General features: G+C 43.8%; 2 long non-coding RNA genes across 3 annotated transcripts; one reads left to right on the forward strand and one right to left on the reverse strand.

The window, feature by feature from the left end:
- Window positions 1-10,311: 10,311 nt before the first annotated feature.
- On the forward strand, window positions 10,312-12,488 carry LOC140592254 (uncharacterized). The gene is made up of 3 exons (XR_011992557.1): window positions 10,312-10,531; window positions 10,630-10,703; window positions 10,954-12,488. It is a non-coding gene; the product is annotated as an uncharacterized lncRNA (long non-coding RNA).
- Window positions 12,489-24,045: 11,557 nt separating this feature from the next.
- LOC111832868 (uncharacterized) lies at window positions 24,046-28,777 on the reverse strand. Of its 2 annotated transcripts, XR_011992477.1 has the most exons (5): window positions 28,678-28,777; window positions 28,349-28,490; window positions 26,100-26,205; window positions 25,044-25,247; window positions 24,046-24,620 (listed from the first exon to the last, which is right to left on the reverse strand). It is a non-coding gene; the product is annotated as an uncharacterized lncRNA (long non-coding RNA). The 2 variants fall into 2 exon arrangements; XR_002835607.2 differs by having other exon boundaries at window positions 28,349-28,771.
- Window positions 28,778-72,089: the final 43,312 nt, after the last annotated feature.

Raw genomic sequence — 72,089 nt, forward strand, 5'->3', positions numbered from 1 at the left:
GGTGAACCGACACTCACTCACTGTGCAGAATGGAGGAGAACAGGCCATGCCACAGCTGGTTCTTCCATTATATTTCATTCTTTAGACTTAGCAGAACAATCTATAGAACAATAGACAGATAGAACGATCTATCGCATACTTGTTTGTTATATTTCACGCCACAAACCTAGAGGCCGCAGAATGCTTTCGATGCAGCAGACCCACATGCTGAGTGCAAAAAAGGTTATTGTAGCAAGTCTGTGAGTCATTTTACTAAAGGGGATGACACCTCTTTAAAAATAAAAGTTACTCTCTTTGTTAACAGCCATTATTGGTTTAATAATTGCGGCGGCACAGACAGGGAAGCCAGCAATTTAAACAAGATTCACGGCTACATGCTAACAAAATGTATTCCACGGCAAACATTACGTGGTCACGGCATTTACGATTAACAGAAATACACAAGTACATATATTAATTTGCACCATTTAAAATGTGGTGCAGGGCAAAGCACGATTGGTAACTGCACAATTAGTCCTGCTGACCAATCCCACGGTGTCACATTTACGTCAGCCAATCGTGGAGAGTGGGTGGGATCAGAACAAATGAAAAAGTTCGCCTCGGGGACCCTGCACAAGCAGTGTGCCAAAACAGTGGTCGCTGCGGTTACTATGGCTTACACAATGTCGTATTGCCGTCGATTTCATCTGACGGATACAGCTGCCTTTCATCTGTGTGGAGAATGGACTGCTTGAGCTCCTGAAGCTACAGTATTCATGAAAAGGCATCCACACAAATGTCACTGTTGCCAGCAGTCTCTGTTCACAAAAACACAATGTGTACTACATCCAGTTACAGAGATTATATTTTACTCATTTTAAGTAGGTCTACAAATACCTTGTCCCCACATGTGGGGGGGGGGGGACACTTACACTGCCTTTGGGCGCTATTGTATTAGATTTGTAAATACTTACATCTCAGATCGTCTGATTTCTTCCAGCAGGAAAAAGTTGAGTGGTAGGTTTTCAGATGTTCACAGCTGGAGGATTTGTTAATTGATTCTTGCCTAAAGTGGGCACAGGGGGTGGTTAGACATAAACTATCTGATGGATTGGTGAAGAGTTAGAGAGAATCTGTAAGCCTTCAGCTTGAGACAGGTGGAATGCTGATTTTTGTCTCTTTGGACGTGACTTGGCTGTTATCTAAGATGAATTAACTGGGCCTGTTTAGATTTTCAAATGCAGAAATTCTTCCTCTTCACTACGCACTTCAAGCGAAAGTTGATGTGTTCCCATTAAACTGTCAGTGGGTGATCTGGTTCTTAAGCTTGTTTTTCTCTGATCTCTTATTTGGGGAAGGTTGCTGCAGATGAGGATATGGGAATCCTGGAAGCCCACTGAGATCGTGTAAACTACAGTGTCACTTAGCTTGAAATTGACTAGATTGCCAGTACATCACATTGTATGAAGGCTTTTTAATCTGTCAAGGTAATTATTCTGGTGATAATATTGGTAAATTACACAAAAAAGAATGTTTAGCATCACAATTCAGCTGGGTGCTCAAATCATTTTAGTCTATGCTCCCTAATCTGCTATTTTTAAAAAGGCTGTATAGTTTATTTTAAAGTCTGAGTGGGGGGTGGTTCTAAGGGGTGGTCAGGGGTCACCACAGTCCCCCCCCCCCCCCCCCAAGTACCTAGCACTGTTGCCACATCAAAATAATAAAAAAAGAAACATGCATTATTTTATTTTCTAAGTGGAACCATAGAATAGATAAGGGACGTTGTAGCCACTCCAAAAATATGACTGGCCCCTGACGGCCCCCCCAATCTGAGGCATTCGGCAGCAATGAAAAATCATCTCTGTTTCTGTATGCATGTAAATTTGGCGTTTACATAAAAAAGATTGTAGTGGGAGGTATGTAGGAGCACGCGTGATTGACAGCACACAATAATCCCATATATTGTGTATTTGTAGGTCTGTTTTCCCAATCTCCTGTATTGAATTGGGCACGTGCCATAGATTACTGTCATCTACTTATGTTTACAACCCAATTCCCAGTGACGTGTCTTTAAGAGAAAATCTTAAATCTTGAAAGAGCAACTGAAGTGAACAGAGACTGTGAAGTGAAGAAGATTGCAAATAAAAATAGTTTTAAATTATGAAGCAGTCCCCCCCCCCCAAAAAAAAAATAAAAAATCCATATCTGGTGGAAGTAATGTCAATAGATATATGGATATACCTATATGGACAGTGGTAGGTGGAGGGACACATGCCCTGAACAGACAGATTTTATTAGAAAAAAAGATAATAAAAACTGCCCAAGTAAAGTCAGGAGCTGGGGAAGGTGAATGGGAGACGGCAGTTGGACTCGTGGTTGGACGAGGCAGTGTGGGAATCCTGGGACTGGCGTCTTCACTCTGTGCATCTAAAGAAACCAGGGAGATGAGAGTAGGATGAGTCTCAGCAGTGTGTCTGTGAATGAAGAAGACGAATGGTACAGGAATCACGCCGTATCCAGCCGTGAGTAATCAGGGATGTGGCTCCCCGTCTGGGCAGGTGGCTGAGGTTGGAGATGCTGCTGCGAGTCACAGCCTCCTCCCCATGGTTCGAAACAGCCAGTGTATTGTGTATAGTGTGTTTGTCCCAGGGATGGCTTTGTGACAGTCCCCTCCCAGAGCCTCTGTATTGCACTGGTGGGGGCCAAAAGAATGCAGACCTGCAAAGAGTCCCTGGAAAGAGTAATCTTACAGAGAGAGGAGCCATCTGGCTATCCACATGTTGGTGTCCTTTGTCCAGGTCATATATCACTCAAGCTCAGCTACTGGCCAGTTGATGGCGAGAGCTTCCTTTCTTCACCAGCCCCAGGAAGTCACACACCTATATAGTTTTTGTTATTAGACTTACAGTGGCAACTTTTTTCTCTTGCAGTTTCAGGAGGCTGTTCCTGATTCAGTATTGCAGGTAGTGTGCCTCCTGTAGTCTCAGGCTGACATTGTCGGGGTTGGATCTGTGTCCTGCATCTCATGGCCCCTTGCAGCCCAAAGTGAAGAACCAGGTACTGGCAGTGCCCCCTGGGAGTACTGAAAATGGCCATGAGGTTGTCATAATCAGTGAGATCCAGGGTGGTGATGAGCCGAGCTTGCTCCAGCCTTTCTATCAGCTCATCGGACCTGGGCATAGGGTGGTCAGCAAACTGAGGCTTCTCATTCAACTTACAAAAATTACTACAAATGTGAAGGCCGATGTCTGGTTTGGAGACCATGACAATTGGGTTGGGCTAAGGGCTTCGGTTTTCCATGATTACTCCCATCGGCAACATCCGCCAGACCTCCTCAATGGCCTCAGATCATGCCCCGGGGGCCCAGTATGGCCATCGCCGCATGATGTAAATATCATGTTGGAGATGACATTTACATCAGGCAGATGCAGATACAGATGAAGGTCTGGCCAGAGGCAAAGAACACATGCTAGTATGGGCCAGCTGTTCCATTGCCTCCTGGCACTGGTGGGAAGTGAGATGTTCTCTGATGTCAACCATCTCAAAGGCTCATGGCTCTCGGGGCCCCCCAGGCAGACAGCAGTGGTATGGGCTCTATCCACTGCTTGAGCCAGTTGACATGGTAGCTCTGTTCAGTCCACTGTAATTCACCAACTAACAATGCTTTAGAGTTCCCACTGGAAGTTCTGATCTGTGGACACTGATTCATTGCAGGCCCTATCGATGACCTGGATCTCCCTTCATGAAACACTGCTTCATTCCAGAATATTACATTCCCATCCATGGATCTTTTTCATTCATTTTGCAACTCGGAATGAATAGTTAGTTACCAGGCATAAATCCATTCTTCTCTCTGTTTGTCCTCATCATAATGGTGGAGTGGCCTGGAGCCTATGCCCCACTTCCCAATCCACATATAAATTAAGTAACAGTTGACAGTTAAGACTTTTGCTACTGGGCCCTAATATTGTGAAAAAATTTGCCAGATTATGTTCGAGATGCCGAATTAGTCTGAGTCTTTTAATCTCGACTGAAGACATTTTAGCTTACCCGCGACTGAATACGTAACGCACTGTAACTATACTGTAGCTGCTGGTCCTTCTGCACATGCCATTTTGGTTTACTGTGGTTGTCCATTAATGTGTTTCTGCATGTTCTGACCAGCCATGTTCTCTGCCTTCCTTCCCACACGTCTGGGTGGTGCCCGGGGCAGAGACTGCTGGTTCAGTCCCATGAACGTGTAAGATGTATCATGGATGTGACTTACAAACTGTGATGTTGTGGGTGCAGCTTTCAATCTGCCTCCCTACACAAGCCGGAAAGGAGAACTGACTAATTGATGGACTTTGGCTTTGACCTTGAGCGTAGTTTACACCTTGCTTTTAGCAAGCAGGCCCACTGTCTCTTGTTCTATAATGTTTGCATGCCCAGGGGGGTTAGGCAGCCAGTTGACCTTGGACCACTCTCTTACTCAAAGGTTCAAAAGTAGGTCCCCTCCTAGGAATCATAAACCTCCAGAAAGCAGGTCGGAATCCATAACTGCTGCTCCGCCCACCGTTCCCATCTTATGCCTCTCAGCTGCTAGCTGCCAAACTCGGTCTCGGAACTCTGTCTAAACCCGCTGAATGACAAGTGAACTGTACAAAGTCAGCTTTGAATGAAATGTGTATGATTTCTTTTTTAATAATATATGTGGTGTCCCATTCATCTCATAGCTGTACTGTTTGGTGCCAAAAGAGCAAAAGCCTATCACCCAACAAGTTTTCACAGCAGGAACTTCTTGTATGGATTAGCATTACGCAGCATTAAGGCTAATTTATACTTCTGCTTCAAGCCTATGCTGTAATCATAGTGATAGGCTATATCATTTACACCAGTTTATACCTGTAGCCCACATGGTAGGCTATACCATTTACACCAGTTTATACATGTAGCCCACATGGTAGGCTATACCATTTACACCAATTTATACATGTAGCCCACATGGTAGGCTATACCATTTACACCAATTTATACATGTAGCCCACATGGTAGGCTATACCATTTACACCAATTTATACATGTAGCCCACATTGTAGGCTATGCCATTTACACCAGTTTATACATGTAGCCCACATTGTAGGCTATACCATTTACACCAATTTATACATGTAGCCCACATTGTAGGCTATGCCATTTACACCAATTTATACATGTAGCCCACATTGTAGGCTATGCCATTTACAACAATTTATACATGTAGCCCACATTGTAGGCTATGCCATTTAAACCAATTTATACATGTAGCCCACATGGTAGGCTATACCATTTACACCAATTTATACATGTAGCCCACATTGTAGGCTATGCCATTTACACCAATTTATACATGTAGCCCACATTGTAGGCTATGCCATTTACACCAATTTATACATGTAGCCCACATGGTAAGCTATACCATTTACACCAGTTTATACATGTAGCCCACATGGTAGGCTATACCATTTACACCAGTTTATACCTGTAGCCCACATGGTAGGCTATACCATTTACACCAGTTTATACATGTAGCCCACATTGTAGGCTATACCATTTACACCAATTTATACATGTAGCCCACATTGTAGGCTATGCCATTTACACCAATTTATACATGTAGCCCACATTGTAGGCTATGCCATTTACAACAATTTATACATGTAGCCCACATTGTAGGCTATGCCATTTAAACCAATTTATACATGTAGCCCACATGGTAGGCTATGCCATTTACACCAATTTATGCTTTTGCATCAGTGTTCTTGCGGTCCGCGCCAGTTGGAATTGTAGTGGTCAGCATGGGGGTCAGTTACTTTCCTGGGGAGGTGTGCGTTGTCCTACGCAGTAGACACACCGTAGGCTCGACGCAGAAGTATAAATCAGCTTTCAGTGCATACAGACGTACAGAAGCTGGTGCCATCATTTCTTCTGTGAAACATTAGCTCCTACTGTGCCTTCATAGCCAGCTTTAAATGTTAGTCGTATTAGAGCACTTCAAATACCACACGGCTGACAGAATATTAAATAAAAGATGTGAAATCGGCCACAGCTGTGATGTGTGGGTACCACAGGGAGACAGGGCGGCAGTGCAGGGTCTGCTCGGAGGCCCCCCACCTCTGCCACCCCCCCCCCCCCCCGATGCCTTAACCTACGATAAACATTGGGAGCGTAAAAAAATACAATCGCCGTGACATGACTATGAATGAGGGTCCAAAGCGGCTGTCTGGGCACTTAGCTGAGGCAAATGGGATAGAAATGATATAAAAAGTGAAACGTCGATAGAGAAGGTAATCATGAAAATGGGCAGGGTGGTCGCTGTGTCAGGTGACCACGCTTTTTGGTATTGATTGATTTCACAGACCGCCCATTCTCTGAAGTGTATATATTAGCATGTTCTGTTACCTTATGATCCCACCAAGTGGGAAAACGTTTTCACACAAATCCCAAGTGTTTTAATGGCGCGGCCAGCAGTGGCAGTGGTCTGCTAAACGGTATTTTTGGTTTTGGTATTTTTGTTCTTTGTCTTCCCCCCTTTTGCCTTCATCATCTCTGTCCAGAACAAAAAAAAACTATGTAAGCAAACTTGTTCCTCACCTCTAAGTTCCTGTGTCGTTTTGTTCTGTGTGTTTCAGGAAACGTTCATGTAGACAGGACTACGGCAATCCTGCACTGATCCCTGGGGTTATACCACAATACCCTGGGCTAAAATTCAGGTCATGCAAAATGTCCGGTATGGGCGTTTTTAGAGCTCCCAGTTTGTAAGGGGTCTCTGGGAGGGAGCTGCAACACCTGAAGCACCAGTGCTATGTTGTGGTGGTTTCCAACAGTACAGCGATCCAAAACAATTTTAGAGGTTAATTTCAGGTTTAATCGCATTTACTTTGTGTTTTTTGTTTGGGTTTTTTTGTTTGTTTGTTTGTTTGTTTGTTTTACACATCAGAGCCGTAATCTATTGATCGCTACTTGTACAATATACAGTGCAGCCTGTAAGTACTTGGACAGTGAAACAAGTTTTATTATTTTGGTGCCATAAACCATCACAATGGATTTGAAATGAATCAATCAATTTGTCCTCATAGTGCAGATTGTTAGCTTTAATTTACAGCTATGAACAGCTATATTGGGTGAACTGTGCAGGAATTGTAGCCATGTTTTCCTCCCCCTCTCCCCCATTTCAAGGGTTCAAAAGTTTTTGAAGAAATAAGTATTATTGATTTTGTTTATGGTGTATATTATAATTACCTGGAATTGTTTTCCTTTTTTCTTTTGTTTTCTTCTTTTTTACTTTTCTGTTCTTTATGGAAAATGTTGAAAATGTATAAATAAAGTTTACAAAAGGAATATTTGGTTTAGATCTTTTGCGGTCCATGCCTGCCTGAAATCTGGGCCCATAAACATCATCACTGGGTCGCTGGTGATGCTCTGCCAAGCCTGAACTTCAGCCATTACATAATTATAGAGTGAAATCTATAAAACACCATGTTTGTAACATAAGTAACATGATTTAACGTGAGCATTTAATTGCACCAAGTTAGCCAATGTAGTTTAATTTCTACCAACCCAGCACCTTTAACTTTCCAAAAGACATTTGAACCCACAATCCACAATGTATATTCAGGAAAAGACATTTGGCGAAGAGCTGCATGATTAAGAAAAATCGAAGTGGTGATTACATCAATAAGTATATATAGAAAGATGACGACAGAAGGTTCAGTGCGCTGCCTGCAGTTCCCATCAGCACGATCCATCGTTCGAACCACCTCTCTCCACAACAGGGCCCAGACTAATGATTGAATTGTTCGATGATAAAGGGATTTCAAAGCACAGTTAATTCAACATCATTTCTCAGTCTTTATTCTCCTCTGACTGTAATTAGTGGCATTTTTTTGTGCTTCGAATCTATTAGTCGCTAAGACAAAGCGTGCCATCTAGTTAATATATACAGTTGATTAATTTTATCTTTCCAGAAATGTCACTGTATTAACCTCATCTACAGTAAGGTTAGTATTGATTCCCCTCCTCCTACCCCCGATGCCATTTTGGGTTTCAGGCTGAGGGAAGTCAGCTGATTTGCCCTTTGTTCCCCTGCCAGATATAATAAAAGTGCTTTGAAATCTAATTCCCTATGCTTTTACTCTCCCGGTGAAAAATCCGTCCGTCTGTTACAGCACCTCCTTCACCCCAGCGTGAGCAGATCACTCTGAGGGGCCATAACTGCCTCTTCTACAGAAGGTGCAGATCTTCTACCACCATCTGCTCCTCAATTTCCAAGCCTCCTCTTTCGTCACCCTCTTCTTCATTAACTTCAAGCTCTTCTTCTGGCTTAAGATCACACTTCTGATCCTGCTTCTCTGCTACATCTTCTCTCATTCCTGATCTGCTCTCCTTTTCCCCAAAACCTACATCTCTCCCCACTCCTGACCTACTCCTGCTCCCCTTTTCCTCAAGACCTGTCCTTTCTTCCAGTTCTCTGATATTTTAGTCCAATACCTTTTTTTGGAGTCAGAGTATTTTTTCAATATGCTCTCAACAAAACCTACATGTTGAGCTTTCACATACGTAAAAATATCATACACTAAAAAATATATGTTTACCAGTAATGTTGACTCTATTCCCTTCAAAGTGATGCAGTTATAAATCTCTCAATATCTGTGTCACGACTTTCCAGCAGAGGTAACTCAAGTAACAGACTGTCAATTTTGCAACAATTTCAGGAACTGATGCAATCAATTTTATCTGTATCAAGTGGAAAGGTTGGATAAGGGACAATCACAGGAATGATCATCTGATTTCAATGTACTTTTGTCCCATGTGAAATGAGGGTTGGGTTCAGTTTGATACCTTGGCTATTTTTATCTAACATGCTTTTGAGAAAAGATGGGAGTGATGCATTAACTATGTCGTAATTTTTCCTTTCTCTTAAAAAAAGTCACCTTTCGCAATAAACAAAGCTCAAAGGCAGCCCTAAGACACCACAATCGAATTGTACTGGGGTGAGAAGATTGGATTGCACTGAATTGAATTGGACTGAATTGAATTAAATGTAAATGTGGGACTGAGAGCTTCTGGCTGCCTTTGTTAGGGTGCACATGCAAATTGCATTTTACCCACAGCAGGATCATAAGACCGGATAACCAAGGAGGCCAACTTCTTGTTATTGTGGTGGAGGAGTGTCTGTGAACTCTCTCAGGTCATTCAGGGGGCAAAGGAACCTGCCCTGAGAACAGGCCTGAAACTGGCCTCTTGCATGGTTTTGAATAATACTTCATAGCTAACAGTATAATGTTCTACATATTGTAGTAAGCTAGCATGAGTAGGTACAGGCATAGAGGCGAGGGGTGTGGCCATCTCCAGCAGAAGTCAGGTGACTGGGATTGGCCAGCAGAAGTCAGGTGACTGGGATTGGCCAGCAGAAGTCAGGTGACTGGGATTGGCCAGCAGAAGTCAGGTGACTGGGGTTGTCTCATTTCCATCCCTCCCTTGTCCTCGCCGACGTCTATAAATTGATGTTTTCCATTTGCTATTAGTCACTATAACGTGGATATCAGCTGGCACCCGCCTGAGGCCGGAGACCCCTGCTGACCTCTACATCAGCCACCCATTAACTTCCCTCCTCATCCATGAACTCAGCTGTTTGTTTTGATAAATCTGTTTGTGCTGTTAGGCTTAACATTCCCCATATAACACTGTGCAAATTGATTCTATTGGATGTAATTTTTTTGAATAGCTTTCCAGGATAAGGTTCTATGCACTTGTTACTGATCGTTGGATTCTCAGTTTACTAGCACATATATCTAAGATGATTTGTAATGCATTTTCTTCCTTACTGATTTGTTGCTTTGTTCAACACTTTACTTGTAACACTTTACTTGAGGGGACACAAATAATGTAGTAGTGTGCTATTATCCATATATTAATTAACGACAAATTAAGTGTTAGTTATAAACTGATCTCATGTTTGTTCATCATTAATGAATTGTCACACATCTTTTGTCTCAAGCAAGTACTATATTTCTTACGGTATCTGTTAATTATGCAAACCTTTATGAATTACTGAAGGAACTACTAAGGAACTATTGAAGGAACAACTGATGAATATCACAAGTGAAACACTGATCTCATGTTTGTTCATTAATGAATCATGACACATTTTTCATCATAAGTAGTGACTGCATTTTTTCACAATTTATACTTCAGTAGTAACTGAGTTACTAATATGTATTTGTGCCCCGTCAAGTACAGCATGACCTGCAAAATAAATGTAACAAATGTTGGGGGGAAAAAAAAAATATATATATGTAGCCGGGTGAACAGTGTGCGCCTTTAAGCTGTTCGGGTAACTTGACATGGCATGTTTTACCATGTGGCTTTAAGATTTGCGACGCACGGGTTTGGTCATGACGCGGTACGCCCGTATGGCGTCGGGAGCCAGGAAGTAGCAGCCCCGTGGAGCGCGAAGACACGTTGGCTGGAAGACGGGCTAGCTGTGATATCCCCCCCCCACGCTGAGGGCCGTACTGAGCAGCGGAGCGGCGTAAGTCACAAAGTGGCCGGTGGATAGGACCATCCTGTGTTGTAGGCACTAGCTTATGCGAAGCTGTATATTAATGCGAATGCTTTTGTTCGGTTAAGAGGGGAGATAGGTGCCTGCGCGGATTCCAGGTTTCGCATTCCCTAGCACACAAGCTACGCGACGGAGTCCGATTGTGAGTTAGCAAAGTTTCTTTTTTTTTAACAAAATGTTTCCTTGTGAAGTTCTGGTGAAATGGTTGTAAAAATGTTCTGTTGGTAGAACTGTATTACCCGCTAAATCACTGTATTTTCTGTTGGGGTAATTGTGTAAGAGAAGTTTTGTGAGATTACTGAGGACTGCAAAACCTGGGTTTGAGTTGATGGATTGTGTCTTTATTATAAAGTGTTGCCTTATTTTGTGTTGTATTTTATTTTCTTTATTAGGAACTGGCCACTACTGTTGTCTATAGTCCCAATAGTGTGTATTGTCTATGGGTTTTGTCATTTTGTTATCTGTTTATTGGATTGTCAGTAGGAGGTCCTGAGTAAAGTTTCCTTTTTTGTAAAATTGTCTTTTCTTTTGTATGGCCGTTGTTTTAAGGCCTCAAAATTCAAAAAGTTAATGCTGTTCTCTAACGATTGCAGTCGGGGAATAAAGACCCACGAGAGAGAGTTAATCTTTCCTATGTTTGGTTGTATTCTTTATGATTTGGCCACTCTGCTACAATTTTGGTGTCAGAAGTGGGATCTCCTGCTGGGTTTTGAGGTTGTGGTTGAATAGGGACGGTGGACAGATAGACAACAGTAGTGGCGAAGAGAGTCCCAGTGCCAGAGGGTGTGACGACTGCAACGTGGTGTCCCCGGAGCGGCTGTGTGTAGCCTGCAGCTGGCGCTTCAGAGAAGAGCGGGGCGTCTGTATCATAGCTGTGGACGGCTAGAAGAGGGAACCGCCTGGCGTTGCTCAGATTTCGGGTAGACCTTGCATCTGGTGGTGACAGTTATTCTGCTGTGATAAGGACACCAGAAAGGGCAGCTCATGCTGTCAGAAGACGAGGGTGCAGGTGCTCCCAGGGCAGGAGCCGGGGATGACCCGGCTGCTCCCTGGACCGGTGATGGAGGTAACCCCTTGGGACGGCTGCGGACCCAGATATTAGAACTTAGTAGAAAGCAAGATGCGGTAATGTCACGCATTGCCAGTCTGGGTGATACGCGGTCAATTGTTTACATCCCGAGAGAAAAACAGATTGTACCTTTTAGTGGGGAAATAGGGAAAGATATGTGTACTGTAGATGAGTTTATAGAGGAGGTAGAGCGGGTGATGAGAGCCAGGGGTCTACAGGGAGAGGATCAGGTAGACTTTGTTCTCTCACTGTTAAAGGGCTCAGCGCTAGAGGAGGTCAAGCTACGTATGGGTGGACGGGCTAGGCAACCTGGTGAATTGTTTCTTTACTTGAGGGACGCCTTTAGAGAAAAGCGTACTACTCCGCAACTGTTACATGCTTTCTACGCCCGTAAGCAGTTAGATGGGGAAGACTTGAGGGAGTATTCGCACGCGCTGTCTCACTTGCTTAATTCGGCCCTCCAGCAGTCCCCTGATGTAGTGGTTGATGTGCAGCTGGCACTTAGAGACCAGTTCATTGAAGGTGTGCGTGACTCCACCCTTCGGCGTGAATTGAGAAGGCTTATTAGAGAGAGACCTGAGTCTAGTTTGTTTGATGTACGCGAAGAGGCATTGATGTGGGCTCTCGAGGACCGGCCTGGCAGCACCAGTGTGGCGAGGAACAGAAATATAGTAGGTGGCGCACTAGATCAGGGTTTGGAAAAGGTAAATCTGACTAGTAACATACACGCTGATGTAACGGTGGCTCTGCAAGAGGTAGTCAAAGTAATTACGCAGCAGGGTAAAGCTATTAGCGAATTGACTGCTGCAGTCCGGGACCTTACTATGCGGAAGGCTTGCTCAGAAAATGCTAGCAAGGATGGCAGACCTAAAATCAAACCCAGGTACACAAATGATGGGCAGCCTATCTGCCTGCGCTGTGAAGGGGTTGGGCATATGGCTAGAGACTGTACTACCCCACGTAAACCAGGTAGTCCGTTTGCTGCTACGCCGAGTCCTGTGATACGGGGAAACGAGGGCCCTCCGTTGCTATGAGCCAGGCAATGCGAGGTAAGTCAGGAGGCTCAAGAGACACCCTAACCAAAGAGCATTTCCTGGAACATGCTGTTGGTGAGTGTCCTGAAGTGGATATCCAGATAGGCGGTGTGCCCCTTAGGTGTTTACTGGACACAGGAAGCAATGTAAGCACTTTGACAGAAAGCTTTTTCAGAAACCACCTCCATGGGGAAGATAGGGACTTGCACTGTACGGCTAAATGGCTCAAGATAACAGCAGCTAACAAGCTACCGCTACCCTATTTAGGCTATGTTGAGCTTGACGTGCAAGTGATGGGGCTTACTATCCCTGGATGCGGCTTCCTAATAATCAAAGATGACAATACAAAAGAGGACAATGCCAGACAATTAGGCTCATCCCCAACTGGCATTATTGGAATGAATATTGCTAAACGATGTAAGCAGCTGGTGCACACAGAGTTTGACACAGCTCTTCAGGGCCAGTTGAATTCTGTTTGGAGAGAGGCTTTCCACCGGGTAAAAGAGGCAGAGCTTGCGGAAAGGGTATCCACAGCTCGTGTAGCTAGCAGATACAAGGTGCACGTGCCTGCTTCATCCGTTGCCACAGTGTCTATAAGGGGGCGCAGAGGACAGGGTGATGGTAGATGCAGCATGCTGCTAGAGGCAGGTAATGTTCCTTTGCCCAGTGGGTTGGTGGTTGTTCCCACTATGATAACGACTACTAGCTCTGTGTTTCCCGTCCAGGTAATTAACCTATTGCAGGAGGATATTTGGTTGTCCCCCAAGGCTAGGCTTGGTATTCTTAGCCAGTGCCAGTGTGTCAAGGGTGACCCTGATGAAGTGAGGTTCCAGCGGATTTCGGCAAACCATGAGGAAGTGACTATCAACCAGAAGGACAATCATGGCTCAGGCAGTGGCCTACAGAGCTTGAAAGGCCGGCTCCACCTAGGAGGTACGGCAGAACAACAGGCAGAACTAGAGGCGCTTCTGATGAAGTATGCGGACGTGTTCGCGACTCATGATGAGGATCTGGGATACACCGACCAGGTAAAGCATGAGATTCCTTTAGTCGACGAGACACCGGTTTCCCAGCCGTACCGGCGCATACCACCTAATCAGTATGGGGAGGTCAGGGAACATATTTCCGGGTTGCTGAGGAAGGGAGTGATTCAGGAGAGTTCGAGCCCCTACGCTTCACCAGTTGTGTTGGTACGTAAGTCGGATGGAAACCTACGACTATGCGTAGATTACAGAAAGCTGAACTGTAAGACCAGACGGGATGCGTTTCCACTCCCGCGTATTGACGAGAGTCTGGATGCTTTGAGTGGTGCAGAGTTTTTCTCGACAATCGACCTTGCGAGCGGGTACCATCAGGTTGCAGTACATGAGGGAGATAGGCCCAAAACGGCGTTTACCACGCCATTTGGCCTGTACGAGTACCTCAGGATGCCCTTCGGGCTTTGTAACGCGCCAGCCACGTTTCAGCGGCTGATGCAGGCAACTATGAGTGATCTAGTATTCCAGATTGTGCTGGTCTACTTGGATGACCTACTTGTGTTTTCGCGGACCTTCCAGGAACACCTAGCGAGGCTTGAGACAGTCCTCAAGAGGTTGAGGGAGACAGGATTGAAGGTCAAAGTAGAGAAGTGTCATTTTCTTCAATCGGAGGTCAGGTTTCTGGGTCACAAAGTTTCAGCCCAGGGAATAAGTACAGATCCTGATAAGATAGAGGCAGTGAGGAAGTGGCCTGCCCCTAGTTCTGTAAAGGAACTTAGGTCCTTTCTGGGTTTCTGTAGTTATTACAGGAGGTTTATTGATGGTTTCTCCCAGATTGCAGGGCCTTTGCATGATGTGGTGAATGTTTGTACCACGGATCGTAACCAGGCCAGAGGTAGTCAGTTGTTCCGGACAGCTTGGACGCCACAGGGCCAACAAGCTTTTGAGTCACTAAAGGAAAGGCTTACTAGCGCTCCCACGCTAGGCTATGCAGACTTTACTCTCCCTTTCGTGCTGGAGACAGATGCCAGCAGTCTAGGGTTAGGTGCAGTCTTGTACCAAGTGCAGGGGGGGAGGAGGAGAGTCATTGCATATGCGAGTCGGAGGCTCAGAGGGGCAGAGAGGAATGACCAGAACTTCAGTAGCATGAAGCTGGAGCTTCTTGCACTGAAGTGGGCGGTGACCGAGAAGTTCAGGAGTTATCTCCTGGGGTCCAGGTTCACCGTCCTCACGGATAACAACCCCTTGTGTCATCTCTCCACTGCAAACTTGGGGGCCATTCAACAGCGATGGGTTGCTCAGCTGGCCGTATTTGATTTTGACGTGAGGTATCGCCCTGGCCGGTGTAATACTGCAGCAGATGCTCTCTCCCGGCGACCCGCAGCTGACGAGCTTGAACCGGAGAGTGAAGATGCAGAGTACGATGCGTGCGTTACCATATGTAACCCGCTCCGGGCAAGTACCGCTTTAGGGTTGGACCTAGTAACAGCAGGGTCCCAGTGTTGTAGGATCAGGCAGCTGTGTGCGTCTGAGGCAAGGGAGGCAGGTATTAGTGAGGCAACTCAGAGCGTCACCCCTACATTGCCTGGGTATTCTAAAGCAGAACTCCAGAGTTTCCAAGCCGCAGACCAAACCCTTAGGGTTTTGAGAGAGGTATGGAGCAAGCAGAGGAAACCTACCTACCAGGAGAAGCTGGGTCTGTCTAAGCCTGTGCGCTCCTTATTGAAGCAGTGGCTACGGATCAGGGAGAGAGATGGACTGTTGTACCGTGTAATCGAGGACCCCACGGTGGGGCAATGTCATCAGCTCTTGTTGCCTGCCTGTCTAAAGGAACAGGTGCTTAAGTGTGTGCATGACCAAATGGGCCATCAGGGCATAGAGAGGACACTGGGTCTGTTGAGGCAGAGGTGTTTCTGGGGAGGTATGTATGCAGATGTGGAGCAGTGGGTGAAGGGATGCCAGAGGTGTGTGTTAACCAAGATGCCGCAGCCTAAGATTCAGGCGCCTCAGACACCATTCTTAGCTACTCGGCCCCTTGAGGTGGTTGCTGTGGACTATACCACACTTGAGCGCTCCACTGATGGTAGGGAGAATGTACTTGTGATGACTGACGTGTTCACTAAGTTTAGCCAAGCTGTTGCGACACGAGACCAGAAGGCGGACACTACCGCTAAAGTCATTTTGAAGGAGTGGTTTCTGAGGTATGGGGTGCCAGAGCGCCTACACTCCGACCAAGGCAGGAATTTTGAAAGTGCGGTGATTGCGGAATTATGCAAGCTGTATGGGGTGAAGAAAACCCGCACGACACCCCATCACCCCCAAGGAAACCCACAGTGTGAGAGGTTCAACAGAACCTTGCACGACCTCTTGCGCACGCTCCCTTCTGAAAAGAAGCGGCGTTGGCCTGAGCATCTGCCGGAGCTCGTGTATGCCTATAATGCCACACCACATTCGACTACGGGGTATTCACCATACTACTTGTTGTTTGGAGTTCAGCCGCACCTTCCAATCGATGCTCTTTTAGGCCAGGAGCAGGTGATGGATGACGGGTCGGACTGGTTAGCTGTGCACCAGGAGCGCCTTCAAAGTGCACATGCAAGAGCGCGGGAGTATGCTGAGCGGAAGGCCACAGAGAGGGTAGCGCAACAGCGAGAGAGGGTCTACTGTCCGCCTGTTGAAGTGGGGCAGTTGGTGTACCTCCGCTATCGACCGCCAGGGAGGAATAAGATCCAGGACGCCTGGGCAGCTACTGTGTACAAGGTGGTTGATGTCCAAGGGGCCACGTATGCAGTGGAGCCACTGGAGGGAGGGCAACTTAAGAGGGTGCATAGGTCCAACTTACGGCCATGTGTGGGCCCGGTGCCATTGCCGAGGCGGCGGTGCCTTGTGGAGCCTCCTGTGGGTGAACCTACCTCGAGTCAGGAGTCAGAGGCTGAGTCAGAAGACCCGCAGTTTGCGTTGGTGAAGGAAGTCAGGTACCCCGTTGCGGGAGAAGTGGCAGCTGAGGACCCTGGGGATTTAGTCCTGACAGATGATGAGTCCGTGGGTAACCTAGATGATGTGGCCGAGGGCATGGTAGAGAGTGAGGATCCACTTGTAGAGGAGATGAGTGGGAGGCCAGATGGTGACCATCACCTCATTTCAGAGAGTCTCGGACCTTCTGGGTTGGAGATGGGGGCGAGGCCTGTGCCTGCTCCACGGAAGGGAAGGGGGGGAGATGCCCCACCCACTCCCCCTTCACGCAGGAGTCAGAGGAGCACCGCGGGAAGACATAAGAACCCATTTAGCTTGCCTAGATCGGCATGCAACGCGGTGTCGTTGAGCCCGGATGTGCTTTCCCAGGTGCTAGCGGGAATGGTTCTCTTTACATCAGAACGTAACGGGTGTAATTGATGGATAGGCAGTCACCGGGGACGTTGACTGGTAGCAGGGGAGAATGTAGCCGGGTGAACAGTGTGCGCCTTTAAGCTGTTCGGGTAACTTGACATGGCATGTTTTACCATGTGGCTTTAAGATTTGCGACGCACGGGTTTGGTCATGACGCGGTACGCCCGTATGGCGTCGGGAGCCAGGAAGTAGCAGCCCCGTGGAGCGCGAAGACACGTTGGCTGGAAGACGGGCTAGCTGTGATATCCCCCCCCCACGCTGAGGGCCGTACTGAGCAGCGGAGCGGCGTAAGTCACAAAGTGGCCGGTGGATAGGACCATCCTGTGTTGTAGGCACTAGCTTATGCGAAGCTGTATATTAATGCGAATGCTTTTGTTCGGTTAAGAGGGGAGATAGGTGCCTGCGCGGATTCCAGGTTTCGCATTCCCTAGCACACAAGCTACGCGACGGAGTCCGATTGTGAGTTAGCAAAGTTTCTTTTTTTTTAACAAAATGTTTCCTTGTGAAGTTCTGGTGAAATGGTTGTAAAAATGTTCTGTTGGTAGAACTGTATTACCCGCTAAATCACTGTATTTTCTGTTGGGGTAATTGTGTAAGAGAAGTTTTGTGAGATTACTGAGGACTGCAAAACCTGGGTTTGAGTTGATGGATTGTGTCTTTATTATAAAGTGTTGCCTTATTTTGTGTTGTATTTTATTTTCTTTATTAGGAACTGGCCACTACTGTTGTCTATAGTCCCAATAGTGTGTATTGTCTATGGGTTTTGTCATTTTGTTATCTGTTTATTGGATTGTCAGTAGGAGGTCCTGAGTAAAGTTTCCTTTTTTGTAAAATTGTCTTTTCTTTTGTATGGCCGTTGTTTTAAGGCCTCAAAATTCAAAAAGTTAATGCTGTTCTCTAACGATTGCAGTCGGGGAATAAAGACCCACGAGAGAGAGTTAATCTTTCCTATGTTTGGTTGTATTCTTTATGATTTGGCCACTCTGCTACATATATATCTGTTCCTCAGTTCCTGGGTCACATGGTTCAGTTCACTACCCAGATCACAGAAATTCTCACAATTACAAGACAGGCCTTGTCCAAAACAATAAAGAGGTGGACATAAAAATATATGCACAGCGTTAACGATTATTTTAACTTGATGTGTTTAGTTTGACTTTTAAGATAATATCTGCATAACATAAAGGTTACAGATTTTTTTGTAGATATTGATGCAATCAGCAAGTTGTACTGCACCTGTTACTAGGCGATATTAAGTCCATGATGAAGACGACTCTACGTCTTTGTGTTTGTGCATGTGCTCAGAAACCTGCAATTTGGCCCCATATTGCCATATTGCTTTAGGGGCTCCCAGTGTGCAGACCAGCGGCAGCAGGAAAACACAGCATTCACCATGTGACTCAGACAGACAGTGCACCGCCGTTACCGCGACACACTCAGGGACCTCCGTGTCTCCGGCAATACCGCGTCCCGGGTTCACGTCTAGGTGAGCGTGAGAAAATGCAAGCTGACGGCTGCTGGGTCACTCATTGGTGGCAGCGGACCAATCGAAATCTCCCTTGCGTCTCATGCTGAAATGAATACCGAAATAAACAAATCCGAAAAAACAGAAGATAACGCCAAAGGTGTGTGGCTCATTTGTTATTGAGGTTTTATTTATCTGTTATTAACATATCATTGTCAAGTCTTCCATAGCTACTTATACGTCAGTGAAATTATACAGCTGGATGTTTTACTGGAGTGAATCTAGTGGCTTCCTTGGGGTGATAGCAACACGTCCCCACTAGGGACTTGAGTCTAAGTCCTTATCGGCTGTTTTACATGCTATGCCTGCTGCCAGTACTGTTACGCACCTCTCAGAGGGGCACCAAAAGCCTTTTCACCATGCAGAATTCATTAGCTGTGAATCAGACGGGTATACTGTGACAGGTGTGCGGTTGGATTCTGCCCAGACTTTCCAGTCTTAGTTTAGCAATCTCAGGGGCTGTATCGGCACTGCCTGCGATGCAGCCGCGCCCGTCGGCAAGCAGCAGGCTGCTGACGCGTGCTCCTCCATCTGGCACCCCTGCCAATCTGCTCCCGACTTTTCGCAGTGCGGAGCGCGCAGCTGCACAGGTCCGAGCCGGGAATGAATACCGGCAACCGGCGGGAGCCGGAGAGGCTACAGAGGTCAGTTCTGCTGCGCGGTTTCCAAGGCGTCTTGCTGCCACGGCAACTCGGAGGCATCCTGCAGCTGGAGCGGTGGAGTTCGGTCTGTGCCAAGGAGGACTCTTCCCAAAACTGAAATTCGCAAGTTCTGGAAATTCAAGTCTCAGGACCTGCCCTGTATCTGCAATGAAGCTGACCCCCGCCCCAAGGACACGCATAGGCTGAATTAATTTTGAAAAGAGTTTTTAAAAATCGCTCTTTACGGTAACAAAACTGAACGCTAAGACCCGCGACTGCATTCACCCAGACTGCAGGAGTCGTCTTGGAGCCCATTAATACAATGGCGGTGATAGTGTGGCAGACAGGTCAGGGTTATGTGGAGGGCTGGTCGTGGGCAAGGGCTACAGCAAAGGGAATTCGCTTAGCAAGTGCTAACATACAGCTCCTGATTTCAGATACACCACACTTAACAAGCTCACTGACAGGGTGTTTAAATTCACGGAGCAGCGTGTATAGCCACCTTACAGGCTGCCGGTGTCTCCGCACCCCTGCCTCCGCCCCCCCCCCCCGGGGGCCCCGCCTGCTTTTTCACTCTGTTAGCCGGCCTGATTTCCCTTGGCGAGCAGAGGCGTCTGCGGCGCTAATGATGGCCCCGGCCGGCTCTCGGCATATCCAGCGGGGAAATTCGGAGGCTGGTGTAGCAATAAATAAATAAGCCACAGACCAGGCAGCCGACACCGAAGCTTCCAGGACGCGCTTCTCCACTCCGTGAGGAAGGAGCCTTTCAGTAGAAGGTGTCTGCGAGGCCTGGTCTGGGCCGCTGGGCAAATAGAAACATGTCATCACAGATGTGCATATTCTATATATATTAATGCATATTCTAACTGTATTTTTGCACTTATATCTATTTACAGTATTCTGCCTACTGTTTTAAATTGTATTGAAATATACCTGGCTGCTATAACTACTTAATTTCCTTCCAGAGATTAATACAGTTTATAGTTGATATATATACAGTATATATACAGTATCTGTCTGTCTGGTAGCATCATGCAATCAGTATGTTACCCTCTCAAATATATATTTTTTTCTGGGATGTATGATATTCATGTTTTTTTTCTCCAATCATTGCAGCATATGTATAATCATAGCAGTCCAGAACCTAAATGAAGTGGGCACAGTTTACTCTCCGTGCGTTTCGAGGTCCTGGGTGTATTCAGCGTGGACTGACAGACACGAGGGGACCAAGGACAGGAATGGGCTGTACAAATGCTTCCCAAGCGACAATACGTGCTCAATCCAAAATGTTCCTGTTCGCTGAAGATATAGTGGAAGTAAATAAACTGAGTTTCCCTACTCACGGACAAAAGCACCAAGCATAATAATTAGATGACTATTTAAGTACTGAAAATGAAACCATTTTGTCCAAATTATGTTAAAGGTTTAAGACTGACTATATTCATGTTTATCCAGAAGAAACAGGTAGCAAGTAAAAAAAAGCTTATATTTTACTGAGAATTTTAACATCCTATATACTGTACATGCCTCAGTTACTTTCATCAGTTGTCAAAAGATCCATTCTGTGGCGAGACACCCAGGCGACCTGCAGGTTGTGTCTCCGATCCGCTCTTTGTGAGACAGCATCCCCACCTTCGGCGACCTTATGCACAGCGGCCTGCTTTTTCAGTAGAACAGTATCGTACATTATGAGAATGAAACATGTTACCGAACCCTGTGACCGTTCCTGGGCAGAGTCTCTAGGTCACCTAAAGGTCAGGGGATCGCTGTGTGAAAAGCTCAGATAGACAGCTCACCGAAAAAGTGGATGAATCCTAGCTGGCGGCCATTGGATGGAGGGATCTGGAGAGAGCTGCGTGGAGGAAGCGATCATTACAATTCACTGAGGGCTATGTTTCTGTCACCCTTTATGTCATCGATCACCTTCACGGCTCCATTACCCTGGGGATTAAATCAGTTACTGTAGTACTTCCATTTGAAGAACTACACTGATCAATGTCAACCCCCAGCCCACAGAGCAAAATAATAAGGCCACACAGAAAATGCCCTCGCATGTATGTATACGTATGTACTGCACATCCGACAAACATAAAATCCCTTCTGTGTTCAATCTTTCAGACATTGATTTTCCTTCAATTCCCTCTTCAGAACTGGACTCCACTGTGTCCAGCACAAACCCTGCTCTCTCACGCTAATTCCATTAGTGCAGCTTGCTTCATGTTTTACAGGCACATAAAAAGGCAACAGACGCAAATACTAGCTGTGCACTTCGCTCAACTGACTTTTAGGCAACTACTGTACATTAGATGATATCTGCAGTCAACAAGTCAGAGGAGTCCTGACAAGTGTCGAGTATTAGGAGGGTCCTTGAATAAAGGTTGTTATCTGAAGTCAAGCTGTTCACTCATGATTTAATGTTTTTATTTTACCTGAGACATAGTGTTGATTGTAAAATTCCAACCGCCTGTGGCTGTGAATTTTAATTTCAGGATCAGAAATAAAAGGAGAAATATCTTCACCGAAACCAATGTAAAGACAGAGGATGTACAGTAACTAAAGAGTGCCTGTTGGCATGGTAACATTCTTCTTATAGAAACCCAGGAATAAAAATTAATGCTCTTAATGTGTAGGTAGCTTACTTTTAGCAGAAGATGAATGCTGCAAGCGCAGCCTCTAGTGAAGTTATGTGTAATTAATTTGTTTAATTGTATTTTCTAGAAGAATGATTGGTCTCAAACAGGGGTGCAGACAGACCTTGTAGAATGGGGGAGTCAGACTAGACCCAATGATTTGACTGGTGTGGCAACAGGGGTTAGGGGGGGACCTTGGTGCATTCTGCCCGATATTATCTATTAATCGAGTTGGAGACACACCATGATTGACTGATCGAGGGTTTGAACGGCTTTGGTGTGGGGTGGTAACTGGGGTGGCCGCGTGTTTACTGGGGCGGGGCGGGGCATCCCCCCCCCCCGGTCATGCATTGTGGCATCGCTGTTGGGAGGCTGTGACATTTGTGAAGCGATGGACGATCAGAGCGGATTGGTAATCACCAGTTGTTTGTGTGCATTGCATTTTATGGATGTTAAAAGGTTTGGCTGCTTGATTTGCACGAGCATGTTATTCTGTCTGAAACCCCCTGCCCCCCTTCGTCAGCAAAATAATTTGAATATGTATGAATTTATTGTGTGGTCCTGAACTTGTCCTACAATTACAAAATTATTTTCAACAGTGTGATTGAGGCCATATAAGGTGGTTTGTTTTAATTCTCTCTTGTTGCTTGTGTTCCGGATTTTTATTAGCTTTAGCTCTCAGGTGAGATTCCGTAAAATTAGCTGCCGTCTCTTATGTCTGCCTCTACTTATGTTCCTAATTCATTTAGCTTCGAGGTAAATGTTCTTACTGAAAGTTTGGAAGGGATGGTTGAGAAGCAGAACTGAGCAGAACTGAATAGACAGGAAAACATCAAGACTTGCCTTTATGTATTTTTTTATTTTTTAATGATGCTCTTAGGTTTTTGTTCCATGCGACTGATTCAGCACCAGCAAATTCTGTCATCTTGGGCTGTGCTACAGTGAGATTGACTTGATACAGCTGGTTCATGTCATGTTTGTATGTTTTTCAGCAAATAATGACTTTACAGATATAACTTTTATTTTAAAAAATAATAATTATGAGTCCTATACTTGGCAGGTAAACTACTATAAAAAAAAAGAATGCCTGACTGTTTTTGACAGCCAAACTGTGAAAAAGTATTGAGTATGGGGAAGGTCCGTATGGTTTGACCCCCCAAAGCATGCTGGGAAAATTACGGCAGCTTCAAAACTCATTAGTGAGTCGCACGGCCGCAAGCTGCTTCCGATCTTAAAACATGTCGAAGACGAGAGCTGCTCCTTCAGCCTCCCCAGCTACTACAGGTGATTTCCTCATAATTACCTCATTTCTCTCTCTTAGCTGTAAGAAGCACGAGTCCTGCATGTCATTTCAGAATAGATGAAACCTCTGCATCACATACAGTAGTCCTCTCACCTTTAACTTCAGCCCTTTTATAAATAGTAATCTATTTTTGCGTCAAGATTTTTATTTGTCACTGGCATGAATGTAGAAATAGCCCAGCAGTGATTTGTCTCTCCAGACGCATCTCAAAACTACAACTAGCTGTGCTTGCTGAAAGGTCCTGGTTTTTTTTTTTTTTGGGGGGGGGGCGGGCAGTTCCAGGAGAGGTCTCCATTGCAATCAACCCTCTGTGTGCGTGTGTGGTGTTAAACAAGAGACAAATGTTCAGTCACTTTAAATCCCTGAGTCTGGAGCGCATTTCTTCCTGATTTGGGTTTCCCCATTCGCAGAAGGGTCAACAGTCCTGGTAGAGAATAGATTAAACTCATATTTAGCCATAATCTCATTTTTAGTTCAGGGGGGCTGTTAGTGAGATGATATGATTAAAGTACATTTATTCTATACAAAATTTTTATTAATTAGTCATATTAAGACTGCAGGGCTTCACATATGACACTTTTTAAGCAAAACTTATGCCATGTTTAATTAAAGTCCATTTTTCTGTAAGCAATAAAGAATTTTTAATTAAAACAATCCCCTCTGTGGACATAATATTCAGAGACTTCTGCAAGAAACTTAAAATTATTCCTGTTCTCAATGGTTGGAAACACTTTGTCAGTGTGTGTGTGTATATATATATATATATATATATATATATATATATATATATATATATATATATATATATATATATATACTGTATATATATATATACATATGGTGTGGGGTTGTTTTCCAGTGAAAGGAACTCTTAATGCTGCAGCATTCTAAGCCATTTTGGACAATTTCATGCTCCCAACTTTGTGGGGACAGTTTGGGGACGGCCCCTTCCTGTTCCAACATGACTGTGCACCAGTGCACAAAGCAAGGTTCATAACAACAACAAACAACAAATTTATTTTTGTATAGCGCATTATCACAACATTACATCGTCTCAAAGCGCTTTACAGCATCCCCACCCAAAGCCCCCAGAGAGTAAGCCAGAGGCGACAGTGGCAAGGAAAAACTCCCTAGAAGGAAGAAACCTTGGGAGGGACCAGAGTCAAAGGGGGAGCCCATCCTCCAGGGGCCGGCAGGGAGAGTCAAATACAGTTAAGTCTGAAACACAAACGGGGAGCAGGGGGGAGATGACAAGCCGGTGCCAACGCTCCCTCCAGTCGCCAGGCAGCCAGAAGGCAGGGAGCGGGTCATACATGGAAGATGACACAGGCAGAACGGCGACATGGATGAGTGAGTCTGGTGTGGAGGAACTTCACTGGCTTGTATGGAGCCCTGACCTCAACCCGACAGAACACCTTTGGGATGAATTAGAGTGGAGACTGCGAGCCAGGCTTTCTCTTCCAACATCAGTGCCTGACCTCACAAATGCTCTCCTGGAAGAATGATTAAAAATTCCCATAAACATACTCCTAAACCTTGTGGACAGCCTTCCCAGAGGACCTGAAGCTGTTATAGTTGCAAAGGGTGGGCCAACTCCATATTAAAGCCTATGCATTAAGAATGGGATGTCATTAAAGTTCATGTATGTGTAAAGGCAGGTGTCCCAATACAGTACATTTGGCACTGTAGTGTATCTAATATGGCAGAGCAGTCTACAAGACCCTGAGCCCAATGAATAGCTGGCTAAACCACCCCATGAATTTCACCCAGGGGATGTGTAAGATTGGTGGAAGGGCGTCACAAACACACAGGTTCGGTCAACCGAAATGGGACAGAGATGTGACTCAATACATCGGTTTTTGATTACACTCCAAATCGAAATAATTATATACACATCAAAAAAAAAAAACACTCACCTTAGGGGACTCAGGAAGTGGCATCAATTAATCGATGGACAAGAGACTCACTCCAGGCTGGGTCTCCGTGAACACTCAGGTGCACACACACACACACACACACACACACACCCAGTGGGCTATATCCAAGTGATCTACACCACAGAGAGAGAGGGCCACCACCAGCAGGGAGGACTCAGATCGGGCAGCTCCAGGCCACTAACCCTGAAACAGACAAGACACAGGGATTAAAGCCACTTAATGCCCTGATGCCTTCGCTACCATCTGGGTTGAATACCGATAGAAATGCACCCAAAAAATAAAAGCACCAATAAAAGGAGGTACAAATACAAAGTAATCAATGTAAACACCCCAAACTCGGGGCAATCATAACAAAAATCACTCCACACAAAGCAGTAAATTAACACGAGACAAACAAAAAAAACACTAATGGCAGCCTGTAGCTGCCCTACAAAAGAAGAAAAAAAATCACGATTAAAACAGGCGATGTATCAGTCATCCGCACACCAACGCCAGACAGCCCGGCGCCCACCGGTGATCCACGGAGAATAACGTCGTAACAGGGATAAACGACAAAACAGCAGCAGAAGTCCGCTTCCAGCGGCAAACCTGCAATATACTGTATTACACTGCAGTATATTACAGCAGCCAAGGATTGGGCTAAATATTACATAAATCCAACTTAAACGGTACGATTTACCTACTGCAAGTAGATGAAAACAAGTGAACTCAACCAACCCAACAAAACACAGTAGCCTTAATTAAAATGAGTTCACCTAAGGTATAAAACTACTCGCTACTGTGCATCACGCTTACTGCCAGATACTCCGACGTGCAACCCTAACTTAAAGGGACAGCTGAGAATGCGCTGACTAACAATGCAGCCGCAACTACTGTACATATAAAATCGAAAACAATGTATCGGTAGCAAAAGGCGGCGTTAACTTTCAGATTTTAAGGTTAGAGTGACTGTACTAAGGGAAAAAAACATTGCGACTGCATGTTAACGGAAACTCAGATCTGCTGGAGGAAGGGGATTAACAGCAGAATGCTTACGTTTCCCGCTGGATAGAATGAGCCTCTAGACTGAGTCGTCCTTGACAAGTTCTGGAAGTATGACTGGAGCTGGTCCGGAAGTTGGTAATGAGGTCACGTAGCTGGGCTGTGGGCCATAAAAACAAACCTCCAAACAGTTCTTTTTGCAGGTGAAGAAAAAAAACCTGCTTACTCAAGCTCAAGCCTTCCTCTGACATGCCGGCCACTCATCCCAATTGCTTTATTTTACTGCAAATTAAACCATGATTCTCTCATAATCTTCACTAAGAGAAACTGATGAAGCTGATTGATAAGGAAGTAGTTGTTTGTGAACCATGAATTACTTCAGCTTTGTTCTCCCATTCGCAGTCATAGATCATCACCTTCTGCTCTATTGTCTCTCCTGAGATTTAAATTTACCACCATGGTTTCTTGGGCCTTTAGGTTTGCAGCTCCGAAGCTGTTCCCTCCCCCCAGAGCCTGTGAAACTGCTTCTCCCCCCATATTCAAGCCCCATCTCACCTCTCTCTGCTACGCCTCCTTTCCTGATCACTGACTGTCATTTTGTTCAATCTTTTTACCATGAATTGAGTTAATCTGTCTTTTTTGTTTATCATTCACCTATAAAGCACCAATGGGTTGGCGATAGGTACTATTGATTATAAATTAAACCTGTTGTTGTTGAATATGATTTCATCTATCCTTTTTCTAAAACTGCTTGTCCTATTCAGGGTCACAGGAGTCCAGAGCCTATGGGTGCAAGGCAGAGAACAACCCAGAATCGGGCACCAACCCACCACAGGGCAGAGAACAACCCAGAATCGGCACCAACCCACCACAGGGCAGAGAACAACCCAGGATGGGGCATCAACCCACCGCAGGGCAGAGAACAACCCAGGATGGGGCACCAACCCACCACAGGGCAGAGAACAACCCAGGATGGGGCGCCAACCCACCACAGTTCAGAGAACAACCCAGGATGGGACGCCAACCAACCACAGGGCAGAGAACAACCCAGGATGGGACGCCAACCAACCACAGGGCAGAGAACAACCCAGGATGGGACGCCAACCAACCACAGGGCAGAGAACAACCCAGGATGGGACGCCAACCAACCACAGGGCGGAGAACAACCCAGGATGGGACGCCAACCAACCACAGGGCAGAGAACAACCCAGGATGGGACACCAGCCCACCATAGGTCACACTCACACACCTATTTATCTCAAAGGTGTTCGATGGGTGATGTGTGGACCAGTAAAGTTCTTCCACACCAAACTCACTCAACCATGTTTTTATGGACCTTGCTTTGTGCACTGGGGCACAGTCATGCTGGAACAGAAAAGGGTCGTCCCCAAGTTGTTCCCATAAAGTCGGAAGCATAGAATTATCCAAAATATTTTGGTATGTTGAAGCATTAAGAGTTCCCTTCACTGGAACTAAGGGGCCCAGCCCAGCCCCTGAAAAACAACCCCACACCATTATCCCTCCTCCACCAAACTTTAGAGTTGGCACAATGCAGGTAATGTTCTCCTTGTGTCTGGGTTTGGCAGACTCATCCATCAGATTGCCAGATAGAGAAGCACGATTCGTCACTCCACAGAACATGTTTCCACTGCTCCAGAGTCCAGTAGCGCCGTGCTTCACTCCACTCCATCTGATCTGACACTTGGTATTGCGCTTGGTGATATGAGGCTTGCATGCAGTAGTCGAATTGTAAAAACAAATCAGGGGGGATGGTGAATTTTTTCGTTTATCAGACATATTGTGTGCTGATGACAGTGCACATGGTGGGAGATCAACTGTGTACCCTTTTTATTGTTGTTTAAGCAAAAACATAATTAATATATTCTACTATCCTAAACCAACATGCATGGTGTGGATGTTACATGTCAGATACTCCTGTCATTGATCCTGACCGAGGAACCTCAGAATTGGAGTCAGTCCCCTGGCTGGCAAAGCTATCACATGCTCAATAGTTAGGGTCAAATGCAGAGGACACATTTTCCCACTTGGTTCAAGTGCAGCTTCATACTCATGGTACTTTGAAATCTTTTGGTAATTCATCTATTACAATTCAAAACAAAACCTCAGAAAACATTGTAAATGAACATCTGAATCCACTCAAGTCAGGTCGAGTCCATTTTAATTCACATGCAAAAACAAAACAATGAAACCATTGAAACAATTTACAAAATCTGAAAATGAATCTTACAAATTACACAAATATATAGCACAAACTGAGATTTTTTTGGATAAAAGTGACTTACATAAAACCCCATAGAAGTTTCCAAAGATTTCCATAATCATGTTTTTTTTTTTAAGTCACCTTGTTAGAGACCGTATCTCCCTTCACTTATACAGCAACCGCGTCTCACGGCCGTTCGGGTTTTTTCGGCACCAGAAGGAAGCCTACGAACGCAAAAGTAACTAATGTAAGTGACGAACATAAATGAACGTAAAAGTGATAAGACAAGCGCAGACGGAACATGAAAAATAAATCCGAAATCGCGGAGGACGCTTTTGGAGGTTGAGTAGCCAAAGATCAGTTTTAAAAACGTTTTAAAATAATTTTAAAAATCGATTCGTTCAGACTTACGATTCGGTTCAACCTGTTCACTAAAAAAACGAGTTAAAAAGAACGATACGTTCGCGAATTGGCCATCACTAACGCATTCATTGATAAAATAGCACAAGGGATGGAAAGGGGGGATGTTCGTTTTAGAAGGGGGGTGATTTTGACTGTTTTTTTTTCAGGGGGGATGACATCCCTCCTCATCCCCCCTCAACTCGAGTACTGCTTGCATGCAGCTGCTCAGCCATGGAAGCCCATTCCGTGAAGCTCCCAGGGCACAGTTTTTGTGCTGGGATTAATGCCAGAGGAAATTTTGTAACTCTGCAGTTACTGAGTAAACAAAGCGTTTGGCGACTTTTATACTCTAAGCACCTCAGTACTCGGCAACCCCACTATATTACTTTATGCGGTCTGCTACTGCGTGACTGAGTAAAAACATAAAAACACTTTTCAGTAATACCACTTACAGTTGACTGTGGAATATCGGGCAGGGAAGAAATTTCACTTATTGCACTGACTTATTGCATCCTATGATAGTACCATGCTTGAATTCCCTGAGCTCTTCAGAACGACCCATTCTTTCACAAATGTTTGTATACTGACTGAATGGACACGTGCTTGACTTTATACCCCTGTGGCAATGGATCTGAATGAAACGCTTGAATTCAATCACTGGAGAGATGTGTCCCAATACTTTTGTCCATATAGTGTATGTGCCATCATGAAAATGGTTTACCCATAATCTCTATTTTTTCTACAGCCAATCATTTGATCATTAATTTCCTGGAGCTTTTTCCACATGTGAAAATAGGTGGTTCCCTGCCCCACCGAGAAAAACACAGACCTTGGAACTGTCTTTAGCATCAGAGAGGATTTCACAGTAATCCCCTTTTAAAACTACTCGTGTGATGATAGCTAACAGACTTTGGTAATTGTGCCGCAGGTTAGAAGCAGATCTCGCTTTATTGGCTGCAGCACGCTGTCGTCTAGGAGGCTTATGTTAAACTTTTGGTCTTGGTCTCTCAGAGTCCCAGAGCGGCAGAGCTTCCAAGCCCTAAAACACTTTGTTCACCTGTCCCGTAAACCAACTCATCTGTAAAGCAATAAAACGGTATAATTAAGGGCACAGATTTATTTATTTATTTTTTTGTTTAATAAATGGAACAGGGAGAGAAAGTGAGACACAGAAGAGATACAGAAGCCAGGTGGCGGTTCACGCTCTTTGGATTCAGACTGCAGAGTCTCTGAGGCGTAAGACAGACAGGGGCTTAAAGTCCATTGCTACCGGTAAGGTCAAGGAAAAGGCCCTGGAGGGGCACAGTAGATACTGGTGCTGTTTCAGAGACGTGGATTAAGGATCTCAGATGCAACGCAAAAAATAATGTGGTTTGAGGTTGCCAGGTCTCCACTGAGGATTAAAACCTTCTGCCTCTGTGCCTTTGGAATATTGAGGGGAAAATATTCCCGGCAAAAGGTCCCTGTTCTTATGCATACTTCTCGTATCTGGAGGCATGTGATAAATGTCATCACTGGGATGCTGTATTCATGATAGCAACGCCACAAATCCTTTCCATCCCTCTACGAGGTGCCATACATGTATCTACTAGGCCATTACCTTCAACAATCTCATCTGCTCTATTTACTCTCTATCTTTTTGCTCTTCCCAGGCAAATCAAAAGCCAGCCTTGTTTTTATTAAGTCTCTATGCTGCGAGTTCAGATTGCCAGCTGAACGACCCTGATTCTTAAAACCCGTCACTCAGCCTGCTGTGTCAGCCAGAACTTTGCTCTGAAGGAGTCGTTGCAGCGAATTGTCCACCTGATATTCCCCACAACGGACGAGATGAATCTGCAGGACTTGTACTGCCAAACGTCGGGCGATTTTTAGGAGCTCAAGACTTCCATATGTCTTCAGACCTTCAGACTGTACAGACCTATGGTGGTGAGAAGGTCTGGATTCAGGCCAAATGAAAATGCCTTCAAGATGGAAGAGAAGGTTTGCTGGTGTAGCAGAAATCTGGAGAACATGAAAAAACAAGATAGTCATCTGCTGAATAGGTCAAGTTAACTGTAATTAATAAAGTGAAAGCAGAAGGAATGAAGTACAAAGGCAATTAATTAGTCTTCAGCGATGCATACAGGAATAACACATGGTTGTGATTAATCACTGCATAGCCAAAAAAAGAAAAAATCACCTCAACTTGGCGTGGTGGACCATGTGTTCAAACATGGCCTACCTTGAAGACGGTTATTTATGTCCCATTCTGAGGCTTTGAGGGGCGGTCACAAATTTATAAATGCTGTGTCATTCCATGACCACCATTCTTTTGGGACAGATTTGGGGGAAAGTGCTTTTTAAAAGTAGATTATATATTTCATTCTTAAGAAAGTGTGTGACATTGTATATCCCCAAAGAGGCAGCTGACAGGGAGTATCAGTATGACTTTCCATTCCTGTGCGTTTAAAACAATTTTTCTTCTGGGATTGATAGTAGCTGCTCTGAACTGACGGTTGGCGTCGAGTCTCGTGCTTCTCCTTATCAACCGTTTAATCTCCAGCTTGGTCTCTCCTGTGGCTTTGCCACACATATTTCTTTCCAGGTGAAAGAGGTGGTCCTGCTTGATGGAAGCCAATCAGATCAAGTGAGCATGTTCTTCGTTGCCATGCCGCCGTTCATCTGAAGAGAATCGCGATTCTTCTCATATGAGACTGAGGGTCTGCTCAGGTGCTGCCGCGTTTCGAAGCCTTTTGTGCCGTCTGTCTGCACCTGTTCATAAAGTTTTCAGATTTTCCACCTGTGTTAATCTGATAGTTTCACCTGGGCTGTGCATCATCCTGCCTCTATCCAGAAGAAAGTTCAAGCTCTGACTTTTCAATTATATTGTATACATCAGGGATGTTTTAACGCTAATTTTTAAATAATTGCTCTGATGTTATTAACTGGATCATGTAACCATAAATTTACAGCAAAGTAATTAACTTTTATTTGCATACATTTTTAATTTCCCAATTCTCTTGATCACTATTTAAAACAATTTTTCTAAAAATTAATAAAATGTTAATAACTTTCACAAAGAGTGGGATCACAAGCTGAACACGGCTATTGTTATGGTGATTTAGTCATTCACGCAACACCGTCATCCATGGAAACCAGTAGCTTGAAATATTAGATTCTGAACAAACAGATGAAATAGACAAACTTCACATGATCAAGGATATATTGAGAACATCTGACTTGTGTTGCTTAAAAGTGCACTTGAACTCTGTTGACTCAGAAAATAGACAGAGTGGGAATTAGCTTTAATATAAACTGATTTAAGTCGGCAACATTGTGGGAGAAATGTATAACTTCAGGAAATCAAGACAACCGGCTGGAATAGAATTCTTAGGTAGGCTTTGAAGCAGACAAAAGAAATGGTGACAGAGATATTAATGCATACAGCAGTTATTCTGTACCGATGGTCGGTCTCATAAGGTTAATGAATATTAACCTGTTTATTCTCAGGGTGGATGCAGGAATAAAATAATTACAGGCTTTTACAACCATTTAACTAATAACCAGTTATTTCCAAATCTAGAGAGGAAGCATCGCCAAAAGAAGTGGAAATCCAGCACCCCCCCCGTGGCCCCCGTATCTGCCACCCCCAGCTTCTCACTGATTCATACCAGACCCCCCCCCCCCCCCCCCCCATGCACACACAGACAACATTTTGGCTTTAGAAATGAAATGCTTGTTTTTGTCTGCATGAAAATGGTAGCTTGGATGTGCCAAATACAATGCTAGTCAAATGTTTGGACACGCCAAGCCACCTACAAAAGAGAGTGATGGTGTGGCATCACATGACCTGGCCACCTGACCTAAACACAGTGGATATGGGTAGTTTCCTTCAGGACAGCTGGAGAAGCATCCCAGGAGGCCACCTCATGAAACTGGCCTAGAGGAGAAAGTAGGGTCAGCCTGTCCCTGTAGCGATTGGGGTTAAGGGTCTCGTTCAAAGGCCCAATGGTAGGACCACTCCGCCAACCACAGGATTTGAACCGGCAACCTTTAGAGTCCCAACTATTTTTTTGTTTAATACTTTTTTGGTCAGTACACAGTTCATATATGTTCTCATATAGTTTTGGTGTCTTTATAATTATTCTAAAATGAAGGGAATAGTTCAAATGAACATTGAAGGGTAGGTGTGTCCAAACGTTTGACTGGTGCTGTGCTGTTGATGACTGTTGGGTCCTAAGCTCTACCATTTGAGGATAAAGGTGCTCCCCGTATGTTACTCATTCAAACTTTCTCCAGCAGATCAGTAGCCTGACTGCTGCTATGGGGGGACAAGCCCCCCTTTTTTCCGCACATCGCCTCCTTGAATCGTGTTGTGTCATCATTTTTAAAAATTGCAGTACTCTGCAGGTAATTTGACTCACTTCCAGAAGTTTATAAATTCATTATGTCTGCTCAGAAATCTACTACAATATCATTCCATAAATTTGATATAGATGTTTATACATTCATGCTGCAATCAAAAATTGACCATGCAAGTCACCATTACTTGATTTTAAAGCGCAATTTAAAACAAAGGTCCAGAAACATTTTCACAGCCTAACATCTAAATTTGTCCCTACTAAAATTCTAATCATGCTGTCTGATGGATTAAGCTTTTAAGAGTTCAGTGGCAGCTATCTGGCACCTACTTAAGGAGCAAGAGTCAACTCATCAATAGATTGTGCTGTTTGTCTTGTTTTGTTTAGCCAAATTTTTACCCAAAAGAGATCTTATTCATTTATATGGTTATTTAGGGCCAGTCTCGGTTCAGCTGAGGGGTGCTTGTGGGAATCCGTGCCTTTAATCATTGTGCTACTATCTACCATGGTAGGTCATAAAAATAAGGGTTACGTCAGACCCAGAATCCCTCTGGGCCTCTTGCAAATGTTGTGTATGTGGTGTAATGGTACAAAAATGAAACTATAAATGTTACTATGCAACGATTCGGGTCAGGATGTTTTCTTCAAATCCTTGCTCATATTCCTCGTTAGATGCAGCATCGTCAGCGTACATACTTGCCTTCACATTAAAAACCAGGCATGCTGATGTTGCATTTTGTCATTCTAGGTTTTGTGTGGAAGCATTGCAACATTAGCAGTACATCTAAAGAAGAAAGGTTGAAGACAAAGCATAAAGAAACTGGCCTTCTAAACAGTGTCAATGATTTGACTACAGCGTTTCATTGATCCATAGCTAATGTTGTCACCATTATAACCTTCCTTTAATTTACCTACACTACATGAACAGAAGTATTGGGACATCTGCCCATTACACCCAGAGGGAATCTTTATGACATCCAATTCTAAACCCATAGGTATCAGTATGGAGCTGGTCCCACCTTTGCAGCTATAACAGCTGCCACTCTTCTCTGAAGGCTTTCCACAAGATTTTGGAGTGTATCTGTGGGAATTTTTGCCCATTCATCCAGAAGAGCATTTGTGAGGTCAGGCACCGATGTTGGACGTGAAGATCTGGGTCGCAGTCCCCGCTCTGATTCATCCCAAAGGTGTTCTGTCGGGTTGAGGTCAGGGCTCTGTGCAGGCCAGTCAAGTTCCTCTACACCAGACTCGCTCATCCATGTCCTTATGGACCTTGCTTTGTGCACTGGTGCGCAGTCATGCTGTAACAGGAAGGGGCCATCCCCAAACTGTTCCCACAAAGTTGGGAGCATGAAATTGTCCAAAATGGCTTTGAATGAGGCAGCATTAAGAGTTCCTGGAACTAAGGGGCCCAACCCCTGAAAAACAACCCCACACCATCATCCCCCCTCCACCAGACTTTACATTTGGCACAATACAGTCAGGCAAGTACTGTTCTCCTGGCAACCGCCAAACCCAGACTTGTCCATCGGATTGGCAGACAAAGAAGCGTGATTCATCACTTCACAGAACATGTTTCTGTCGTACAATATTTTGAAATACATCTGCCTAAATTAGTAAGTTTCGCTTATCTGACCATGTGCATGCAGAAAAATCCTCTTTTTGGCTACTAAAAGAGATGAGGGTTACCTTTTGGACCATTAAACTAATCTAATAGTGCAAATCTGTTAAACAATTTGATGCAGCTAACTGGTGTCGATAGAAAATACTGCATTGTTACGTGTTTAAGTAATTAAAAGCAAATTATCATTTTTAATAACCGATTTGTGTGTGAGACGTCATTCAAAATCAGTGTACTGCGGCTCCTCGTGTAATGGTGATCGCAGTAGGTCTCTGCGTTCTGAACTCCAGATCCTCAGAGATTACAAATTATACACTGCACCTGAAACTGCCGCTGTTTGTCCCCTCCGTCAGGCTGTCCTCTCCCGGCCTCTCCATCAGTAACAGGCACATCGGTTGCGTATCGATCTGGTATCTCCACGCATGGCAGTTGTTAATGGGTGGCACTTCAATGCCACTGCTTGTTAACTGTGGATTCAGCCGCATGCAGTTTATAACGCTATTTAGTCTGTCCGGTTTAATACCTGCTGTCTGCTTAATCATGTTGGAAGTGTTAAAAAGTTTGAATTGTATAGGTAGACACTAATGAAACTGCCCTATCACTGCAGACTAGGTCACGTGACTTCGGCTCCTTACATGAGTCAGTGCAGATCATACATTCTGCTGAAAGGAGCAGAGCATAAGCATCACCTTGGTTTTTCACACAAAAGAGTGCAAAAAATTTGCCCGGGGTGGGCAGTATTTCTGATACACTTACGCGAGTGACCCATGGCATCTGTCTCCCTTTTATAAGTAAACAGAAATAATTTTTACTTGTCTAAGCTCATCAGGGAGAGTGAGACAAAGGGCATTTTATTTTATGTTTTGTTCATCCCTCACACAATCTTGTCTCCTATCTGCCTCGTTTGTACTCAGCATATTAAAGTTGTCCGTGACACCTTCGCACAAACAAAGGAGCTGGAGATGTCCGCTGTACGGCATTCTTTTTTTTGTTTGTAAAAAAATGAGTAGATAAACATCTATGAAGTACGTTACAAGAGCAGAACATGGAGTATGGCCGAATGTCTGACTTGCCATGTCTTTCCTGGTCCTGCAGCAGGTTGACGAGCGTTTGAAGCACGCCCCGGTTCCTCGCGTGATGGATGGCCGCCGTTCCGTTCTCGCGGCTGCTGAGAAAGGAGCCCAGACGTCGGCAGAGTCTTCACTGAGCAGAAGCAGCTTCTATAAGACATATACTGCAGAATAATGAAGCTATTATCTTTTCACTAACGGATATATTTTGACAGCTGCCTGCTATACATCTTTTTAAAAGACATTACCAAAAGATTCACAGTGAGCTTTGTCTGAGGCGTTCTCACCCCTACAGGATCACCCCAACCTCTTGTGCTGAAAGACACGCTTAGTTTAAAAAGGTCAGCCCATTTTAGGCAGCCTAGGTGAAGTCATTTTTTATAGTGAGGCTTTTCAGAATTCCACTGCCAGAGCTTATTTAAACAGAACATCGAAGGTGGGGGAAGAGTGACCGGAGATGTGCTTGTAAATATGTGCTTGTTGTCGCTTTTCTCCCCCGTTGTAAAGTTTATGAGGTCGGCCATCATTATAAATTTGCAGCATAATAGTGATATGCAGTTTGAAGTAATTCCTTTGTGCCTTATGGCTGGATCATACTAGTGCTGTTAGTTTATTGTTAAGCAGGCTTATTGAGCCAAGCCATAATGTGGTACCGTACGTAGGAGGACACCATTATGTCCAGTACCTTCAAATTGCTTTGGCTTAATTGTTTCCAGTGGACCAAATTCGCCCCCCACAATATGATAAAAACCTGTTATTTTGACGTTGTGGGAAACATTTCTCAGGTCCCCACAAATATCTGTGAATGCAATCAAAAAAAGTAAAAATGCCAAAAGTCTCATATTTTGTTTGCGTACTTATTGTTAAGATTACGGCTGGGTAGGGGTTAAGGTTGCCATTCTTGGGATTAGCGTTTGTCCAAAAGAAATGAATGGAGAGTCCCCACAAAGACATGAATACAAACACGTGTATATGTGTGTGTGTGTGTGTGTCCGTGTGTGTGTGTGTGAAGATTACTGTATGACAGTATATTGCGAATGTACTGACATGAGGCAGAAACTATATTCACCTCATGAGCTCATCCAAGGTCCTTCTGTTTGCATAGGAAAATCCAGATGGAAGGCTGAGCCTCCAGGAACGCTAATATTCTGCTGCTGTCGATGGCTACGGCTTTGCTGTAGCACAGGGAGTCCAAAGAGAAGCTTTGCGGGTGGTTCGGCTGTCATGGACCTGCCCTAACTTCTAAATGTGAAGACCCAATGAGGATCAGGCAAAGCCCATTGACAAAGCTGCACTTGAAGCTAGGGCCTCTCTTTCATAAGAGCACGTTTCACCTCAACTTGCCCAGAAAAAGAAACATATATGTAAGTATACTGAGGTCCTAATATCAAGGACAAGGACAAGTCAAGAAAATAAGTTCACCTTATGTTTTATGTGCAATTTATTCACAAAAGCAAAGAGTTTCTTTACAAAGTGGATCACCTTTAACAGACTAAAGATGTTACTCAGTGGCCTAATATTATTTATTGACTGATTCCCCATACCAAGGCTTCCTCGTCCTGGCCTTTGTGACCTGCTATACAGTATCTAATAAGTATTGATGCAACCAAACTTTCAGCTAATTAGCCTTGGATGAGCTTTTGCTCGAATGAATGGCACAAAAATTACATGAAAATGAGCTGGTGTTGAATTCAGCCGAAGGCTGGCCTCCATCTATATATATTTCATTCCAAACATCATCTCTGGTTTGGTCTGGAAAGCTTACGCAAGGTCTTAGGCTGGGATCCACACAGCCTTTGTGTTTCCAGGCCGAGCAGTGTTCTCGCCTGGAGCACGACCAGCAGGATACGGAGAATTCAGCACGCAGCAAGAAAGCGGGCGAGCAAGGCCAGGTCTAACGGCTGTGCTTTAAACAACGAGAACTAAAGAACATGATAGAACCATAGATTATAGTATAATTCAAAATGAACCAACCTTCCATTCCACCACTGAGAGCTTCTTCTGGCTGCAGATACACCCTGAGATGATGATCAGAGACGGTAATCCTTCAGTTTCCTAGAGCCACTGTTTAACCTCCAGGTATCAGCCGAAGCCCTGCAGTGGTGGAGACCAGCAGAAGAAAAGATGAAAGTAAAAGTCTGATGAGAATCAGGAGCACTCCAGCAAGCCCTGGTCCTCAGTGCCAGGAATCAGACTCTTCTGTCGATATTCAGACTTGGGTCTCTGGTGATGTTTCTCCTTTCCACTGAGGAACTTTGTAATCCCACATATTCCTCAGAGAAATTTGCTTTCTAAAACCTCACCCCACAGCTAAAATTTGAGACTCATCATTCTTGTCCTCTGCAACTTAAAAACCCGTGCCTTCTTTATGAAACTCTACACGCTGCATGTTTTATGGTACCATATGTTTTATAGTGCATTTTTATTACCACGGTATAACACAAACAATGGCTAGACAAATTTTACGACGTTTCTGACTGCTGCATTTGTACCAGTGGTTTTTCAGTCTTTACTCTTGTACTTGGGTTGGCTCACCTTGCACTGTGTCAAAAGAGAACAATTCAGGTAAATAACACTTGGTTCTGTCTGGCCAACACTAATCTAGACCACAAAGTGTTTAATGAAGGAAATCTGGTGGATTGCAACTGTAAGTAGTAAGGGCTGTTTAAATGGCTGTTTAAATAGCCTCATGCTGTGTGTGTGGAATCTGCATGTTCTCCTCATGTTGTGTGTGTGTGGAGTCTGTATGTTCTCCTCATGTTGTGTGTGTGTGGAGTCTGTATGTTCTCCTCATACTGTGTGTGTGTGTGGAGTCTGCATGTTCTCCTCATGCTGTGTGTGTGTGGAGTCTGTATGTTCTCCTCATGCTGTGTGTGTGTGGAGTCTGTATGTTCTCCTCATGCTGTGTGTGTGGAATCTGCATGTTCTCCTCATGTTGTGTGTGTGTGGAGTCTGTATGTTCTCCTCATGTTGTGTGTGTGTGGAGTCTGTATGTTCTCCTCATACTGTGTGTGTGTGTGGAGTCTGCATGTTCTCCTCATGCTGTGTGTGTGTGGAGTCTGTATGTTCTCCTCATGTTGTGTGTGTGTGGAGTCTGTATGTTCTCCTCATACTGTGTGTGTGTGTGTGGAGTCTGTATGTTCTCCTCATGCTGTGTGTGTGTGGAGTCTGTATGTTCTCCTCATGCTGTGTGTGTGTGGAGTCTGTATGTTCTCCTCATACTGTGTGTGTGGAGTCTGTATGTTCTCCTCATACTGTGTGTGTGGAGTCTGTATGTTCTCCTCATGCTGTGTGTGTGTGGAGTCTGTATGTTCTCCTCATGTTGTGTGTGTGTGGAGTCTGTATGTTCTCCTCATGCTGTGTGTGTGGAGTCTGTATGTTCTCCTCATGCTGTGTGTGTGTGGAGTCTGTATGTTCTCCTCATGTTGTGTGTGTGTGGAGTCTGTATGTTCTCCTCATGCTGTGTGTGTGGAGTCTGTATGTTCTCCTCATACTGTGTGTGTGGAGTCTGTATGTTCTCCTCATGCTGTGTGTGTGTGGAGTCTGTATGTTCTCCTCATGCTGTGTGTGTGTGGAGTCTGTATGTTCTCCTCATGCTGTGTGTGTGTGGAGTCTGTATGTTCTCCTCATACTGTGTGTGTGTGGAGTCTGTATGTTCTCCTCATGCTGTGTGTGTGTGGAGTCTGCATGTTCTCCTCATGCTGTGTGTGTGGAGTCTGTATGTTCTCCTCATGCTGTGTGTGTGTGGAGTCTGTATGTTCTCCTCATACTGTGTGTGTGGAGTCTGTATGTTCTCCTCATGCTGTGTGTGTGTGGAGTCTGTATGTTCTCCTCATGCTGTGTGTGTGTGGAGTCTGTATGTTCTCCTCATGCTGTGTGTGTGTGGAGTCTGTATGTTCTCCTCATGCTGTGTGTGTGTGGAGTCTGTATGTTCTCCTCATGCTGTGTGTGTGTGGAGTCTGTATGTTCTCCTCGTACTGTGTGTGTGGAGTCTGTATGTTCTCCTCATGCTGTGTGTGTGTGGAGTCTGCATGTTCTCCTCATACTGTGTGTGTGGAGTCTGCATGTTCTCCCCATGCTGTGTGTGTGTGTGGAATCTGCATGTTCTCCTCATACTGTGTGTGTGGAGTCTGCATGTTCTCCCCATGCTGTGTGTGTGTGTGGAATCTGCATGTTCTCCTCATGCTGTGTGTGTGTGTGGAGTCTGTATGTTCTCCTCATGCTGTGTGTGTGGAGTCTGCATGTTCTCCTCATGCTGTGTGTGTGGAGTCTGCATGTTCTCCTCATGCTGTGTGTGTGTGGAGTCTGTATGTTCTCCTCATGCTGTGTGTGTGTGGAGTCTGCATGTTCTCCTCATGCTGTGTGTGTGGAGTCTGCATGTTCTCCCCATGCTATGTGTGTGTGAGGAGTCTGCATGTTCTCCTCATGCTGTGTGTGTGGAGTCTGCATGTTCTCCTCATACTGTGTGTGTGTGGAGTCTGCATGTTCTCCCCATGCTGTGTGTGTGTGTGGAATCTGCATGTTCTCCTCATACTGTGTGTGTGTGGAGTCTGTATGTTCTCCTCATGCTGTGTGTGTGGAGTCTGTATGTTCTCCTCATACTGTGTGTGTGTGGAGTCTGTATGTTCTCCTCATACTGTGTGTGTGTGGAGTCTGCATGTTCTCCTCATGCTGCTGTGTGTGTGTGGAGTCTGTATGTTCTCCTCATGCTGTGTGTGTGTGGAGTCTGCATGTTCTCCTCATGCTGTGTGTGTGTGGAGTCTGCATGTTCTCCTCATACTGTGTGTGTGTGGAGTCTGCATGTTCTCCTCATACTGTGTGTGTGTGGAGTCTGCATGTTCTCCTCATGCTGTGTGTGTGTGGAGTCTGCATGTTCTCCTCATACTGTGTGTGTGTGGAGTCTGCATGTTCTCCTCATGCTGTGTGTGTGGAGTCTGTATGTTCTCCTCATGCTGTGTGTGTGGAGTCTGCATGTTCTCCTCATGCTGTGTGTGTGGAGTCTGCATGTTCTCCTCATACTGTGTGTGTGTGGAGTCTGCATGTTCTCCTCATACTGTGTGTGTGTGGAGTCTGTATGTTCTCCTCATGCTGTGTGTGTGTGGAGTCTGCATGTTCTCCTCATGCTGTGTGTGTGGAGTCTGCATGTTCTCCTCATGCTGTGTGTGTGGAGTCTGTGTGGAGTTTAGTATTTTGTTTATTTTTATTATTATTATTATTATTATTATTATTATTATTATTATTATTATTATTATTATTATTGTTGTTGTTGTTGTTATTGTTGTTATTGTTGCTATTACAGAGGGGCGGCATGGTGGTGCAGTGGTTAGCACTGTTGCCTCGCACCTCTGGGTCCTGGGTTTGAGTCTCCGCCTGGGTCACATGTGTGTGGAGTCTGCATGATCTCCCCGTGTCGTCATGGGGTTTTCTCCGGTTTCCCCCACAGTCCAAAGACATGCTGAGACTAATTGGTGTTGCTAAATTGCCCTTAGGTGTGCCTGTGTGAGTGTGCCCTGCAAAGAGCTGGTCCCCCATCCAGGGTTGTTCCCTGCCTCATTGCTTCCAGGATAGGCTCCAGACCCCTCACAACCCAGTAGAATAAGCAGGTTGGAGGATGGATGGATGGATTATAATAATAAGAGTTCCAACAGATTATCTCAAGTAGGCATTTTTCTGCATCGTGATGTGGCGTGGATGTAAGTTATCCCAATTCATTCTAAAAAGCCAATATTAAAAAGAATAATTTTGCTTTAACCCCTTACTCCCAGAAACACTCTGTCACACATTCTCCTCTGTTTTGTCAGGAATAAATTGCATTTTACTATCTGTTGCCCACAAGATCTGAGAGCTGTGTCATGCTATTTACAGGTGAAAATAATAGCCTTTATGAAAAAGAAGTATGAGGCGAAGCCGTCCTTTGTGTAGATGAAATTCATCCTTTTTACCTAATTCTGGTCCAGTAAAGGAATGCAAAACAAAATTATACAAAAGGTTTCTGCCTGGAACAGCAGCTATACATTAGCATGCCACACAAATTGATCCCCCTCCGTGATCTGTAACTGTGGTTCTGACTGGGGGGGTGGGTGAATAACAGCTGTGATCATGACCAGGTAGGAACATGGAGTGTGTAGCATGTCACATGTACACACTGGTTCAACAGGAAATTATTTCACCCTGTAAATTTTGAGATTGGCAGTATTGCTGACTGGAGGAGCTGCACAGATACAGAAGCGACTTAATAACTAACAAGTTGGTGTCGTGACGGCACCCCTGGATGTCCCTCTCGGCTCGCACCCCGGCCATCGACAGTAGAAACAGCAGCCACACGCTAAAATGCAGCACCAGTGATGTGGACAGCCAGCCCGGCCCAGCACCCTTATCCGTCCACGGCTGGCGGTTGCAGATGAAGCTGGAGACTACAACATGGGCGAGAGGATCGGCAGACAGACACCAAAACGCGAGCGGCCAAGGACGGTGGACGTCGTCAAACTGAACGCGAAAAAACAGCCAGCCGCTAATTGGAAGTACACCCACAGACATCCGCCAGCACGCCTTGTCACCATCACCAAACTCGGCCAGCTTCTCTGCCCCCTCGTCCATGTACTGGCGTTTTAATAAACCCAGCTTCTCCAGCTGTCACTCACACTTGCTGTCCGCATAAAGCACAGCAGAGGAGTGTAGGTAACAGGGAATTTATGCTATCCCTGTTCTATCAATACAAACCCCAGAACCGCAAGATGGGTGACCCAGCCCCGTTTTATATATTTTACGTCAGCCTTACCGTGTAAATGTTTTAATATCATTTTGGGCCGATTCCCTCAGCCGTCTATCATAACTGAGGGCTGGGCCCTTGCTGTATAACAGCAAACTCCAGTCCCCAAAACCTGGTCAAACTACCAGCAATAATTCCATTTATAAATGTCTGGCTGAAGTATTGTGTATTTTTAAAAGATAGTTTTTCTGTCACTCCGCAAAAATATGAAAGCATGCTAGAATGTAGCACGTGTGTGAAAGATATTTCTCTGTGTGTCTGTGTGTGCTTTCATGTTTGATAATCATGGAAAGGTAAAGGCACAAATCATCACTCTTTTGTGGCTGCCACGCTTTCAACGTGACCTTGACTTGTCCAGAATAAATACGCACACCACACGGGAGCACGGTAGAAATGGCCTTCGGCAAAACTGAAGTAAAGACCCCTTTAAAATAAAAACATGAGAGAGACAACCCTGTTCCACAGGGACAGATAAAACTCTCCTAGCTTCAGACTTTCTCTCTGTTGCAGCAGCCCTTGATGTCCTCCTGTCTTCATATCTCTACCTTCCTCCAGATACCTGCACCATCTTGCAGATGCCAAGGTTAGAAGAAAAAACACTGGATGATCCTTATATTGACACATGGATTTATCAAAAATGTTTTTGTGTTACTGCGATGGGTTGGCGCCCCATTCTAGGTTGTTCCCTGCCTTGCGCACATAGCCTATGGGATGGGCTCCTGACCCCCCATGACCCTGAATAGGACAAGTGAGTTCAGAAAATTGATGGATGGATGGATGGGTTTTTTCATTATCAGTAAGCTTTTAATTTCTTGCCATCTTCTATCAGTTGCCACTGATTCATAGTCCGACAATCCATGAAACCCCAAAACCGACGTGTGTGTAGATTTTTGTACAATTATTTTCCACAGTTAGTCTTTAACTGCTTTGCTCATCTCCATGATGTCCAAGCGCTGTTAAAGGTTCCGTAAGGTTGTCACATCATAAGATAGATCTCACATTGCTTGTGGAATAAAGTATAAGTCATTTATCACTTTCTGCATGAGTTAGATTTTTATTCAGGTTTGTACAATAAATGCTGTTCTTCACAGCAACTCTGGATTTAATATGAAAAGTTTGTTTCTTAAGTGGAAAATGTAACTCTAAAAGATAATGAATATATTTTGTTGACATCAATGGCATCTTATTTATACTGTGCCTTCGTTTTTCGGAAAGAAAATATCCACTTTTTGTGCGGGATTTCCAATTAACTGACTGAATGGGCATAGCATACAACTGGGGGCTTTATCAGGCCACCGCCAGTGCAAGTAGCTCATCGTTGGGAAACCGTTGATTTTTTAGCTTGATGTCCTCAATGGGTCAGTGATCAGCTCTGTTAGGTTTAATTTACTAGAGTGTTACCCAACCCGGACCTGGGGAACCAGCAGACAGCCCATGTCTTTAGACCTTCCCAGCTCCCGGTAGGGAGCAAAAATGTGGACTGGGGGGTCCCCAAGGACCGGGTTGGGGAACACTGATTTAGTGGGGCAGAACATAAAGAAGTGGATCTACAGTTCACATCTAATTGGCAAACTGAGTTTTCCCAGAATCCCTCACTGGATTTATATAAATAAACATGACTACATGGTGAGGATAATGACAGGCTGTTAAGATGTTATCATAATTTCTCACTTCTCTTTTTTTATTGGAGCTTTTCACCTTGTAGTGAAACAAAACTTTGAAAACAAAGTGTGTGGGGGGGGGGGTTGAAGCTACTTTTTTTCTTCCCCTTCGCCTTTGGGAGAATGTTTTCACAATCCCTCTTATTCCTCAGGGAGTCGATGCAGAGTAGAGGAATCAAAGAATGCAAAATAAGGAGCACGTCACAGGCAAGCTGGTACATGCGTGAACTGGGCCCGCGACCCACACTAGACATGGGGAAAAGTGGTTCGGTCCAGTTAAGTATCCCATTTAAATGCATTGAAGCCCTGCAGTTAAAGGAGGGAGTAATGAGGGTGGGGGCGTAATGGGTAGAGCTCATGCTGCTGCCTTTGGGGGGAGACAATCGTATTGCCCCCCTGCTGTGCTCAGTGAAGTGGGGTATTTCGGGGGGTAAATCTGGTCAAATCCAGTCAATCTTCGAACATGGGGCCAGCGATTAGCCTAAATTCACATAAACACAGTGATATATTTCATACATGATAATGTTTCTTACTGTTGATGGGTATTAATTGGAGGATTCATCATGACTTTAATAAAGATGAGCAATTAGTGCAAGGTAGTGTGACGGTACATTAGATTAATTGAGTGCATAATGAAGTTTCTCTATGTGTCAAAAAATAAACACCGAAAAATCCAGTATCAATTCACTTTAATTTTAACAATTTGAATGCTGCAGTGAGTTTCATAAGGTTCATAAGACAGGAAAAAGTACATTACAAAAAATCTGAAAATCACCCACCCCTGATCTGCATTTACTTTTTTATCTTACATTGTGTGGTTCATGTGGTTAGAGTGGTGATTGTTATTAATTATGATGTAGATTAATCCGGTACTTAAACCGGCTTCAGTTGTTAACAGCTTTGTAAATGTATGCTATTCACATCTTGTTCAAGGTTTAGGTAAATGTGAAAAGAATGATTTTTTTGTGAGTTTGTCCTTTGCATAATCGAGCGAAAGCCGTGAGCCACCAGAGATCTCCATTATGCCATGCCCCGTGTGCCCGTGTGCCCCATGTGCCCGTGTGCCCCGTGTGCCCCGCGTGCCCCGTGTGCCCCATGTGCCCGTGTGCCACTGCCTGGTACATCTACACTCCGCCTGCAGCGTTGCACACTCAGTCCCCAAAAACTTAAATCCTTTCAACATCACAGTGAGGCCAAACACATTCCAAGTTTTAGCCATTTATCTTGAAGCCTTTTGGAATGAATTCAAACTTTGTGACTGTCCCAAATAAACAACAGCTTCATGTCAGAATCTACAACTTCTGAGTAATAAACTTGGCTCCTCGTTTTCCACCTGTAAAGTCTAGCTCCTTCTGTTTTCACTCCTTCCTTTCCTTGTTCGTTACTTTTTTTTTGCGGATTCCTACCGCTGTAGTAGTTGTTTCTGCAGAGTGGAGACAAATGAAACTTTAAAAGGGGGTTGACGGATGTTGTGTGATTTAACTGCCCCTGCTGCAGAGGCCTCTTGTCCTGACCACTGAAGTGTCAAAGAGGGGCGACCTCGCAGGGTGAATACAATCGGCCAGTTAACCATGGTGATGGAACTCACAGGGTGAGTACAATTGGCCAGTTAACCATGGCAATATAACTCACAGGACAGGCACAATCGGCCAGGTAACCATGGCGATGGAATTCACAGGAAAGGCACAATCAGCCAGGTAACCATGGCAATGGAACACACAGGAAAGGCACAATCGGCCAGGTAACCATGGTGAAAGCAATGAAGGTGTTTGTAATGGGGCCCAAGAACACAACACCCATGGTCACTCTATTAACCTCAAAGTAGATTCAGGAAATAGCCCTTGATGTTCCAGTCATCAGTTTATTTTAATTATTTGCTTCATCAAACAGCCTAACTGCTTCATTCCCTACCTAGATATAGAGATGTTAGTCATACTTGCTAATTTTTCGGACACTTCAATCATCTGAAGCTTTTACAGTACTGCTTTTCTGCATCTACATTATCCACAGTGAAGCTTGTACTGCTGCAACTGGCTTTTTAAGAAAAGCTTCAGAAAGGATAATTAATGGTCTAAATTCATGTCAAAGCAAATCTCAATTCACAGCATAATGTGGGCTGAGGCAGGCAGTCTCAGGTTAAATGTTTTGTGACCATTTTTGGTTTTATACCAGGCCAATGAAAGTGCCATAAAATGATTGGCGAGAGAGACAAAGTGGTCGGTCACAATCGCAGGCCATCAACTATAAACTAGGGTAATAAACGATACCCTCTGTGCCATGTCCTTAAAAATCACCAGTCCTGTACCAACAGCCTGCTCAGAAACATCCCAGTCTATATCCTCCTGCATGGAGGTGTGTCTCTAGAAAATCTCACTGCTGGATGGCAAGAAGTCTGCCACATATGCCTCAGCAAAAGTCAATGGGAGTACAGAAGGTTCCTTAATCTATGAATTCCAGTGTTTTCTCCCTCCGCTCCAAAGGCTAGTAGGCCAGGACACTGCTCCTATCTTTCCATTATCTGGCTTCTGCAGAGCATTTGAGCGACCCGTTAAATCACCAAAGGCCTTATCATGTCCTGATGCAAATTCACCCCCCCCCCTGCCCCCCAAGCTGCAAGTGTTAAAAAAAGAATAAATGAGCCTAATTGAAAACATCAGCTCCAAACAGGTCTGTAACAATGGAAGCACATTCACTTTTGGTGCCTTGTTTTGTGTTGTTCTCATTATTATTATTATTATTATTATTATTATTATTATTTCATAAAATAGCAGCTTTTCCACTTATATTTTCTCTGACCTTTTTATGCTGTTCAGGTTTTGATACAAAGGCTCTGGAAATCCGCATTTTTTTTGATACACTACAATGCATTCCCCCACCGTCTTAGCTGATTTACAACACCAGTTCTTCACAATAAGATAATATTTTTTTCTGTCATTTTTTATATTCTCTGCAGATGGAATTTCTGCCTTTTCCCTTCCTTCTCCCGGGGCGTCATCCCGAATTGGGATTTTTATACCCACCATGACCGGGGTCACCTTTGAACCAAACATGATGGAAGTGTCTGCACTGTGCTGATCACACGGCGACCTGCTCCTCGCCTCTTTGCCCCTCTCTCAGCGGACAGGCTATGTTTGTGACAGGCTTGCTCTTGCAAGCAAGGATTTTTTTTTTTGTTGTTGTTGTTTTGTTGTTATTCTGAGAAAATGCACAGTCACCGCTGTGCCAGAATGCATTTCCTAACACTTACTGGCCTGCCCTTCCTCTCTGAACGCTGCTGACTCACAAGAACACAGTGACAATATCAAATGTAGCTTGTTCTGGTACATCGCAACCAGAAATGCTAACAATTTCAAAAACACTGTCAGCATCTCTATTTAAACTTCTAAGTTTGACTGCAGCATTTTTAATCTATCAAGCATGTTGTGGTTGTCGACAAGGCCGCAATTTCGTATGCATTTACTATAAACCACACAGACCTGTGATAATGCATCAGTCTCAGAAAGATATTTTAGATTTTTATTCCTCCAGCCTTTTTTTTGGGGGGGGGGGGGGGTTGCAGCCTTCCCTCAAGGTGTCCTTCTTCCTGTGAAATCAAACTTCTCCTCTCTCATGCTTGCCGTCCCATTTTTCTCCTCCAGTCTGATGCTGAAAATCTCACGTTAGTTACTCCTCATGTCATACTTGTGATGTTCCCCATCTGCTTCATTTTCAGGTCCTCGTTTAAGTGCTTTGAGGCAGCCATGTTGACACACTACAAACTGAATCCAATTTGACACCCACGTTTGGTTTCTTTCCCTGCTTGGCCTGAGACATTAACACTCTAATACATTCATCGCATTTGGTCTGACTCTTACATAACTGTGATCTACCTGGTATTGCTTATTTACACCTTCCATGTATCATGGGCCCCACAATTCATACTGGAATAAGCAGTTTGAAGATGGATGGATGGATGGATCAAACATTTGACATGAAGTTTGAATGTTGGTCTTATGATTCATAACATAATATATGTGCCGTAATATGTGCTGTAGCACGTGGAGAATTTGGTGAGTGTTCCGTTCTTCACAGTCAGTAGGCTTATGTGTGACGTGTCATTCGGCCCTCAACCTGACCTCTTTAAGTGTGTAAAGTCTACAGAACGAGAACAGCAGTAATATATTCCTACTAAAAGGCAATTCATAATATGTACAGCATTTTGTGCAGCTCCCCCACAGCTCACACTGGACTGGAGGTCTGCGCGGGATGCAGAAACTTGTTATAATTTGCCCCACTCCTGCTCACTTCTTATAAGTCACGCTCCCACCCACAAAAGAGAAATATGTTTTGTTTGACTTTACTTATTTTAAGGTTAAGAATAAAGACACCCCTGCAGCCTCAAAAAATAGTCTATGTTCAATGTTTAATAGTTAAAACAGGCTATGCTTTCCAAAAAATACTAGGCTAGTCATACACATAGGCTTATATCACCCACAATGACGTTTGCAATAACAGGTCATAGATCTGCACAAACAAGATCCACACATTTTTGTGTTTCAGTTTTTAGTGCAGTTGTCCCTTTTGATTTGTGTGCACTTGTAGGGAATGTCAGTGTGGTCTGGCCCTTCGAAACTGAGCACACGTGGTCCTGAAGTGCCAGACTTGTGCCCAGCGTCTGGGCAATTTGTTGCATTTGTGTCAACAAGCAATAGGCAAGTGGTTCACATTGTTTTTGCTTGCAATGCAAAATGACTGCCAAATATCTGATTTTTCTTACTTAGTTTGACAGTTTTATACTCACCTTTCCTTAAGCAGACACTTTCATCCTCCAGCGCTCAGGATTTTTGTGCTGGCTCTGCCATCATAAGTCGCGACCGCAGTAGAGTAACGGGGGACTTTGCTTCAGAAAGTTCCAGAAGAGGCTCGCTGTGTAAAAACCAAATTAGGCATAGTAACCTATTTTTTGTTTTATTTGGTGAATTTTTTAATGCAACTTTTGGTTCACTTGAATAACAGTTTAATAAAATATAAGAATACATATTTGAGTAATATGTTTTTAAATTCTAATTTCTATTCTTCCACTCCTGCAAACATCTCAGTCACTTCCCACCCGCTACCGTATTCAAAATTAAAAAAAAATAATAGTAATAAATTGTCCCACAGTGCACTCTTGTTGCTGCAGGTCCCACAGGAGTCCTGTGGAAATACAGACCTCTACAGCAGACTTTGTGTAGGTAGCGACACAGAGAAACAATAATGTCCCCTTGGTGATTTTTTTGTTTGTTTTTGTTTGTTTGTTGATTTGTTTGATGTAGCCTTCGTCCTTTTGTTGGGAGGAGATGATCTGCTAAAGTTCTTCTAGACTGTCTGTCATGGAACAAAACGGAGCACCAAGCAGGTATTTTGCCCCCACTTGCATCCAATTAATACTTACGAAAATAGACCTCTAAGGGAACACCCCCCACCCCAATCCATATGGGACATTAAAAATTGGAGACTGGTCAAAGAGCAAATGTCAGTTACATGTAGCTTGTCCGGTGGTGATGGGAGGAAGACATCACCATGGCAGCAGAGTACGGTGTGTATTAGCGAGACTGTGGAGACGGTACTTATAGTCTTCTTTGATTTAAGTTTTCACTTCAGGGCCTTCTGGGTCTGTGGCCTTTTTTTCTGGCTTATCCAAAAGTGGGCTGAGCATGATGGGATATTCACCTTGTAGATCTGTGTAATCATTTAACTGCTTACATTCAGCAAGAAGTAGGTGGACAGCTTCTATTCCCTTAACCAATCAGAGACTTCCTGGCCCCATTCCTCATAGGTGGCCAGGTCCTATTCCCTTAACCAATCAGAGACTTCCTGGCCCCATTCCTCATAGACAGGAAATATCATTCGCCTTTCCCATAGATCACTTTGGACAATAGTGTCTGCAAAAAAAATAAATGTAAACGTATTGAAAGAGACTAAAGTTTTGATTTTTCAGCTGCAATGCCGAATTTGAGGGAGGCTTCTTTGTGTGCTAATAAGGAAATTAATCATGAGTTCAGAGACATTTTACCAGAAAGTGAGTAATCTGTGAGGGGGAAAAATTGCAGTAATTTAATCCGTGGGCTGATGTTCAGTGGGAATGAAAGTAATCTGTATTCCTGATGTGTTATCCTGAGCGGAGGACCCAGTGATGATCACTCTATTAATGGCTGATTGTAACAACGATAAGTGTCTTGGAAAAAAGAGGGAGGCGGCTCAAAAGCTAATCGACGACATGCGCCATGGCTGTAAATTTTATGCAACAATGTCGCGCATCTTTCTGCCTAACAACCATCTTGCCCGCATCTTTCATCAATGGGTGGTCCAAATTGAGCTTGTTAACATCTTAATGTGCTGGGAAATGAAGTTAAAACCAGCCTGATAGAAATCTGAACGTACACTGGGGCAGTTAGGGCTAGCGTTAGGGTTAGCGCTAAGCTAAGGGTTATGGGTAGGGTTGATATTAGGGTTAGTCCTAGAATTGGGGTTGATATCAGATCTACTATTGGCATTAGGTTTAATGCTACTGATAACATCAATATTATGATTCTCATTACAGTTAAGGCTAGGTCAGCTTTGGGGTTAAGGTTTGACTTTAGCTTAAGGCTAAAGTTAGGGTGAGCTAAAGGCTGATTTAAAATTCTGCATCAAATCAACTCTGTAGGTAAGGCATAGCCACATACCCTACGCTGAAGCCTCACACCAAAGACACAGATTTTGGTATGGACAGTAGAGACATGTATGCACTAGTGTTACAGGAGTATGTGTGCAGTAATGGGCCCAGCAGGGGGGTCAGGGCATATTTGATCCCTACCAATGCTGAAAATAAAACCCACAACATTGGGCCTGCTTTACGCGTGGGCCTGATGCACACATCCCCAGAAATGTAGCTACACATCGTAGTGGCACAGACTGCAACAACTGCGATTGGTCCTCTTAGTAACATCGCACTTTCTCCTCCATAAATATTTTGTCATTGTTTGTTTTCAGCTGGGGGTGTTTTTTTTTTTTTATAACTTTTTATTTTTATTTTCATCAAACAGACAACAAAAACAGCATACAACAAAAACAAAGACAGGGCCTGCAGTTAAGAAAAAGTAAAGGAAAGAGAGCAATCTGTCCAAAACCAATCAATCAATCATCCCTCTCTTCAGCCACTTATCCCAGTCGTCCTCAAACATTTCTTCCTTCATTCTTATCCTGTAAGTTAGTCTTTCCATGTCTTTTATTTCATCCACTATCCCCTCCCATTGTTCCTGTGTAGGGGTGTCTACCCTAAGCCATTTCCTAGTGATGGCTTTCTTTCCAGCAGCAAGCAGGATCCTAGTCAAATATTGGTCCCCCTTAACCACCACTCCATGAATATGACCTAAGTACAACACTTTACAAGTTGATGGAATCTGGTATCCTAAGACCTTGCAAAGCGCTGAATGTAATCCACTCCAGAAAGGGCGAATGTTTCTACAATTCCAAAAAATATGTGTATGGTCTGGGTTTGTGTGACCACATAATCTCCAGCATTGCTGATCTATCTTTGTTCGTTTACTTGTAATTTTAGGTGTAATAAAGAATCTAATTTGATTTTTCCAAATAAACTGCCTCCATGCTTGTGAATGTGTTGTATTAAGCTGGTCTTTCCACATGTGATCCCACATGTCCTCTGGGATTTTTTCACCCAGCTCCTTCTCCCATTTGGTCCTCACATAGAGGGTGGAGTGATTATTCGATTGTAACAAACTTTTATACAAAGTAGACATTATTCTAGGTAGGACCCTATTATATGCCTGCATAAACACTTTAATAATTGGATTAACGCCCTCCTCTCTCTTCTTGATTTCTTTATTATAATAGTCTCTCATTTGTAGATATCTAAATAGATCCTGATTCCTTAAATGGTATGTGTCTTTCATGTCCTGAAAGCTAATAATTTCCCCATTCTTTATTATTTTGCATGAAGCTGTCATACCCCTTCCTGCCCACTGCTTAAAAGTGTTATCTAATCTTCCTGAATCAAATTTATCATCAGCTGGGGGTGTTTTAGTGTGGGACATATTGTGTTTAGGTTGTTGCTAACCCGCTGTTTTTGCCACGGTTTGCAGCTGTGCACATTGTTAAAATCGTTCATTGTTGGGCTGCACAATATTGGAAAATTTCAGATATCACGATATGATTTTCTTGCAATAACTATTGCTATGTTTATAAAGCAAAAAAAGACGTTTTTTGAAACAAATAAATTTATCACAAACTCATCTATGGGTGATTTAAACAGCAATGATTATGATTATGATTGGCTTGGATACCGCATGTAGAGCTCATGCCAAAGCAAAGCAAAGTACACTTTAAACTCATTTTTAGATAATCATGAAAAGGAACAATCCTTAAAATTGCAAAAAAAAAAAAAAATGTTTCCTACAAATAAAAATATTTAACAAGACTTAAAACCAATCGCACTCAGTCAGGTAGCGTTTTGGTGGTGTAATTGCAGAGTGACACAGACACCAGTGCACAAGTATAAATGCTCGTGACCGCGTAGGCTGCTTGTGTACTGTAGGTCACGGGGTAGGCTCTGTGTAGGCTTGATGCAGAAGTATAAATCATCCCTAATGTTTGGCATTTGGCTTACGAATTGAGGCTGCATCATACACTGCTGAACAGAAAGTCAGACTTCCATACAGAATATCAAAATTTTTTTTGTTCCTTTTTCTTACAAGGGGAAGATAGACACCACTATGTGATAGACTGAACACCGGCTCAGGGTCTCACGACAGAACACTCGGGTGAGTTCTGAAACTCTTTATTGGGGCAAGACAGAATCGGGTCCAGAAGACAAGCAGGGTCAAAGCCGGAGATCTGTCCGAAACCGTTTACCAGAGCCAGGGGATGATCCAAAAGAGAAGCCGTGAAGCCGGGTGCAGCAGAGTCGGGGAACCGGGAGATCAGTCCGGTGACGTGGACGACACACACAAGGAGGAGCCACGAGGGAAGATCAGGGCTGGTCAGGAGGGAGGTGGGAAGGAGTAGGAGGCGCGGGCAGAGGGAGTAGGGAGAGTCGGGCAGAGCGGAGCTGTAACAGAGACTGGGGTTAGAAATGCTCGGACGTGTCATAATCAACAATACCTCGCACGGAGCGATCTCTGGTTTCCGAGATCATAGATACATCCGTCAAGGCTTCACCATAAGCATGTGCATGGTGTTTATGACTGGGTGAGTGAGTCAGGTGTGGCCTCAAGGGTTTGCATAACATTTTAAATCTGCCAAACGATCTTTATTCTTTCACGTTATTCAAGTGATTAAGCTGATAGCCTGAACTAGGAAGCATAGAAAGGATTTATCCCTAATGATGGCTTTGTTGTGTTATTTTTATATATTTCACCCCTGACACCCTTGCTTGGGCGGGAATCTCTGAAACAGAATCTGTGTCTGGTTCTCTGACTTTGTGTCTTGTATTCTGTTCCCAGACCAGCTTACCTGCAAGGTGACTGGGGGGAGATGTTGACTCTCTGTGTCACTTATCGTGTGCCTCCCCCCAAGTGTGCTGTTTGTTGATTACACACGATGATGTAGCCCCACGCTGTGATCGAGTGGGTTCTCTCTCATCTACCCATGGCTCCCTACTGGGCGAAGCAGACTGGAGACTGGTTTAGAACGTGACTACCTGGGTATCTATTCAAGCTTTTGTGACCTGGAATTAAATGCTTAACCAGAAGTCGTTCAACAAAAATGTCCTATAGTGTTAATGTGTATTGCTGTCTGTAGAGTACCTGTTTATACACAGAGAGTTGGTTATGAAGGTCAATATTTAATGCCTGGGCATTTGAATAAGTCCCCAAAATTAAGGCGTCACAAAACAGGAACCTGGGGTGGTGATGGTACTGATAATTCTGTCAGCTGATGCAAGTGTAAAATGGAGTGTGACCCTGAAGAGTCTTTGGCTCTCTTTGATTCACAGGTTTGCAGTGGCCTCCACCCCCCCCCACAAATCTCATTTTAAAACTCCTCATTGATTCAACAAGTTTGCTCCACCTCTGACTAGCGTGTGTTAATGATCTTTCCAGTCATGAGAGCTTTAGTATTGGCACTCAGATGAACACTTAATGATTTTAATGATCTCTGCCCACAGGTTTTGTCGTGAGATTTCCCAAACTATTTCCCCATTTCAGTGTTGTAAATGGTCAGGCAACCAAGAACTGTCGATTTGTAATTATGTCCAGTCAATTTAAAATTGAATCAATTCCAAACTGAATAGGTGAAATGGATTTATTCTTGAAAGGCTGCATATTCCTTTAAAGAATTGTAGACATGGCATTTTAAATAAGAATGGAATGCATGTGTATTTAAAATATGCACATACTTAGACTCATAGGTACAGATACAGGAAGTACAGTCTTTTTATAAGTGCATCACAGATTCTCTTTGTGTAGTTCTGTAAATTGCATGCACATTCTTTAGGTACCTCCAATTGATTCCTATTCTACTGTAATTAACAATCCGAAAATGAATAATGCTCACCGCAAACCACCAAAACTCAAAAATGCTTGAAAAATGATAAGAATGACAAATGTCTTACCATTATTACTGTTTATATGAAAAAAAATAAGACGTATGTCAGGCAAACACCACTGCAGAATCTTTTTCTCCACATTCTGCGATAGCTGTCCGTGTGTGCGCACACTCACTATACATTATTCAAATGTTAACACAGGTCTCTAGATGCTTAATAATTGATTTGTGAATCACCAACTTTACCTCTGGCCCTGCCTTGTTCTTCACATTCAATAAGAGTCACACTCGGAGCTGTATTACAAAATGCAGAATGAGTTTCAGCACTCTCCCTCAGAGTTTAGCCAGCCAAGCAAGGAAGTCTAGTGATAAACGGATAGATATGAGCATTAACGGCACAATTAAAGGAAATCGCATCAGAAATGGCTTAATTTGTTTCACAGGCCATCATTCTGTCGTCCGCTACTGCAACGCCCAAATTTTCATTGCAAGGCAATTACGATAAATCAAAGTGAGAATGTTTGAATACATTACAGGGCCAGTAACATTATTTGAGAGTTAATGGGAAAGGCACAGTGCCTAGCCTTGCTGATAGGGTATCGGCCCTTTGGATCCCATCCTGCGAAACCTCGCAATTAACAATTGGATATGGGGCATGCCAGAGACACCACTAGGCCAGCCTCCAACAAAGGTGGGGGGCTGTTGGATTGCTGCTCGTCTTTTTCAGTCACAGTACCTGGCGGAGGGGGGGTTAGCTTGGGGCTTGGATTTTGTGTGGCAGTCCTCACAGTTTTATTTATCATCATTATAATAATAAAGATCATCATCATCCTTTTCCCACTGCTGTCTTCTGGTGACGGCTAAGCAGAGGTGGAAACTTCAGGTCTTCAGGTCCAGAAAATAAAAATCCAGACCAAGATTTTGTTTCGACAAACCAGTTGAGTCCTCCGTGGCTGTGACTTTTTATATTGGTTGGTTGACACAAACCTTGGTCTGGATTTGTATTTTCCAGACCTGAAATTGCCACCTCTGGGGTTTAGGTAGTAGCATGTGTAACGAAACGGGGTTGTGCTCAGTGGTGTAGAGGAGGAGGTGGAAATATTTAGCAAGAAACACACGAATATTATTGCGTTAGGAATTCCACAGTGTTCGTCCTTTAATAATTCTCTTCCTCAACCTTACAAGGCCCGGTTGACCGGCTGTTGCTCACCATACATGGTGCACAGTGTTCATACAACCCGTAACGCTGCAAAAACGAAAGAAAAGAAAATAAAACAGGGTCCGTCTGAGTCCATGCACACACGTGCAAGCGTGTCGCTCTCGCACACCCTCCGAAAACAGTGTCGCATACTTATTACGACATCACCATCTCATGCCTTAAAGAGACACCACACAATTATGGCTGTTACACATGCCAAGCAGGTCAAACCAGATGTCTTTTCCACGGCCACAAACTCTGTTTTATTCTTTGTTCCAAGATGGGGAGATATAATCCATCCAGCATGTCCAAGGTCTGCCTGTGGACCTCCGCCCAGTGGGACATACCTGAATCAGCTCCTTTGGGACCCATCCAAGTAGCATCCTTATAAGATGCCCAAACCACTTCAGCTGACTGCTCTCAATTCTAAGGAGTCATCAAGATCTTGGAACTCCTCCTGGGCCTTGAAATGCTGCCCATGAACATCTCAAATAGGAGTGGAGACAAAAGGAACCTTTCACACAGGCCAAGACCCACTCTGAACAGCTTCAATTCGGTGCCAAGGATGTGGACGCAATTCCGATTGCATACATACAGGGACTGAATTGCACTGATTAGTGGGACCAACATTAAATACTCCTGCAACATTACCCATAGTATGTGCTGGGGCATCCAGTCATACCCAGATATCGAACCTTAGGAGTATTTATTTTCAGGGCAGTTGAGGAACACCCGGGGGGAGTGGGGCTATAGAGGGGGGTGCTGGGTAGGCTTCAGTGGTATTACAGTAATGCCATGTACTGTGTTATACCATATATCCCAACACCCCCCCCCCCAACCACCACCACCACAAGCTCAACCAATTTTATTGTGAAAAGCTGGATTACACTTGCTTCTTAAAATACTGTCAAAATACCATATATTGCAATATAATGTCTGGACGGCATGACAGTATTCAGAATTAAATAGGTCTGCCACCTAAGCCTGGTGCTGGGTGGGGGGTGCGGCAGTTAAACTTCTTCCTGGCAGAACGACAGATTTCCGGGACCTTGCACGTCATTCTCGGCTGTCAAGGAGCTGCTGTCAGTCTGTGGGAGACTCCCGGAATTTCCGGAAGAAGGTGAGATGCCAGTCATCCACAAAGCACATGTAGACTGTGCCTGCATGTTCTCATGAACCCTCACATGGCTGTGGGAGGCAGAAACGTTTTCCTACTATCCCATGGCAACTTGCACAGAAACTTTAGCCCGACATTTCCAGCAAACCCTGACCACTCATCTCAGGTCGTCCTGGTCCATCTGGCCTCCTCTCCATATGCTCAACCCTCCCTTGAGTGTCAAAAACACATTGCCTCAAGTTAGATGACTGTAAAGTCAATCATTATCAAATATTGATTTCAAGCCCCTCACCCACTTTCTGCTATTATGAGTTGCCTGAGTACAAAGGACAGTCAACTTGCAGAAGCACGGAGGTAACCCTCTTTTCCACCAGAAATTCCAGAGTAGGAAAGATTCCACCCCCGATCAAGAAGTCTGATTCCACAACTCATATGCTGGATGGAGGAAAGGCTGACAATCTATCCAATGCTTTGCTATCCCCAGCTGTAGCTCGCATTCCTTCTCTGCCAGAGGTAACAATTTGTGTTCCTAAATCCAGTGCCCACTGCCCAGGTCCAATCCATTTGGGTTCTTCCCCCTCATGCTCAAATAGCACTGCACCCAACCTGGGTGTTCTATCTTGTACAGGTATGTGGTTCCACATCAGTATTATAGGATGAGCACACCTGGGTTACATGGGTGGTCTGACCCCTAAGTAATCGCTAGCAAAGACCACCCCCCAAGACTACTTATTAGGTTTTGTCGTTTTTTTGTTGTTGATTAAGTGGACTCACTGTGATGCTTCTGGTGCTTCTAAAGAGCTGAGGAGGTCCTAATTAAACTTCTTAGACTTTTGTTAATCCCTTCAAGCTGTTGGTTGTTTACCAGTGTTGAATTTCCCAGTCATAATATGGATGACGGGGCCACGTTTCAGATATGCCCATTCAATACATTTCCATAGGCTGCTCTTAATTGTTAACAGGTCATTTGGGTGAATCGGTGATTGTAGTAGCATTTTGAACTCAGTCAACACTACTGTCACTGGCATTGCTCCAAGGCTGCCAACAGAGACAATAATAGATTTAATCCTCGGCCCTGGTTAATGACCCATGTCAGAGCTATTTTAGCAGTTGGGCGTGAAAAAGAGAGTTCAAATAAAGTTGCAGAATTTCCATAACAAATCGGAATATGGACAGATAAAGAATGAATGGGACTGAAATGAATGAATGAAGAATGAGGCTAGACTTGATGATGTAGAATTGGTGATTAAAAAATAACTTTGGTAACACTTTCTATGAACGCCATGTTTATGAGAATCTAAGAACACCTTCATAACACTTTGAAATGCATAGATAAAGCATTATAAACAATATTATAAATATTTATTAAAAAGCATAATACATTATAGCCTTGTTTATTGTGTATTATGAATGCTTTATGCTCTCATTTATAAAGCACTATAGATACCTTTATACTGCAGTAAAAAGCATCCTTAATTCTTATACCAACCATTATAATGCATTATGAAGGTATGTATAGTGCCTTATAGATGAGAACTTCATTGGAGCTCATGAATTATTATAATCAACACTATAATGCCTTATGACTGTCAATAGAAGATTATGTAATGCTTTACTGCTTCGAAACATCAAACAGTGTTCCAACTAATTACACCATCAGACACACACACACGAAGCTTCTGTCTGTGTGTCTGCCCTGCCCTATCCATATATGTAGATGCTTCTTCGTATCTCCTAGGCCTTGACCACATGAAGATGACAGAGTGTGACTTCATCCTGAATGGAAAATGTAATGATTTTCTTCATTCCCCCAAGGGAGAAGACTTATCAAGAGGGTTTAATGAGATTTCTAATTGCTGAACACTTGTATATCTCATTAAGGAGACACAGAGGACAGTGTCTTGGTGACACAATGGATTATAGCGTTGAGACTCCTGGCATCCAGGGACAGGGCAGCTGGCGGAGAAAGCAGACTCAGGGCAAAATCATTCTGGGTCCACCTGTGTGATCACACGCAAACATGAGTCCTGCAGTGCCCAGGCATCACCTCATCCTACCACTCAATAAACCCAGATGGTGTTGTGCATTTACTCAAGCTCCGATTGTGCGATTCCTCAGCGTACTGCCTCTGTCAAATGTGTCCCAAATGTAAATATAAACCTGTATTTTTCTATACGCCCTCATCAAAGTCAAATGGTTTAATTTACTGTATGTCACACACACAAACAGCCGATGTGTGTTTAAGTGCCTGTCGAAATTGAACTGGGTTTCTTATCTAAGGGTGAACAATGTAGTGTCTGCAGTTGGGCACATCTGAAAATGGTGGCAGCTTTGTTTTTGTCTTCACACGCAAGACACTGGAGAGATGTTTCAAAAAGAGCCTTTTGAAGCCCCGCTGTGGTTTCATAAGTGGCAGCTCAGAAGGGGATGTGCAGCGTTTGCATCCATGTTAAGCCATTTTTAATTCTGTGGACTTTTTCATGAGCTGAAAGCAAGAAGTTGAAATTGTGGATTTCACCAATAATTCATTTACTGGAGCCATAAGATGGTTCCTCATCTCATCATGGCCCAGTTACCTCAAAGAACTATGACCCCCTCTTAACGATACAGACAGAGTATGCTAAGGGACTTGCATGTGTGACCAAATACTTTGAAAATACTGATGACCCTACTTTCATTTATTCGTTGAAACATAAAAATAGCTGTTTCCAGACTCCCACACACAACTAGAGCTCACATTCTAGTCATTATCCAGTGCCTAACAAGTATGTTTATATAGCCTTGCTATAAAATTGTAGTAAAAATGTCTAACTGTATGAATTAAACCTGTTATATGTATACAGTTAGTCATTTTGAACTACTAGATAATTGAATTAATCATTTTGGATAAGTGTCAACTGAACTACAAGATAACAGAATTATTCAGGTTGGATTGATGTGTCAGCTGAACTACCGGACCATTTAATTATTCAGTTTGGATAGGTGTGCCCACTAAACTACTCAATAATGTTATTGTGACCCACAAATACACAAAGAAACACATTGTGTAAAATGCAGGTGCTCTCATATTTAAGTGGCTTTGCATTTGAATGTGGATACAAAACATTATCACTTTATACATAGTAAACAAATTGCATTAGGGGAAGCATCTGTATTAAATTTTAAGTTATTATGCCTGAAATGTGCTAATGAGGACAGATGCAAAGCAGCCTTGTTGAAGAATGCAAACCAGGAGAGCGATAGGAACTTCGGTGTTTTTGCAGCCAGTTTAAATGTTTAGGTGTTTATATTCAAGTGGTCACTCAAACAAGTAGAGGATTGGATAGGTAAATCTCTGCTTCATTTACATATTTTTTAAAAAATGTAGCCAGTAGTAATTTTTGCATAAGATAAGCTCTCTTTACATTACTGCAGAGTTGTACCATTCAATACACAAGAGGAAAAGGGGGTACTGTCACTTTAAGAGTTCGCACAGAATGACACGCTGGCGCGCGGCTGGCGGGTGCACGCCGGAAGTCCAGGCCGTACGCGTAAGTGTATTGTATATTATATTTTTGTGATTATGTGAATTAATTTTGATTTACATTATCGAGTACTCTTTATGTCTATTGAATGCAGCTGTGCGTTTTTAGTTCTCACGGTTTTATTTCAGGATGGTTTGGATTTATTTAGTTAAACGTATAGCTCAGGCATCTGATTAGGATGCCTCCTGGACGCCTCCCTGTTGAGGTGTTCCGACTTCCGGGCATGTCCCACTGGGAGGAGGCCCCGGGGAAGACCCAGGACACGCTGGAGGAACTATATGTCTCTCGGCTGGCCTGGAAACGCCTCGGGATTCCCCCAGAGGAGCTGGATGAAGTGGCCGGGGAGAGGTAAGTCTGGGTTTCCCTGCTGAGACTGCTGCCCTCGCGACCCGACCTCGGATAAGCGGGAGATAATGGATGGATGGATGGAGTAACTTTCTTGTTTTCGTTTTTACACCCTCGATTTATTAATTTATTAATGTATTTATTTTTCAAACACGTACAGAAAGAATATCACCATAAGCTTGAACATGATAAAGAACGAGGTAAAGTAACACATATAGTAAATGCTTCAGATAAAAGATGCGTCATGATTCATTAATAATGAAGAAATATGAGATCAGTATTTCACTTGTGTTATTCATTATTTGTTCCTTCAGTAGTTCACAAAGATCTACAGAATTAACAGAAATAGTAAGAAATATAGCAACTGCTTGAGATAAAACGTGTCATAATTCATTTTTGATTAATTAACATTGGATCAGCATGTAACTAAGACTTAATATGTGGTTAATTAATACATAAGTAATAGTATAATACTGTATTATTTGTGGCCTCAAGTAAAATGTTACTGGTTTTTCACTTGTTTTGTGTGGTCTTTGTTTGAACCACAGTCATTAGTCTTACATATTTTTTTTTTCCCTGACAAATTTCTATGTTTTTTTTTTTTGTAACCATGCTCTTGCTCCAAAGTGCCTAAAAAGAGAAACATTTCAGTTTTATTTAATAATATTTGCGCAACTTAAGAACCCCAAACGCAGTTATTGAGTCCTGACTGTTCTCTGAAATCCCAAGCTACGCAACACAATACCTTCTGTAGAGAATATTCTGCTGAGGCTATGTAGTGTATTTATTTTTTCAGTGAAAGTATATTTTTAAATTAGTAATCTTCTTCAGTCAAACCAAACATTTATATGCATCATGGAGTATAAATGGAGAGAGAACAAAAGTAAATGCTGCGTGGTCTTTTGTTGCAGTGTAAGTGAGACAAGATTAGTTTTCCTTGCTCTATAACACCTGGACATTCGAGCAGCCCTGTTTATATTATGTAGGGGCTAGACACCTGAACACAAGCGAGATGTAAGGTGTGCAGTAATCTGCTGTGATCTGAACCCATCCTGCGTCAAATTCTGCCCAGATGTGCTAGGCTAATTTGTGTAACGAGGACCAGGAGTCGCCTCATGACTCACATCTGCTCGTCATGTTATCAAAGCCTGCATTGTCATGGTGACAGCTGGCTCTGCTTGGAACACACCACTGAATTCTAGGCCAGAGCACCAAAGGGTTTCTACAACATTAACAAACCCGAAGTCCCAAGCTGACAAAGTTAAACCTCTGTGCAATTTTAATATCTGGTTGTATAAATGAGTGCAAAGGTAGAATTGTAACCCTATACTGGATAATGTAGATCAAATTTGCTAATTCACTGACTTTGTGTCATTAGGCTCGTAGCTGAAATATCATATTTATTGTAGTATTGGCACCTTTCTGAATTTCAGTCCAGCTTGTCTGAAAAAGTGTTTCCTGGTATCTTACATATAATGATAAAATGTTTTCACATGCAGGCTGATTTAATTTCTCAATCAGGTGCTGTGAGACCACTGTTTTTTTATTTCGACAAATAAAGAGCAAGTTAACATATCCAAGGTGTTACAAAGATAATATTAATGAAAATTCTTTGCAATAAAAGGCAAAAATGGTTATTATTTAAGTCTTTTGCGAGTGTAGGCTTTCTGCCACTATATTGCCAGTAAAAACTGATTAATTAAATGCAAACACATCTTCAGGCACTTGGAAAGTAGACCGGGGGAAAGGAAAATATTACAGATAGATAATGACAAGTCCATTGTATGATACAGCATTGCGTGATGGTGTGCTTTGTAAATTGCTGATAAAATGTTAATGAGCATGCATGCTGTAATCGCTCTGGCTCAGCCGCCCAGGTTGGTACCGGCATGCATGTGGGTGCACTGATCTATATGTGGGTCAGTCAGGAGATGAGCGAGCCCAAGCCCAAACGCCCCCCCCCAGGTCACCTCGTTCGGCAGTCTACTGTGTGCCCCTATCCAAACCCACGCTGAGGACCAGTGACTTCTCAGTCAGACAGAGGCGCAGGTTAGCTTACTTGACAAAGCGCAGATGAGGAGGGATGACATCCCTTAGCTGAACAGACAGGAGTAGTTAGAGGAAGTACCCCAGTAGGGGGCGAGAGGGAAGAGGCCAGACCTGTCTGTGTACGCATCACAGGCTCGCAGATGGCCGAGAGGGAGGCATACCAAAAATAAAAAATAATAATGACATCACTGTCATCATTTTCGCAAGGTGAGCCGGACTCGGGACAGGGAGCTGCTCTCCTTGCGCGCGCCCTGTCACCTCACAGACGGCTGCCCTCGCGCGTCAGCATCAATCACGGTGGCAAACATTCATCTGACGCTTCCTGGTGTGCTGCGCTTATACGGAATGCCGGAAAAATAAACCAAAATGCACAAGCGCACAGCAGTCAGGTTCAGCTGGCAGAGCCCCCTGTGGCCAACAATGATGGCTGAGACCGGAGAATAATAATGATAATGATACAGATGTACCGTCAATCATAAACATGGTGATTTATAATCATAAAAGTAATATTATTATGCAGTCCGATGAAAGATGGCTAACGCTGTGTGGAGAGATTCTATGTTTTTAAGAGAACTGCAACTTTTCAGCACAAAGGCTGTGAACCTCAGAATGAAACCTTCGCGCATGGATGGTTACATGTATCTTGAGTTCCTGGAAGCAATAGCAGGTGAGTTTTGGATGTGCAGGCCCGAAACGCTGCACTTCTGGCATCATGGGTACCCATTTGGAATGCCTGATGGAAGAGTATGCCTGGGACCGACCGGAGCTCCCCTTTTTATGCGGGTGCCAGTTAGGAGACAGAAAAGAAAAGGAAAGGAACGAAACAGTGGTTTATGCGGGAAACATGAAACTGTGGTACATGTATCACCAGTGGTACTCAGAGCGCCCCCAGGTGGTATGTGAGAAGACCATAGTTTTTTTCACCCATGTAATTGCCACTTGGTTGCATTGGCTTGATCCAAAATAGTACTTCGTCCAGCACGTTTGAGAACCATTGCTGTACCTTATGTCTCTAAATAAAGATCAGCCAGAGGATAAGGTCTGGCCAGTGCTGGCAGCATTATCCAGAGGTGAATGTGAAAATACTGTCTGCTTCAGTTTTCAGTGGCTTCACTGTGCTTTGCTATGGCAATGAGGCTGTCCCTGTCAACTGTGTGTGTGTGTGTGTGTGTGTGCTGTCTTGTTGGAACAGAAAAGCAGACATACAAGACTAAGGGTATTTCTCAATACCAAAAACAAGAAGAATTTTTGTGGTCTTGGCAAAAACAATCTTGCTAACTTGCCTTCTAAAAATGAGCTTGGGGTGCAATGAATCATGGGATTGGTCTCATTTGGCGAGGTTGCAACCAATGTATCCTTGATATTTGGGGCAGGGTAAGAATGACATCTAGGGATTTTTACCATCCTCTGTAATTCTGTTCTTGAATATTGAAACTGGTCTTTAGCAATGGAAGATGACTTTAAACGGGTATGCAACAACACAAGTATGGTTACGTACGCATACTAAGAAACACCCAAAGTGTTCTGCTTTTCTTGAGTTGCCCTGCTTAGCAGTTATAGGTTTGCTAATGAGATGCAAATGGAAGCCGCTGCTGTTGCCTTGGACGTGGCCTTCCAAAGAGACAGCCTTGGGATACCGGGTGGCATAGTCCACAAGCATCAGGATGCATTCATGTACCTGGGCTGACTTCAGAAGCGGCTTTAGGATGACCTTCACACCCAGCTCGAAGGACACCTCAGTAATGAAGAATGACACCACAGAAACAGCAGTGCCTGAGGGGAGATCTGGCAGGGGGCCCGAAATAGCAAAATTCACCTCTTTCTCGAGTCAGTGAGTCAGAGTTTCAGTCCATGTCCGGCTTCCTTAGTCAGTCCTAAGCCCATCTGAATAGGGGGAGAGATCCAAAACAGTTATTTAACTGTATTTGACTCTCCCTGCCGGCCCCTGGAGGATGGGCTCCCCCTTTGAGTCTGGTCCCTCCCAAGGTTTCTTCCTTCTAGGGAGTTTTTCCTTGCCACTGTCGCCTATGGCTTACTCACTGGGGGCTTTGGGTGGGGATGCTGTAAAGCGCTTTGGGACAATGTAATGTTGTGATAATGCGCTATACAAAAATAAATTTGTTGTTGTTGTTGTTGTTATTGGGGTAATCGAGGATCGCTAGTCCAAGTAGAGAACACAGAAATGGACTCAGGAACATTTTTGTACCATTGGAGGTACATTAATGTTGATTGTAACAAAACTATACCAGAGCTGTACCCTTTGTTCTGAAGTTTTGGTGGCCAAAGTGGCAGAAGATGGTTTTCTGTAGGCCTACACCATGATTTCAGGTTTTAAAAGTGTCTTCAGATTCCTAGATATTCCATTATCACCGGCTCTCTGGATAACATCTTCCTCACCTGATCGTTTGTACATAAATAGTGTTGCTTCTGAATGCGGTTTCCGTCATATTAACTGCAAATCAATCAGTGCAACAAAGCCTTTGTGAAGTAGACCTCAGACGCCCCAGGGAGTTATACTGTCCTCAGAAGAGCTGTGGAAAGGTCTCGCAGAACACCTCCATGCCTTCCCAGTGGCCACAATAGAGACATGAATCTTCATAGTTTACCAGGTCTCATATTTGTCTCCTCAACTGGACGGTAATTACTTCGCTTTCACTGACCGAGGGGATCGGTCCCTCCTAGACAGCATTAAGCCAGCCAAAGTCCATCACTTTATGGTCAAGGTTTTCAGTCGTTTCCTTGTCTTTTTCATCTATCGCTCACCTAATCGGTGTTAGTGCTACAAACGATGCATGTTGGTCACCGAGGGACAGGCAGACAGATAATTATTTCTCATTTGAATGCTATTTAAATTCTTTGCATCTGTCCTAAAAAAAAACGGCCCAGCTCTGGACTCAATAAGAAGATTAAAAGAAAATATATGTTTGTCATGGTGAGGGACTCATCCAGTGCTATTCTCCTTTGTGTCAGCTTTAAGTCGCGGGACGGGGGCCTCTGAGATGGCTGCTCCGGGGATTTAAGTCATTCTCGCAGGATCCCCTATCTGTCCTTGAAGCGCTTTAAACGTGACATGCAGCCTAGACGCTACATTTTAGTTGGAGCTCGGCAGGCTGTATTTTTGCAGGTTTGTTGGCGTGAGACAATGTCATCGGGTCTTAAAACGGGGAATTCCAGAACTTTCTTTCCGTGAAAATGCTGGCATCAGTCCTTAGAAAGAGGACCCCGAGCCGTAATGATTTGTACACTATAAATGTGAGGATTTAAAAAATACAGCTAGTAAACATTTTGTGGGTTTGTGGTCTGCTCCAGAAAGTCAGCAATGATTAACCAAGTGGTGTCAGATGTATCGTGGTGGCAAGGGAAGAGTACTCTATAGTATCGATCGCTGTGCAATCGATTTCTCGAGATGACTGAGCAATTTAAAGCTGGGATTTAGTTTTCTGTAAATCAATGTTATCAGGACAAAGTTCAGTCCAAGGATAACACTCTCGTTCATTTCAATGACACAGAAGTTCATTCTATACTGTCGCAGCCAGGACAATTCCTCTTCTGGGAAACAGCACATGTTCATCAGTGGTTATATTCCAGAATGAAGGCAGACAGACATCAAAGGCATCTCCCTGCTCATGCAGAAAACACATCAGACCGTGTGTTTTCTGGAATGGTTTTGGTGCTACAAGCCTGGTGTGAAACCTAAATCACAGTAATGAAAAAAAAACAGATGAATACATTGCATGTTTTCTTCATCCTTTAGATTGATATAATCTCTCTGTGATTGATTGGATTAAGACCAAAAAAATCATTTTAACCCGCATTGCCTTAGTGACTTATGCATGTCAAATCTGTAAAATCTTATAAACGAATTTCTAGGTCTTTACACTCCAAGTCAAGACCAATTGTTCCAAAGTAATTTCTCCGCTGCCCTGTGGTTATCATTTAAGCAACAATGATTCCAATTAAGCATATCAGGATACCACAGCATTTGCATATTATGCAAATTTCCTTCGGTTTTTCATGGATTGCTTTGATGCCTTTTTCCCCCCTACGGATTTGTTTATTTACATATTTATTTTATTATTCCCCTTCTGCCCCTGTAATAATCATTTAGACGTCATTATTAGCTGCCATATTTTATGTACACTGATGATGCTTTGGTCGTTTTTGGGTCTGAATCAGGACAGAGTGAACAATATATTTGTGCACTAAAGTATCCTAATAACAGGCAGTGTGAAAGTCACCAAAGAGTGCTTTATCCAGACAGGCAGTGTGAAAGTCACCTAAGAGTGCTTTATCCAGACAGGCAGTGTAAGAGTCACCTAAGAGCACTTTATCCAGACAGGCAGTGTGAAGTCCCCTACGAGTGCTTTATCCAGACAGGCAGTGTAAGAGTCACCTAAGAGCACTTTATCCAGACAGGCAGTGTGAAGTCCCCTACGAGTGCTTTATCCAGACAGGCAGTGTGAAAGTCACCTAAGAGCACTTTATCCAGACAGGCAGTGTGAAAGTCACCTAAGAGTGCTTTATCCAGACAGGCAGTGTGAAAGTCACCTAAGAGTGCTTTATCCAGACAGGCAGTGTAAGAGTCACCTAAGAGCACTTTATCCAGACAGGCAGTGTGAAAGTCACCTAAGAGTGCTTTATCCAGACAGGCAGTGTGAAAGTCACCTAAGAGTGCTTTATCCAGACAGGCAGTGTAAGAGTCACCTAAAAGCACTTTATCCAGACAGGCAGTGTGAAAGTCACCAAAGAGTGCTTTATCCAGACAGGCAGTGTAAGAGTCACCTAAGAGCACTTTATCCAGACAGGCAGTGTGAAGTCCCCTACGAGTGCTTTATCCAGACAGGCAGTGTGAAAGTCACCTAAGAGTGCTTTATCCAGACAGGCAGTGTAAGAGTCACCTAAAAGCACTTTATCCAGACAGGCAGTGTGAAGTCCCCTACGAGTGCTTTATCCAGACAGGCAGTGTGAAAGTCCCCTACGAGTGCTTTATCCAGACAGGCAGTGTGAAAGTCACCTAAGAGTGCTTTATCCAGACAGGCAGTGTGAAAGTCACCTAAGAGTGCTTTATCCAGATACAGCTTCTCTTAATTAGGTGTTTATCACCACTGTGAAGCTCATTGGAGATTAAGCCAAAGATGTCACAGGCATCGCCCTCCAAAGGGAGAGGGTAGAACTCACAGGATGGGCACATGAGCTGAACCCTTGGGGCATAAATTGCACCATTTTTGCATGGGGGGGTCTTCAATTATCAAAGGTCTCTGATCTTCACAAATTCACCACAAAAAAGAGAAAGTAATAAGAAATCTACTGTTGCCAGCTGCAACAGTGGCCTGCCCGTTTGCCTGCAGCATAACAAATAGCACAGAGCTCACTCAGCCAATCAGGATGCTGCATCGACGCCAGCAGTCAGAGGTCTCCTGTCAGACTGACAGTATGCGATAAGTCCACCTCCAGAGTTAGCCGCCAGAGTAAACAGTGAAGGTAAAATAGAAAAACAGTGACTACCACAAGGGAAAATGGACACAGAAATTTTACTTTGTTTTGCAATGCAGCTTGTTGACACTTGCAAAGTGACATCTTTGGGCCAGCATCAATAAAATCCCAGTAGGCTGGGTTTTTTCAGATATTTTAATTTTATTTTTTTCCCCTGTCTTATGGATTAATAAAATGCTGTAGGTGTGCATTCCAGAGTCCCAACACAGAGCCGCGAGACGTGCAGCGAATGCTAAGCCGACAGGAAGTGCCCCATACTTTATCACAATTCAGCACGTTTTCAACGTGGGTGGGTAAAAGAAAAATAATAATAAATTGAAAAATAATAAAATACAGAACCAAGAGTGACACATTTTCATGTTTCTATGGCAGAATCCAGTTTTCTACCAGCTTCACTGGGGCAATAATTAATAAAAGAAGTTGGAATGCTACTGTTTGACACGTGAGCCCCCCCATGAGTGGGACTCCCCCTGGCAGGCCGGAGGGGGTAATGCATATGAGGGATTATTTAAAAACAATGACCTGCTTACTGGCATTCAAATTCATGGACAGGGAGCTGGTACATTAATTGAATCCTCACTTGGATGTCGAGAATGCAAGGCTGGGGATGTTAATCTCATAGGGTGAGAATTCGACAATGAGGAAGTGCTTATAAGATACAGAGAATCACCTTGTCCCACTTAACATCTCATGCTCCTGTGACATTGTTTCCTTTTTAATTATGTGCAAGCATTCCAGAGGCCTCCTCATTAATAGCATGACAGCAATCGAGCTGTCCGAGACGTGCACGGCATTCTGGGAAATCAGACTCACACCCAGGTAGAGTTCTTTATTATGTGGTTCGGGGCTGTAACGCTATGAAAAACATTCCTGTTAACCAGATCTGTTCAAGAATGACACTTTAATTAAACACTTTGAAACAAACCTCATCTGGATCTTTAAATAGCCCATTTTTGTGCTTTCATCACTTTTTCCTGTAACAATTTTTCCGACAGAATATCACGACTGTGTTACAGGATTATCTATTCTGAATTATAAAGTTTAACTTGATATTTCTTTCAAGAGTTTAACTGAGAAGTGAATTATAAAACCCAAACTCTATTTGTGGTGGTTAATAGATGTCAAAATTTTGTTGATAACTGAAGCTGGGGGTTCGAGCCCCACTGCCGTCCTGCGATTCTGTTCGCATGTCCTCCCCATATCATGGCGAGTTTCCTCCAGTTTCCTTCCATGGTGCAAAGACTTGGGGGTAGAAGTGCCTTCTCTAAATTGCTGGTAGTGTCTGGATGTTCGAACCCCACCTCAGGCTGGCCACCATTTCCCGGGTGTCCCCCAATTTTGCTCTCTGCTGCCTGTTATAGGCTCAGGTCCACTTGCGCCCCTCCCCCATTTCCACACACTCTGTTATTTTTTGAGATTGTTTTGTACATATTGACCAATGTCATACATGTCATTTACTCCTGACAGGCAGGGGCGGCATGGTGGTTAGCACTGTTTCCTCACGCCTCTGGGACCAGGGTTTGAGTCTCCACCTGGGTTTCTGCGTGTACCCTGTTATCCCACATGGCCCTAAGATATGTTGAGGTTAATTGGAGTTACACTTTACACAGTTACCCATTGGTGTGGGTGTGCCTGTGATGGGCTGGTGCCCCGTCCTGGGTTCTTCCCTGCCTTGTGCCCATCGCCTTCGGGAAAGGCTCTGGCCCCCCCGCAAACCTGATAGGGCAAGTGGTTACAGGGGATGGATGGATGGATGCACTCCTGCATTTTTATACTTTTATCAAACATGCATGCACATGGTATATAGCAGTCAATCAGTGAATATCCTGTATTAGGGCCATGCACTCAGTACCTTTACAGCTCACGCACAAGTTCACATTAAATAGTTCAGGGAAAATGGGCAGGTGCTCGTGCAGCCCCCCCCCCCCCCACCCCCACCCCCCTCTGCACATGCCTGTACTGCAGGTGTGAGAGCTATTGACATTCAGAGACAATTCCTGTGTGTATGTGTGTGTGTGTGTGTGTGTGTGTGTGTGCGAGCGGGTTTACCTATCCTTATGGGGACATAATGTCCCCATAACGTGATAAATATCAGTTTTTTTTTCCCTTATGGGGACCGGTTTTCTGGTCCCCATGAGGGAAAACTCTATTTTATAAAAATCGGTGACTGCTATGAAAAAACTAAAAACAAAAATGTATTTTGCTAGGTTACTTATGGTTATGGTTAGGGCAGGGTAGGGGTTAAGGTTGTCATAGTTAGCGTTAGCATTTTTTCCATTGAAATGAATGAGCGGTCCCCATAAGGATATGTTTACCCTACATGTGCGACCGGGTGTCGATGAACCTGATTCTGATTCTGAAACAGGGTAAGAGATTAGATGTTTATGGATTTCAACTCACCCTCCTTATAAATGAAAATACCCATAAGATGCCTCATCATCTTTTGCTATACTCCAGCTTAACTTTTAAGTAGACAAACATTCAAACATTTCTACATGGACATAACCTGCGTCATGGTCAAATAGGACCTAATCCACCATTTTTCTGAAAACAATGGAGTCTGACCAAATCAGAGAGCTCACAATCTGGTCATGGTAATTGGGTGCTTAAAGTTAATAACTTCTGAATGGAAACGCTCGTCAGCTTTTTAGCATTTCATACATAATCTGTGACTGGGTCTCAGTAAGCGTTCATGTTAATGACTAACCACAGGGATTTAATTAAACAATTCTGAAAAAAAAATCCCCCTCTGTTTGACTCACAGAACTGAGATACTCAAAGATGCATGTAGCTGAAGATAATCTCTCTCTCAAACACAGTTGGAGTAATTTGAATAGCGCCTTCATATGAGTTTAATTAAAGACTACTTTCTTAACATCACATGAAATCTTTGTCATCACCTTTCTTGACTGAATTTTCCTCTTGATCATGCTAATAGTACTTAATTAGGCACATTTTTGTTTTTTTTAGCAGTAAGTTGTGTCATTTTGAGATCAAATGCCAGGTTGTTGGTCTAAAGCATATCTATGTAGGTTGTCTTTGGTCTTGTACCCACAATGCTCTCTGTTTAGGTCGTCTTTCATCTCATACCCATAATGCTCTCTGTTTAGGTCGTCTTTCATCTCATACCCATAATGCTCTCTGTTTAGGTCGTCTTTGGTCTCGTACCCACAATGCTCTCTGTTTTCATAACACTTTTTTTATACAGGTGGGCTGTATTCATAAAAAGGTGTTTTCATTATTTCAAGTCCTAAGAGTACCAGTACAATTTTCTTGCCAGTGGGGAAGTATTGTACTTAAATAAACAAATGAGCTGCAGCATTCTCCTGACGATGCGACAGCCCCCCCCCCCCTTTAGGAAATATGCCCCCTCTCTAGCTATTGTCGCTTTTTAGACAGAGCAAAATCTCTTTTGGTTTTCATTGTTATTAGCTTACAGTCGTTGCACTATATATAAATAATTCCCAACCCACACAAAACATGAGGCACAAACCTGGGATAAAATGAATTCCTTATTAAAAGTTAAGATTTTATTCATTTACTTCCCGGCTGACAGTTGTGCTTTCATGCTTTGTTGTTTTTAAATAAAAAATTTTGGGTTATGCAAAACAAATTTAGTACAACAGGATCTTTGGGGGAAAACCAGTTTCACAGACCACCACAGGTTCTGTCTGCTGGTTTTACTTGCCTGTTCGTTTGTTGATTTATTTGTTTACTTTGCATTCAGACAG

The sequence above is a fragment of the Paramormyrops kingsleyae genome, chromosome 8 (genome assembly GCF_048594095.1).
Source record: "Paramormyrops kingsleyae isolate MSU_618 chromosome 8, PKINGS_0.4, whole genome shotgun sequence".
Classification (NCBI taxonomy): domain Eukaryota; kingdom Metazoa; phylum Chordata; class Actinopteri; order Osteoglossiformes; family Mormyridae; genus Paramormyrops; species Paramormyrops kingsleyae.